The sequence below is a fragment of the Ahaetulla prasina genome, chromosome 4 (assembly GCF_028640845.1).
Source record: "Ahaetulla prasina isolate Xishuangbanna chromosome 4, ASM2864084v1, whole genome shotgun sequence".
Classification (NCBI taxonomy): domain Eukaryota; kingdom Metazoa; phylum Chordata; class Lepidosauria; order Squamata; family Colubridae; genus Ahaetulla; species Ahaetulla prasina.
The window spans coordinates 144,335,862-144,407,950 of record NC_080542.1 but is presented as its reverse complement, the minus strand read 5'-3'; the positions used below and the strand labels follow the sequence as shown (position 1 = coordinate 144,407,950).

The following is a 72,089-nucleotide window of genomic DNA, read 5'->3' as shown; positions in this document are numbered from 1 at the left end:
AAGCTGAAGCCTGAAGATGACGAACGAGACTTCGTCGAAACGTCGCCAAGACACTTCCAATCTTACACGGGAGAAAACCCGAACAACCAAAGACCTATATACAAACACCCGTGAAAACCTCAGAAAACATATATATACTTCCAATTTTACACGGGAGAAAACCCGAACAACCAAAGACCTATATATATATATATATATATATATATATGCTCTTTCTCACATGCGCCAATAATCCACAATTATCTGTGTTCGCAGGCATTAGCATGAAGGACGGAAGTTGCCAAATCTGGTTCTGAATGTGACTTTAAAGAGTGAGTGGCAGTGGTGAAATCCAAATTTTTTTACTACCGGTTCTGTGGGCGTGGCTTGGTGGGTGTGGCATTGGAGGGATGCTGCAGAATTCCCTTTTTTTTTAAAATTTGCATTTATATCCCGCCCTTCTCCGAAGACTCAGGGCGGCTTACATTTTGTTAAGCAATAGTCTTCATCCATTTGTATATTATATACAAAGTCAGTTTTTATTGCCCCCAACAATCTGGGTCCTCATTTTACCTACCTTATAAAGGATGGAAGGCTGAGTCAACCTTTGGCCTGGTGGGACTAGAACCTGCAGTAATTGCAGGCAGCTGCTGTTAATAACAGACTGCATTAGCAGTCTGAGCCACAGAGGCCCCTTCCCTCTCCATGGGAAGGATACTGCAAAATCTCCATTCCCACCCCACTCCTAGGGCCAGCCAGAGGTGGTATTTGCCGGTTCTCTGAACTACTCAAAATTTCCGCTACTGGTTCTCCAGAACCTGTTAGAACCTGCTGGATTTAACCTGGTGAGTGGGCTTTAGAACTCAAATTCTTGCTTTATTGATTCTCGGTCATTGATGGGGAACTATGTTCCATGGAACATAAAATCATAGGACTGCAAGGGACTTTGGAGGTCTTCTAGGCCAAGATCCTGCTCAGGGCACCAGGCCATCAAATGGTTTTCTAGTCTCTTCTTGAAAACCTCCAGTGATAAAGCACTCACAACTTCTGGAGGCAAGCAGTTCTGTTGATTAATTCTTCTGACTGTCAAGGAATTCCTCCTTATTTCTAGGTTGGTTCTCTCCTTGATAAGTTTCCATCCGTTGCTTCTTGTCCTGTCCAATGGTAATTTGAAGAATAAGTATAGAATAGAATAACGGAGTTGGAAGGGACCTTGGAGGTCTTCTAGTCCAACCCCTTGCTTAGGCAGGAAACCCTACACCACTTCAGACAAACGGTTATCCAACATCTTCTTAAAAACTTCCAGTGGTGGAGCATTCACAACTTCTGGAGGCAAGCTCTCTCTATGGATTAATTGTTTTTTGTTTTTTGTTTGTTTACATTTATATCCTGCCCTTCTCCGAAGACTCAGGGCGGCTTACAGTGTATAAGGCAATAGTCTCATTCTATTTGTATATTTTTACAAAGTCAACTTATTGCCCCCCCAATAATCTGGGTCCTCATTTTACCTACCTTATAAAGGATGGAAGGCTGAGTCAACCTTGGGTCGGGCTTGAACCTGCAGTAATTGCAGGCTACTGTGTTCTAATAACAGGCTCTAACAGCCTGAGCTATTACGGCCCTTACGTTCTTGTTCTAACTGTCAGGAAATTTCTCCTTAGTTCTAGGTTGCTTCTCTCCTTGATTAGTTTCCACCCATTGCTTCTTGTCCTGCCTTCAGTGCTTTGGAGAATAGTTTGACTCCCTCTTCTTTGTGGCAACCCCTGAGATATTGGAACACTGCTATCATGTCTCCCCTAGTCCTTCTTTTCATTAAACTAGACATACCCAGTTCCTGCAACCGTTCTTCATATGTTTTAGCCTCCAGTCCCCTAATCATCTTTGTTGCTCTTCTCTGCACCCTCAAAAATTTCTCATACGATTCAGTCTCCTCCAGAACCCTTAATGTATTTGTTGTTCTTCTCTATACTCATCCTGAGGCCTCTGCCTCTTTTTTTTTATGGATAGTCCTCGACCTACGACCACAATTGAGCCCAAAATTTTTGTTGCTAAGCAAATATTTGTTTTGTCCCATTTTTATGACTTTTCTTGTCATATTTGTTAAATAAACTGACAATATAAAAAACAACAGTTATAAAAATACAATCTACCATTATGAAAAATGAAAACATTGCAAAAAATTAAAATATACAACCTCAAAGCATCGGGAGAGCTAGAATATGAATCACATAGGAGAGACGTAAAATACGGTCTATGTACAGGTAGTTCTTGACTTACGACTGGCCACTTGCAAGTCTTCGAACTTAATGACTGAACCCAAAAATGGGACTTAGGACCCATTTTTAAAGTTCTGACATCCCATTTCCCCCCTCCTCATGGTCATGTGACTGTATTTTGGTCGATTAGCAAGTGGGCCACATTTTCAACTATTTGTGACCGTTAAATGGGGCAAAACTCAATGAACACTGATTGCTTAGCCATGGAAATTTTTATTTATTTATTTAATTTTGTCATAACAATATACACAAGCATAACACAAAAAGATTATATAATATATAAACATATATATGAGGAGAAACAAGGAAGTATAAGCATATGTGTGTGTGTGTGTGTGTGTGTGTGGAAGTGTCTTGGTTTGACGAGTCTCATTCGTCATCTTCAGGCTTCAGCTTCATGCTTCTGCATTGCTCCCAGAAGCACGGGTTGAAGCCTGAAGATGACGAATGAGACTGTCAAACGCCACCAAGACACTTCCAATTTTACGGAGAAACCCTGTGTGTGTGTGTGTTTGTGTGTGTGTGTGTGTGTGTGTGTGTGTGTGTGTGTGTGTGTGTAGGTCTTTGGTTATTCGGGTTAGGAGCAATTGCTCCTAGAAGCATGAAGCTGTAAACACCAACCTGAAGATGACGAACAAGATTTCGTCGAAATGTCGCCAAGACACTTCTAATTTTACACGGGAGAAAACCCGAATAACCAAAGACCTACATACAAATACCCGCGAAAACCTCAGAATATATATATATGGAAAGAAACAATAGGACAGGAACGGTAAACACTTTTGTGCTCTTATGCACGCCCCTTATTTTGGCCTCAGTGTGACTTTAAATTCAGGATTATCTGTAATTTCATTTTATGAGACTTTCTCTTTTGAATAGAATAGAATAGAATTCTTTATTGGTCAAGTGTGATTGGACACACAAGGAATTTGTCTTGTTGCATATGTTCTCAGTGTACATAAAAGAAAAGATACATTTATCAAGAATCATACGGTACAACACTTAATGATAGTTATAGGGAAACAGTCAATATAAATCTTAAGGATACCAGTAACAAGGTTACGGTCATATAGCCATAAGTGGGAGGAGATGGGTGATAGGAATGATGAGAAAATTAATAGTAATGCAGACTTAGTAAATAATTTGACAGGAATTATTTGTTTAGCGATGATGGCGTTGGGGAAAAAACTGTTCTTGTGTCTAGTTGTTCTGGTGTGCAATGCTCTGTAGCATCGTTTTGAGGGTAGGAGTTGAAATAAGTTTATGTCCAGGATGTGAGAGGTCTGTAAATATTTTCACAGCCCTCTTTTTGACCTGTGCAATATACAGGTCCTCAATGGAAGGCAGGCTGGTAGTAATTGTTTTTTCTGCAGCTCTAATTATCCTCTAAAGTCTGGGTCTGTTTTATTGGGTTGACCCCATTGTCATGAAAATAGAGGCCTCCCCCAGCCTTCTCTGCACTAAATCCTCAAAGTTTTGACCCTCCCTGCTTTTTTTGCAGACCTGAGACAGGCTGATTATAACCTCCAATGACCCACTGACAGATTAGAGGCATTAAGGCTGATGTTGACTCTTAGCAATCGCATAGATAGAATTTCTCCACCCACCCTCAAACGTTTCAGGTGCTAAAGGAAAAAACATTTTTCACTTTTTAAAAGAAAACACTCTATAGCCTTCAGATATCCTCTATCTTTCTCAAAACGTCTCCTTCTCAAAAACCTTTTTTCACGTAGAAGCCATAACATTTTTATTCTCGTGACAAGTTACTTCTTTCTTGTCCTGTTTGAAGAACAACAACAGCACTCGAGCCTGAATGATAAGGAAAATAAAAGAAAAAAATTTCTTCGAGTGATAAGCTTTTCTCTCCTGGCTGAGGATGGTATGCGTATCCTTCTGAAAATTAAAAAAAAAGAAAGAAGGAACGGTTTTGCTGTCTTGCCATTGAATAATAAAATACATTTAAAACACAAGCGTGAGTACACACATCCAGCTTTGCATGATGAAATGGCTATCATGTTTTAAATCCCCACCTCCAGCAAAAAAAACAAAAAAAACCCCTGTTATATGACAATGGATAATGAAAAATAATATTCAGAACAATGTGTTTTGGAGATGTGTGGGAAAACAGAACCTGATCATGGCTGAAATGAATTTTATTCAACCCTTTTAGACGGGAGGGCTAAATAACTTCAACTCCCTCCTTCTCCATGAGGAGGGTGATAGGCTGAGGAAATCTGGACTTCTCCATCTTGTCGGCTTTAAAATGATGGACTCCATTCCTCAGAATTCCTCAGCCAGAATGGATAAAATTCCAACTCCCAGGAGTCCGCAACCACATGTGCTTGGCCTTCGCTTAGAAAAGATGGCTAAATAGGATGGCATAGCGCCAGGATGGTGGGCAGGCCCACCCGTAGGCCGCTACGACCGGTTCACCTGAACTGGTCCAAACCGGCTGAATACCAGCACTGGGCTAGAAGCAAACTTGTAGGTCTTGTAATCCAACCTTTTGCCCAAGGCAGGAGACCTTATGCCATTCTGGAGAAATGGCTGTCCAGTCTCTTGTTAAAATGAAGTGGCCACAGCTCCTGGGGGCAAGCTTGAAATGCTCCTGGATTGGACTGGATCACGCGATCCGGTAGCGGTGGCGGAGCAAAGCTCCGCCCACTCGCCCGGGTGTCATTACTTCCTGGTTTTAACCAGGAAGTAATGTGTTTTTTACCTTCTGCACATGCGAAGAAGGTTTTGTGCATGCGCAGAAGGTCTGCATGCGCATCTGACGCACACATGCGTGCTCGCTTCGCTCGTGCACACACATGGCATGTGCATTTCTGCACCAGTAAGGAAGGTAAGACCTTGGAGTTTGAAAGTAAGACCTTGGAGTTTTCATATCAAGCGATCTAAGTGCCAAAGCCCACTACAATTACGTCGCCAAAAAGGCTTTAAGAGTTGTAAACGTAATCTTGCATAGCTTCTTCTCCAGAAACACTACACTACTAACCAGAGCATACAAAACATCTGCTAGACCAATTCTCGAATACAGCTCGCCTGTCTGGAACCCACACCTCATTTCGGATATTAATACAATTGAATGTGTCCAGAAATACTTTACAAGAAGAGTTCTCCACTCCTCTGAATACAACAAAATATCTTATGCCACCAGGCTTGAAATCCTGGGTTTAGAAAATTTAGAACTCCGCCGCCTTCGACGTGACCTGAGTATAACTCATAAAATCATCTGCTACAATGTCCTTCCAGTTGAAGACTACTTCAGGTTCAATCACAACAATACACAAGCACACAATAGATTTAAGCTTAATGTAAACCGCTCCAATCTTGATTGTAGAAAATATGACTTCAGTAACAGAATTGTTAATGCCTGGAATGCACTACCTGATTCTGTGGTCTCTTCCCAAAATCCCCAAAGCTTTAACCAAAGGCTATCTACTGTTGACCTCACCCCATTCCTAAGAGGTCTGTAAGGGGCATGCATAAGAGCACCAGCGTGCCTACCGTTCCTGTCCTAATGTTCCCTTTGATTGTATCCAATTCGTATGGTTATTTCATGCTTATATATACTGTTGTGTTTGACAAATAAGTAAATAAAATAAAAAAATAAATAAAAGGTAAGTAGATTTCACCCCTGGGACAAGCTGTTCCACTGACTCATTGCTCTCACTGACAGGAAATTTTGCCTTGTTTCTAGGTTGGATCTCTCTCTTTAACAAGCTTCCACCCATTACTTTTTGTACTGCTGTCTGGTGCTTTGGAGAATAAGTCGACCCTCTCTCCTCTTTGACAGCCCCTCAAGTACTGGAAGACAGCTATCATGTCCTCTTCATTGGGCTACTATCACGTCTTATGAACTTGATGCTGTTCTTTTGTTGATGAAATCTAGGACTGCATTGGCTTTTTTGGCAGCTGCAGCACACTGCTGGCTCATCCTTAAGCGATGGTCCACTAATCCCTCTCACAGTTACTGCTGTTAATCCAGGTACCACCTCTTCCATATCTATGTATTTACTTTTTCCTGCCTAAGCGTAGGATTGTACTTTTCTCACCACTGAATTTTATATTGTTAGATATCATCCAATGCTCAAGTCCATTGAGATCCTTCTGGATCTGTAGCCTCTCTTCAGGGATATTGGCTATTTCCAACAGCTTGGTGTCAACCAGTAATTTGATGAGTTTCCCTTCTATCCCCTCATCTTGATCATTTATGAAGATGTTGAAGAGTTCTTGGCCCAAGAAAGAAACTTGACATAGCCCAGTGCATTGTTCTGCAAACTTGGCTCTTTTAAAACTTGTGGACTTCAGCTAGGACTTTTGCTGGCTGAGGAACTCTGGTAGTTGAAATCCACAAGTTTTAAAACAGCCAAGTTTGCAGACCCCTGGCCCAGTGTATGCTTTCCTCCATGTAGGTTTAGTTTCATTAAGGACTACGTGCTGGGTGTGGTTGGTCAGCCAACTGCAAATCCATTATGGCACAGTTTAACCCACATCATTTTATCTTAGCAAGAAGTAAGCTGTGGTTTATTTTGTCGAATACCTTATTAAAATAGGCTATGGCCTACTTTGTCGAAATGCCTTATTGAAGTCCCAGTATACTATGTCCACAGCATTTCCCTGATCCATTAATTCAATCACTATATTAAAGAAAGCAATAGGTGAACTTCAACTCCCAGGATTCTGAAACTACCATAGATGGACTTTAGAGTCAAGAAATTCCCAGGAAGTATTGATGGACTTCAGCTCCCAGAATTCCATTTCAGCATCCCAGCAGTCACGTGATCAAAATCTGGTTGCTTGCAACAGAGCAAGTTTCTCAACCATGGTAACTTTGCCATGCTGAATGGGGGATCCTGGGAGTTAAATTCCACACATCTTAAAACTTCCAAGGTGAAAAAACTCTTCCTTTTGGCAGTATGTTATCTTCAAAATATTTTCTTACATATTTTCTTAATTTATCAAATTTATATGGCCACCCAATTCACAAAGAGTGACCTTGGGTGATGTGCAATTGTCAGAGAAAGCAACAATCTAAACACAAGTCATTTTAAAAATATAACCAGGAAAAATTAAAACTTTACAAAAAATTAATATATACAACCCCAAAGAATGGGGAGAACCCCGAAGAATATCAGTCGCACAGGGGAGGCATTTTAAAACATGATCTGGGTATGGGTAGTCCTTGACTTATGACTGGTCACTTAGCAACTCTTTGAAGTTATGGCCAAATCTGAAAATAGGACTTATGACCCAGTTTTGAAGTTCCAACCCCTGGGCCTCCATCCCAAAGTCATGTGTGATTGCATTTTGGACACTCAGCAATCAGTCCTCATATACAGCCAGTTTGCAGCATCCTGTAGTCATGTGACTGATTTTTATGTATGTGATGTTTTTGCTGGAAAAGAGCCTTTATTTACTTCTAATATCCAGCAGAAACCATCCTACAGCAAGCAGTGGGTTCATTTAATGACTGTTGCGTTCAGTTAACTACTGCTGCAAAAAAAGTCATAAAAGTAGTCACATGGTGATCCGCTTAATGACTGCCATGAACTATAATTGCGGACTCAATTATAGTCATAACTCGAGAACCACTGAGATCCTAAATGAGAACCTTTCATTTAGTGACCATTCAAAGTAACAGCATTGAAAATAGTGACTTATGGCCATTTTTTAAAAATAATTAATTTTATTAAATATACAATTTAAAAACATTAAGATGTGGTACGACTTGTCTGGTGCAAACTTTTCTAACACTTTTTCTTTTGTGTATATTACAATATAACATCATGCATATTCTAGCTTCCTAACAAGCTTCCTAACAAACAGGAAGCAGCAGGTGAAGCTAAGCAAGATCACATCAAATACCTGTACAATTAGCACAGGGGCCCCCCAAGGCTGTGTGCTCTCCCCACTTCTCTTCTCTCTGTATACCAATGACTGCATCTCCAATGATCCATCTGTTAAGCTACTGAAGTTCGCAGATGACACAACAGTGATTGGTCTCATTCGAGACAATGACGAATCCGCATATAGACGAGAGGTCGAACGACTAGCCTTGTGGTGCAACCAAAACAATCTGGAACTGAACACACTCAAAACCGTAGAAATGGTGGTAGACTTTAGGAAAAACCCTTCCATACTTCCACCTCTCACAATACTTGACAACACAGTATCAACAGTAGAAACCTTCAAATTTCTGGGTTCTATCATATCGCAAGATCTCAAATGGACAGCTAACATCAAAACATCATTAAAAAGGACAACAAAGAATGTTCTTTCTGCGCCAACTCAGTAAGCTCAAACTGCCCAAGGAGCTGCTGATCCAATTCTACAGAGGAATTATTGAGTCTGTCATTTGCACCTCTATAACTGTCTGGTTCGGTTCTGCAACCCAACAAGAAAACACAGACTTCAGAGGATAATTAGAACTGCAGAAAAATAATTGCTACCAACTTGCCTTCCATTGAGGACCTGTATACTGCACGAATCAAGAAGAGGGCCGTGAAAATATTTGCAGATCCCTCGCATCCTGGACATAAACTGTTTCAACTCCTACCCTCAAAACAACGCTATAGAGCACTGCACACCAGAACAACTAGACACAAGAACAGCTTTTTCCCGAAGGCCATCACTCTGCTAAACAAATAATTCCCTCAACACTGTCAGACTATTTACTGAATCTGCACTACTATTAATTGTTTCATAGCTCCCATCACCAATCTCCTTCCACTTATGACTGTATGACTATAACTTGTTGCTGGCAATCCTTATGATTTATATTGATATATTGATCATCAATTGTGTTGTAAATGTTGTACCTTGATGAACGTATCTTTTCTTTTATGTACACAACAGCAAAACTGTGCTAATATAACAAATGGAAACAGTGAATAAAACATAAAAATTCTACCACAATTTCTAAAATCTAAACAGCTGCTCATAAACAATATAAAGATGTATATATAAGTGTGCCAGCTTATAACTATTATCTTTCCAGAGGAAAAAAACTGTAAAGCTTGGAAGTGGGCATGTGGAGTGCTTTAGAAGTATTACTTGTGCTCAAAAAATTGTCCCCCAAGTTCTGAGGAAATACTAAGTTCAGTTACAGGCAACATGATATCATGGGCACCAATCTACCAGCAGATACTTTTCATGGTGCCCATCAGAATCTGTATTGCCCATTTTTAATTTTTCAAAACTTTTTAATTAAGAAAAATAAAAAGCATAAAAATCACTATATTCTAAAGTCGGTGTGAGCATTCTTAAGCTTTCAAGAGGATATCAAGTATTCTCAGAAGAATAAATACTAAACATACGCATAGATTACTTTCACCTACCCCATAGTCTATATATGTAGAAAACATAGTTTAATGTATACTGCATGGCAGAGAATACAGCAGTTAATATTTAAGATAAGATTCTGTGACAAAAGGCGAGAATGGGAATCTCTCTGAACCTGTTGGGCTTCTAAAAGCCTTTTTCTCATCAACACACCATATATGCATGAATAAAAACATTTAAAAGGTACACCAATCCAACCAGATAAAAAGCGGGCACAGTCTGAATCAAGCAGCGAGACGGGAAGCTTTTGCTTCTCCAATCAATGGTTTTCCATCCGACTAGGAAAAGCAACGCGTGCGCAGTAGGTAAAACAGCCTCCCCCCCTTTCTCTTCCGCCCGTTCTTCGGCTTCCCTTCCACTTCCGAAAGGTCCTTTATTTTTCTCCCCTATTCATCACTTTGTTTCTAACTCTCTTATGACCATTTTCCACACTTATGACCGATCGAAATTTAGATGCTTGGCAACTGGCATGTACTTATGATAGTTGCAGTGTCCTGGGGGTCACGTGATTCCCTTTTGTGACTTTCTGACAAGCAAAGTCAATGGGGAAGCTAGATTCCCTTGACGATCGTGTTACTAACTGAAGGAACTGCGGTGATTCACTTAACAACTATGGCAAGAAAGGTTGTAAAATGGGGCAAAACTCACTGAACAATTGCCTTGATTAGCAATGAAAATTCTGGCCTCAGCTGTGATCATAAGTTGAGGATTACCTGTAATTTCATTTTATGGGATTTTTTTCTTTTGATTCCCTTGATCCCAGCCCCCTCCCCATTAAATCCTCATAATTTCACCCCTCCCTGCTTTTCTGCAGATCTGAGACAGGCAGGTTTTAACTTCCGATGACCTACTGACAGATCAGGGGCATTAAACTGATGTTGGCTCTTAGTAATCACATAGATAGATGTTCCGCACCCATCGCCTAATATTTCAGGTGCTAAAAGGAAAAATATTTTTCTTGCTTTTTGAAAGAAAGCACTCTACAGCCTTCAAACTCACACGTCCGCTATAGTGCTCAACTCCCTCTGTTCTTCTCCCGCCAAGAAGCCATAACATTTTTTTAAAAATAGCAGATAAAAGACAACTCTTGTTCTGTCTGTTTTAAAAAAGGGACAAGCACAATTCAGCTTGAACGATAAGGATAATAAAAGCACAAAGCTACTTCAAGTGATAAGCTTTTCTTTGTTGGTTGATTATGGAACGCTTGCTTTGGAAAAGTCCACATGTCTTAAAATTGTTGACTTGGAGATACAGCTGCGTTAGAGATAGGAAAGCGTAAACCACAGGACAATCTCATCTGCAGCCTAGACCAGGAATTTCCAAACATTTACAGGAACCTGTTAGTTTTAGAAAAAGAAAGATGCAACCATGCCAGGAGTCCTAATCAAGAGGCAAAAAGAACGGTGATAAAAAATGGGACACGTTTGAGTGAACATCTCCCCCACTCTCCCCATTTCATTGCTCACAAACGCCTTTATTGAAATCTAGGATTCCACAGAACACTATTTGAAAAACCTCGGTTCTAGCAGAGTTCCAAGCAGGGGTATAGACGAGAATTATACCCACAGGCCTGAGGTTGAAAAATACCAGAATATCAGAATCACAGAGCTGGAAGGGACCTTGGAGGTCTTCCAGTCCAAGCCCCTGCAGCAGCAGGAAATCCTATGCTATTTCAGACAAATGGTTCTCCAATTTCTTCTTAAAAACTTCCAGTGTTGGAACATTCACAATTTCTGGAGGCAAGTCCTTCCATTGATTAATTGTTCTAACTGTCAGGAAATTTCTTCTTAGTTCTAAGTTGCTTCTCTTCTTGATTAGTTTCCACCCTTCGCTTCTTGTCCTGCCCTCAGGTGCTTTGGAGAACAGCCAGACTCTCTCTTCTTTGTGGCAGCCCCTGAGATATTGGAACACTGCTATCATGTCTCCCCTAGTCCTTCTTTTCATTAAACTCGACATACCCAGTTCCTGCAGCCGTTCTTCGTATGTTTTAGCCTCCAGTCCCCTCATCGTCTTTGTTGCTCTTCTTTGCACTCTTTCCAGAGTCTCAACAACTTTTTTACATGGTAGCAACCAAAACTGGATGCAGTATTCCAGGTGTGGCCTTATCAAGGCCTTATAAAGTGGTATTAACACTTCACGTGATCTTGATTCTATCCCTCTGTTTATGCAGCCCAGAACTGTGTTGGCTTTTTTGGCAGCTGCAACACACGGCTGGCTCATATTTAAGTGATTGTCCATTAAGACTCCAAGATCCCTCTCACAGTTACTACTATCAGTTTAGTTTTTTAAAAAAAATGCTCTGGAATTTTTCCCCATCTCTGACCCTTTCGAAGCTGCTAAGCTTCAGGAGAAGATGCAAAAATTATTAACATCAATATCCAATGGTTGATCTGAAATAACTTTAAGAATTAATTCATTTCATAGTCTCCAATATTCATAAGTTTACAAGAGAGAATACATGGTGGCAACTTGATTGTTTTATTCAGGGATTAGGAACCTGGTTCTAATTCTAACCTGGTTCTAACCCTAACCCTATAACTGTCTGGTTCGGTTCTGCAACCCAACAAGAAAGACACAGACTTCAGAGGATAATTAGAACTGCAGAAAAAATAATTGCTACCAACCTGCCTTCCATTGAGGACCTGTATACTGTACGAATCAAGAAGAGGGCCGTGAAAATATTTACAGACCCCTTGCATCCTGGATATAAACTGTTTCAACTCCTACCCTCAAAACGACTATAGAGCACTGCACATCAGAACAACTAGACACAAGAACACTTTTTTCCCGAAGGCCATCACTCTGCTAAACAAATAATTCCCTCAACACTGTCAAACTATTTACTGAATCTGCACTACTATTAATCTTCTCATCGTTCCCATCACCAATCTCTTTCCACTTATGATTGTATGACTGTAACTTTGTTGCTGGCAATCCTTATGAGTTATATTGATATATTGACCATCATTTGTGTTGTAAATGTTGTACCTTGATGAAGGTATCTTTTCTTTTATGTACACTGAGAGCATCTGCACCAAGACAAATTCCTTGTGTATCCAATCACACTTGGCCAATAAAAAATTCTATTCTATTCTATTCTATTGCCAACCCCTATTTCCCGGTCAGCCAGTGGTCCTTGACTTTCAACCATTTACTTAGTGATCATTCGAACCTATAAGTGCACTGAAAAAAGTCACATCCCTGTTAGGACTGGGATCCCATCCCTGTGGTCACCTGATTGAAAATTCTGCTGCTTGGCAACTGACTCATATCTATGACGGTTGCAGTCTCCTGGGGTCATGTGATCCCATTTTGTGACCTTCTGACAAGCAAAGTCAATGGGGAAACCAGATTCACTTAACAACCATGTTACCAGCACGGTAAACAATTGCAGTAATTCACTTATCAACTGTGGCAAGTTATGTTGTTAAATGGGGCACAACTCACTTAGCAACTGTTTTGCTTAGCAAGGAAAACTTTGGGTTCAATTGCAGTTGTAAGTTGAGGATTATCTATACTTAAACCTCAGGTTTGCTGGGCTGAATAATAATGGCCAGGAAAATATTTTTTATGGTGGTTAGCTATGCATTTGCAAATAGCAGAAGTTCCTCTTGGTCACCTGTTTACCAAAATTTAAAATCATTTAAAAAGTTTCGACTGAAGGGATAAAGAACCGAACCTAAAGTATGCCAGGGGTCTCCAACCTTGGTAACTTGAAGCCTGGAGGACTTCAACTCCCAGAATGCCCCAGCCAGTCCCTATGTTCAAGCGATGCCTTGTTCTCTCTTTTCAATTACTAGTCTGAATAAAAAATTTCCCAACCCATTTAATGTATCAAAAATCACGACGCTTTTGTGAATTTCTGGCTGCAGGATTTTTAATAGCCAGTCATGTTTTCTGACAGTGATATCTGGGCTCATTATAGCTCAACAAATTTAGACAGAGAGGTCCGAAATTTCTCTGCTGTGACATTTTAAATCTGACCTGTTTCTGCTTGGCCTGAAATTAACTATTGATGGAATATGCATAAAAATACAGGTAATCCTCGATTTACAACCACAGCGAAGGCCCAAAACTAAGCAAGACACTTATTAAGTGAATTTTGCCCCATTCTATGACTTTTCTTGCCACTGTTGTTAAGTGAATCCCTGCAGCTTTTAAGATAGTAACACGGTTGTTAAGTGGATCTGGCTTCTCCATTTACTTTCCTTGTCAGAAGGTCCCAAAAATGGATTATGTGACCCTGTGACACTACAACCAGTGGTAGGATTCAATCAGTGTAACAACCGGTTCGCTGAGCGCACGTGCGCGAAACACACGCTCCGCACCCGTGCAAAGTGTTTCAAAACAGCTGTTGTGGCTCTCCAGCCCCCGAACCTGGCCCCATGCCCGAAAGTGACTCTGAGAATGAGGGGGAAGGGCCGGTAAGACTTACCTCAGAAGCACCGATTCCTTTGGCCCGGCACCAGAAGCCAGAACCAGGCCAGTTGGAGGACGTAATGAGGCCGACATCCCCTGATTCCTCCCTTCCTCAGGCTACGCCTTCAGATGCAGCTGATAATAATACTAATCAAGCCTGGATCGACCCGGACTTCAGAAGATTAGAGAGGCGGCGTCATCAAAGGGAAGGGTGGGGCAGGAGCCTCACCCCACAAGATATATAAGGAGCTTTGGGACTGCTCTCATTTCTATGGGAAGCAAATTAGCTGAACCGTTTCGAAGTGAGCTGAAGTCTTACTCTGTTTGAATTTTTTTGGCAGGCAGCTATGTTTTCTCTGCCAGGACTGATAGGAGCTGTGAATCCACTGGCTGTAGGCCAGCTCGTTGCTCCAAAGCAGGGACGGAGACAGAACATCAGCTCTAAAACTTACTTTCTACTGCAGCCCCAGTGATTGAAACAGCTGAGGCACGGGAATCCACTCTGCCGTGCCTATCAGCTGGGTTTCAAAGGAAGGAAATATAGGTCAGTATAGTGCAAGGGCAAGCGGGTGGGCAGGCCCAGCTGATCATCGCAGCGAACCAGTTCGTTCTCATCTGATCTTCGGAGCTACCGGTTTGCCTGAACCGGTCTGAATAGCTGAATTCCACCCCTGAGACTATGAATCATAAATACGGGTCAGTTTTTTTGCTGAAATATCAAATCAAACCTTTTTGCACGTATCCTGCTGGTTAAAAAAAACCAAATCTCTCTCCCCCCCACCACCACCGAAGTCCACAGTTCACCCCTAAAAGGATACATTTAGAAATCCTTGAAAGTTAGTTTGCAGGAGGGTGTTTTTTGATGTCACCTTCTAAACCCACAGGGGCCTCTGTGGCTCACACTGGTAAGACAGTCTGTTATTAACACGAGCTGCTTGCAATTACTGCAGGTTCAAGCCCCACTAGGCCCAAGGTTGACTCAGCCTTCCATCCTTTATAAGGTAGGTAAAATGAGGACCCAGATTGTTGGGGGCAGTAAGTTGACTTTGTATATAATATACAAATGGATGAAGACTATTGCTTGACATAGTGTAAGCCGCCCTGAGTCTTCGGAGAAGGGCGGGATATAAATGCAAATTAAAAAAAAAAATATTTTGTCTACGTTCTCCTCTCGGTCTGCAAGAGAGGCTCGGGTGCAGAGAGATAACTTTTTATTTTCTGGAGGCTACGCTTTCTAATATTTATGCAGGAGGACCCGAGTGGGTTAGTGGTTTTGTGAGTAATGCATAAACCACAGCTGCCTCTTTGAACTCGAGCTGTTTTGATGAAATTCGGCACTCGCTCTGACCCACCTTATTCTCCCTCACAGATATTTTAGAATAGAATAGAATAACAGAGTTATCCCAGGACACGGCAAGCGTCATAAGTATGAATCAGTTGCCATGTCTGAATATTGATCACATGGCCCTGGGGATGGTTGTAAGAAGGGGATTACCTGTATTTAGTATTTATTTATTTTACTTCCAAGGAATCCATCTCTCTCAGTTTTCTAGCTGAGGATAGGATTAGACAACCAGGTGCTTTCATTTGTCTTTCATATAACTGAGACAACAAGTAAATTTAGGGACTCCTGATTTAACTTCTTTTTAAAAATGGCTTTAAACATTTTTATATGTAACCTGTTCTCCAGCCCAGCTTTAGAAATCGGAATGAAGAATAAAAAAAATTGATTTTTATTCAACCCTTCCATTGATGTTAACCGTTATTGTTGATGTTAGCTTTATTCTGATATTAGAATGAAAACGAGAAACACATTAATTTCCCTACAGATTTAGCATTTTATTCCTGGGATAATGTTCAACAAGATTAAAGGGAATCTTTGAGGGAAAACAGGGGTTTTTTGTTCTATAATGTATGCTCTACATATCCCCGGTTAAAAGAAAAAGAAGTCTAATTAGCACTTTTTTGGCAGATAGGAAACACAATCAACACCGTAATCAAAAGTTTTATTCCTTCTGGGACAGAAGAACCATTCCAAAAAAAAAAAAGAGCTACTTGTAAAAAAAAAACTTCTTGAATGTGTAGATAAACTTTTTCTCCCTTCACACACACACACACACACACACACACACACACACACACACACACACACACACAGGCTCTTAAATGCACACAAATGCACAAAAGTTTTAGATTTGCTAAACAATTAAAAAAGGAGAGAGAATTTTGGAATTTTTTTAGAGCTGGCATCAAAAATAGAAACATTTTTGGGAGGAAGTGATGTTAACCACAAAACTCCTAGTACATGTAATCCTCGTGTTACGACCATTCATTTAGTGACTGTTATAAAGGGACTCAAAAAAGTGACTTATGATCATTTTACACATCTATGACGGTTGTAGCATAGTCGCGTAATCAAAATTTGGACACTTGGCAATTGACTCATATTTATGACCGTTGAAATGTCCCGGGGTCATGTGATAACTTTTTGTGACCTTCCAACAAGCAAAGTCAATGGAGAAGCCAAATTCACGCAACAACTGTGTTGACAACTGAAGTGACTCACTTAACGACTGCGGCAAGGAAGGTCTAAGAATGGGGTAAACCATTTAGCCAATCACTTAGCAACTGTTTTCATATTGCTGTGTCCTTCTATCTATACAGCAGATAGGGTCACCACTGAAGGACATCGTTTTATTTCATATATTAACCTTAGAAGCTCTGTACAGGAAGTCCTTGACTTATGACTACAATTAGAACCAGAATTGTGCCTGATTTTACAATCCTTTCTGCCACAGGTGATAAGCGAATCTGGCTTTCCCCATTCATTTTGCTTGTCAGAATCTGGGAAGGTCACAAAAGGTAACCCCTTCCCCCCCAAGATGCTGCAACAGACATAGGTACATGTCCAAATTTTGATCACATGACAGTAGGGATGCTGCGGCCATTCATAAGGACGAGGAATATAGATGTCAGTCACTTTTCTCAGGGCTGCTGCAATTCTGAATGGTCGTTAAAGAAATGTTCAGAGAGTATCTTGTAAATTCCTAAAGTGACTTTAAGTGAAAATGAGGATGGCTGAAAGAATGGAATAGAGTAGAGTAGAGTAGAGTAGAGTAGAATAGAATAGAATAGAATAGAATAACAGAGTTGGAAGGAATTCTTCTAGTCCAACCCAATGAGCAGGAAGGAAACCCTATACCATTTCAGGCAAATGGTTGTCCAATCTCCTCTTTAAAACCTCCAGTGTTGGAACATTTACAACTTCTGAAGGCAAATTGTTCCACTGATTATTAATTGTTCTTACTCTTAGGAAATTTCTCCTGCTTCTCTCCTTGATTAGTTTCCATCCGCTGCTTCTTATCCTATCTTCAGGTGCTTTGGAGAAGAGCTTGACTCCCTCTTCTTTGTGGCAACCAGTGGCAGGTTTCAAATTTTTTTACTATTGGTTCTGTGAGCGTGGCAAGGCTAGGTGGATATGGCTTGATGGCCGTGGCAGGGGAAGGATAGTGCAAAATCCCCATTTCCTCCCAATAAGCTGAGACTCGGGAGGATGAGAGCAGGGCCAGTCCTATCCCATCCTATCTTATCCTATCCTAACCTATCCTTCTATTCTATTCTATTCTATTCTATTCTATTCTATTCTATTCTATTCTATTCTATTCTATTCTATTCTATTCTACTCTAAATTCCATCCATATCCTATCCTATCCTATCCTATCCTATCCTATCCTTCTATTCTGTTCTGTTCTGTTCTGTTGTTCTGTTTTGTTCTATTCTATTCTATTCTACTCTACTCTACTCTACTCTACTCTACTCTACTCTACTCTACTCTAAATTCCATCCATATCGTATCCTGTCCTGTCCTGTCCTGTCCTGTCCTGTCCTGTCCTGTCCTGTCCTGTCCTATTCCATCCCATCCCATCCCATCCCATCCCATCCCATCCCATCCCACTATTCTATTCTATTCTATTCTATTCTATTCTATTCTATTCTATTCTATTCTATTATTTTGGTACCTAAAATTCTTCGCTAAACTGTCAAGACCCCATGCCTGAAAGCAAAGCCTTGTTTTTAATGCCTTGGCAAAGAGGTGGATGAAACCAACGGTCCTTCTCTATGGGGCCGATGCTGTGTGGCTGCCTAAGAATTTGAACAATTGCACGAAGCAGAGATCTGAGCGTTAAGGCATCAAAGCAAAGCTGTAGCATTTGACAGCAAAATGGAGCGTATGATTGCTAATTATGCAGAAATGACAACAAACTGCTAGGGCAAGGGGAAGAAATCAGTGCTCTTTGGTGAAATGTTTACCAGGCAGGATAAATTAGAGGGTGTGAGATACCGACTTTTCAAGGCTTCGGAGGCGACATTTTGCTAGGCAGAGGAAAAATGGATGGAGACATTTTAAGATGTGCAAAGACTGGTAGAAGATTAATGGACAGCTTGCGGTCTGTCGCAAGGAATGAATGACGGCCAGAAGAAGTGAAAAGGGCCTTTTATAAGAATGGGATTCTGCCCACTTGGAAAGTGAGAATGGAGAGTGTGATGGGGTGCATCAAAACAAGTTAGATACGGCGGGAAGGAGGACTTTAAAAGGTGGGTGCGGATAACAAGAAGGAGCTAAGAATGGGCTGGTATTTAGTAAGGAAGGATTGAACAGAACAAAACAGAACAGAACAGAATAGAATAGAATAACAAAGTTGGAAGGGATCTTGGAGGTCTTCTAGTCCAACCCCCTGCTTAGGCAGGAAACCCTATACCACTTCAGACAAATCCAACATCTTCTTAAAACCTTCCAGTGTTGAAGCATTCACAACTTCTGGAGGCAAGTCGTTCCACTGATTAATTGTTCTAACTGTCAGGAAATTTCTCCTTAGTTCTAAGTTGCTTCTCTCCTTGATTAGTTTCCATCCATTGCTTCTTGTCCTGCCTCTTTCTCTCATCAATCTATCTATCATCTATCATCTCTCACTTTTATCTATCTATCTATCTATCTATCTATCTATCTATCTATCTATCTATCTATCTTCTATTATCTCTCTCTTTCATCTATCTATCTATCTATCTATCTATCTATCTATCTATCTATCTATCTATCTATCTATCTCTCTATCATCTATTCTCTCTCTCTCTCCTATCTATCTATCTATCTATCTATCTATCTATCTATCTATCTATCTATCTATCTATCATCTCTTTCTCTCATCGATCTATCGATCAATCATCTATCTGCTCTCTCCCTCATCCATCCATCTATCTATCTATCTATCTATCTATCTATCTATCTATCTATCTATCTATCTATCTATCCATCCATCCATCCATCCATCCATCCATCCATCCACCCCTATCCATCCATATCCATCCATATCTACCTACCTACCTGCCTACCTACCAGCCTACCTACCAGTTGCCAAGGCTGAGGCACCCTGGGCTAGTCCAACAGAAAGCAAATAAAAAATTATTCTGAAAAACCAGGAATTGCTCAGTAGTTTATTACCATCATCAGTGACTAATAGAGTGGTTAGTAATTTAGCAGTTTAGAATTTCTCCAATCATGGGGGGATTGTGGGTTTGAGCATGGGATTTTCAGCATGCAAAATTAATTCTGCCACTCTGTTATGCAGGAGTACAAGTAGTCTTCAACTTACAACAGTTCATTTAGTGACTGCCGGAAGTTACAACATTGAAAAAAGTGACATGACTCTTTTTCGCACTTAAAACCATCGTAGCAGCCCCATGGTCACCTGATCAAAACTCAGAGGGTTGGCAACTGGCTTGTACTTATAACGGTTGCAGTGACCTGGGATCACATGATCTCCTTTTGCAACCTCCTGACAAGCAAAGTCAATGGGGAAGCCAGATTCACTTAACAACCGTTTTACTAACTCAACAACTGCAATGATTCACTTTAACAACCGTGGCGAAAAAGGTCGCAAAATGTGGCAAAACTCGCTTAACAAATGTCTCACTTAGCAACAGAAATGTCGGGCTCGATTGTGGTCGTAAGTCGAGGACAACCTGTATTCTGGAGGTTGAAGTCTACAACCCCTTAAAGTTGCCCAGGTTGGGAAACGTTGCTAAAACATTTGTCTCTAAACTAACTTAATTTCACACCTTTGTCTGTAAAAAAATGTTTGAGCGCATATTACCAACACATAAATGCTTATTTCTGTATAAATTATATACATGCACTTCGAAGCGGGGGTGGGTGGGAGCGAGGGGGCTTCGGATCAGTCTTAATGCCTGGCAATTTCCTGCCAATATTTTTGAGTGGTTTAATTTCTGAGTTTTGTAAACGTCACCTGTGAGTATTAACAAGCATGGGCTATTCCAAATTGGTCAGTATCTGTGTATGAGAAGGACACTCCATTTTTCCACTCCAAAACATACAACTTTAAAACTTCCTATCTTGGCAGCTCCTCTCTCTTGTAGGAACCCAGAAGCAAGATTCTGAAATGCAGAGGTGTTTCTCAAAAAGACACATGCAGTACAAACCATTTTGGCTTTACATCAGACTCAAGACATAACTCTGATCATTTCAAGTCCTTAAGTACAAGTGCTCCTCGACTTACGATGGCAAGTTTCAAATTTCTGTTGCTTTATGAGTTCAGAGTTTTGCACCATTTTATTGCCTTTCTTTAAGGACCGCCTGTAAAGACATTTTTATTTGTTATTTATTTATTTTATTTTTAATAGGTGTATGCACTTAAGAAGATGGTAGGCACTTCGTCCCCAAATTCTCGGGCCCGAAATCGAACTTGCAACTGCAACTGCAATCTTTTCCAGTTCCTAGTAGGGTAGTCAGTGCAAATTCTTCCCCCCAGATTTTTAGACCTTTCACAGTTTTCTATCCTTCTTCATCATTTATAGTAGCCCTGATAATGTGCATCCCTGGCACAATGAATTATGCCAGGTGAAATTAATGTGCCAAAGTGCTCATTCATTACTGCAGGCCATTCTGTCCTTCCAAAGAACTAGTGGCTGCCATTCAAAAAGAGTCATAATCTTATTTTTAGAAAGTTGACTCAAGTATGATATATATATATACACACACACATACACATACACACACAATCAAATATCCTATATCCAGTGTGTGTGTGTGTGTATTAGGAGGAGGGGAGAGAGGAGAGGGGGAGGGCAAGAGGGAGAGCGGGACAAGGAGAGGAAGAGTGAGCAGGAGAAGAAGAAGGAGAGAGGAGGGCAAAAAGGAGAGGGAGAGGGAAAGGGAGAGGGAGAGAGGGAAGGGGAGAGGGGGAGGGCAAGAGGGAGGGGAGGGAGGGAGAGAGAGGAAGAGTGAGAGTGAGAGGAGAGAGGGAAGGGAGAAGGAGAGGAGGGAGAGAGAAAGGGAGAAGGAGAGAGAAAGGAAGGAGAGGGATAGAGGAAGAGGAGGGAGAGGAGGGGAGGAGAGGGAAGGGAGAGGGGAGGACTAGAGTGAGAGGGGACGGAGAGGAAGCGGGAGCATGAGAGGAAGAGGAGAGGAGAGGGAGGCAAGAGGAGAGGGGACAGGAGAGGAAGAGGAGAGGAGAGAATGGGAGGGGAGAAGGAGGAGAGGGGAGGAGAGAGAGAAAGGAGAAGGAGAGAAAGGAAGGAGAGGAGAGAGAGGAAGAGGGAGAGGAGGGGAGGAGAGGAAGGAGAGGGGAGGACTAGAGTGAGAGGGGACGGAGAGGAAGCGGGAGCATGAGAGGAAGAGGGAGAGGGGAGAGGGGGAGGGCAAGAGGGAGAGGGGGGACAGGGAGAGGAAGAGTGAGAGGAGAGAATGGGAGGGGGAGAAGGAGAGGGAGAGGGAGGGAGAGAGAGAAAGGGAGAAGGAGAGAGAAAGGAAGGGAGAGGGATAGAGGAAGAGGAGGGAGAGGAGGGGAGGAGAGGAAGGAGAGGGGAGGACTAGAGTGAGAGGGGACGGAGGAGGCGGGAGCATGAGAGGAAGAGGGAGAGGGAGGGGAGGCAAGAGGGAGAGGGGACAGGAGAGGAAGAGTGAGAGGAGAGAATGGGAGGGGAGAAGGAGAGGAGAGGAGAGGAGAGAAAGGAGAAGGAGAGAGAAAGGAAGGGAGAGGGATAGAGGGAAGAGGAGGGAGAGGAGGGGAGGAGAGGAAGGAGAGGGGAGGACTAGAGGGGGACGGAGAGGAAGCGGGAGCATGAGAGGAAGAGGGAGAGGGGAGAGGGGGAGAGGGAGAGAGAAGGGGAGGAGAGAGGGAAGGGGAGAGGGGGAGGGCAAGAAGGAGAGGGAGAGAGGGAGAGAGAGGGAGAGGGACAGAGAAAGGTCGTAAAATGGGGCAAAGCTCACTGTTGCTTAGCAACAGAAATTTTGAGCTCAGTTGTGGTCATAATTCAAGGATTACCGGTACTTGGGGTTGGGATAGAAAAAGTGTATTTTTAAAAAAATATTTAAAAATAAAAAAGATGGGAAAGTATGCATACATACGACTGTGATCCTTGTTTACTGAAAAAAAAAGTGTGAATTCCCATCCACTTAAAATGAAATGGTGGGGAGATGGTCCTTCTTTAACATTTTTGCATTGTTTACTAGTAGTCCAGGATTGGGAGCTTGAAAAACACCGATCAACAGTTTAAACTGAAGTTTCTGTGTTCTCTGTCTTGAAATAATAGGAAACGGCATAGCTAATTTTCACCAATCGCATCACTGAAATTCATTTGCATAATTAATTGCTAGTCTCAAGGTGGCCATTTGGAGTGGATGACAAAAGATAGATCAGAGCATGGAATTGGAATTGGAATAGAATAGAATAGAATAGAATAGAATAGAATAGAATAGAATAGAATAGAATAGAATAGAATAGAATAGAGAAATCAGAATAGAATAGCATGGGATGGGATGGGATGGGATGGGATGGGATGGGATGGGATGGAACAGAATAGAATAGAGTAGAGTAGAGTAGAATAGAATAGAATAGAATAGAATAGAATAGAATAGAATAGAATAGAATAGAGAAATCAGAATAGAATAAGGTATCAGAATAGAATAGCATGGGATGGGATGGGATGGGATGGAACGGAATAGAATAGAATAGAATAGAATAGAATAGAATAGAATAGAATAGAATAGAATAGAGAAATCAGAATAGAATAAGATATCAGAATAGAATAGCATGGGATGGGATGGGATGGGATGGGATGGAACGTAATAGAATAGAATAGAATAGAATAGAATAGAATAGAATAGAATAGAGAAATTAGAATAGAATAAGAAATCAGAATAGAATAGCATGGGATGGGATGGGATGGGATGGGATGGGATGGGATGGGATGGGACGGGACGGAACGGAACGGAACGGAACGGAACGGAACAGAACAGAACAGAACAGAATAGAATAGAATAGAATAGAAATCAGAATGGGATGGGATGGGATGGTGTAGGGTGGGGTGGAGTAGAGTAGAGTAGAAAATAGAATAGAATAGAATAGAAAATAGAACAGAATAGAATAGAAATATTATAGTCACTATAAATGTACACTAATCATTACATTACATTAAAATGAAATTTATTGCATTCAGCTCTCAAAAGAAAACCATTATACATATACATACATACATACATACTCACATATATTATATGACACAGCGAAACAACATAGTCTAGTTTGCATGTATATACATACATGCAGTGGTGGGATTCAGCCAGTTCGCACCACTTCGGGAGAACTAGTTGTTAACTTTCTGAGCAGTTTAGTGAACTGGTTGTTGGAAGAAATCATTAGGGCAGAGAACCGGTTGTTAAATTATTTGAATCCCACCACTGCATACATGGCAAGAGAAAGCAATCGTGCTGAGTTTACCAGATGGATGGCATAAGGAACAATGCTGTTACAGAATCTGGTAACCCTGCTAGAAACACTTCGAAACCTCCTCCCAGAGGGGAGCAACAGAAACAGAGGCTGTGAAGTGGGTGTGTAAGATCTCTAACAATGCTTTGAGCTCCAAGCACATTAGCACTTGTAAGCAGAATCCTGAATGATAGGAAGCGAGCTTCCTATAATCTTCTCGGCTGTCCTAACCACTCTCTGTATGGACTTTCTATCTGAGGCTCTGCTGCCCCCAAACCAAACAGGGAGGCAGTTGTTAAAGAATGCAAATCCAAGAAGCACAATCAAAATATAATACTCCAAGGCTCCAAGCTTAACACCTTTGTCAGCTTTCGGCAACTGTGAGACTGGATTTAAAGCAATATTTCCCAACATTAGCAACATTAAGCTTTGTGAACTGCAACTCCCAGAATTCCCAGCCAGCTATGCTGACTAGGGAGCTCTGGGAGCTGCATTCCACACAGCTTAAAATTGCTGAAGTTGAGAAAAAACTGATTAAAAGTGTGGAGATACAGCAGGACATAGAGATTAGGACTCTACATTTGGCACAAACCAGAAAGAGAAACGTTGAACAGGTATCCTCAACTTACAACGACGATTGGGCCAAAAAATTATGTTGCTAAATGAGGCATTTGTTAAGTGAGTTTTGCCCCATTTTACGAACTTTCATGCCAGAGTTGTTAAGTGAATCACTGCAGTTGTTAAGTTAGTAACACTGTTGTTAAGTGAATTTGGCTTCCCCATTGACTTTGCTTGTCAGGAGGTCGTAAAAGGGGATCACACGTCCCCAGGACATTGCAACCATCATAAATCTGAGTCTCTTACCAAACATCTGAATTTGGATCCTCTGACCAGGGGGATACTCCAATAACAGTCGTAAGTGTGAAAAATGGTCACATGTCACTTTTTTCAGTGCCACTGTAACTTCGAATGGTCACTAAATGAACTGTTGTAAGTCAAGGGTTACCTGTAGTACTTGTAACTCCACAGATTCCTAACCAGATTTAGATGTTGATCTGTTGGCTCTTAACTCTGTCTAGAATATAAGGTAAAGGTAAAGGTTCCCCTCGCACATACGTGCTAGTCGTTCCCGACTCTAGGGGGCGGTGCTCATCTCCGTTTCAAAGCCGAAGAGCCAACGCTGTCCAAAGACGTCCCCGTGGTCATGTAGCCGGCATGACTCAACGTCAAAGGCGCACGGAACGCTGTTACCTTCCCACCAAAGGTAGTGCCTATTTTTTCTAATTGCGTTTTTACGTGCTTTCGAAACCGCTAGGTTGGCAGAAGCTGGGACAAGTAACGGGAGCTCACCCTGTTACACAGCAGCACTAGGGATTCGAACTGCCGAACTGCCGACCTTTCAATCGACAAGCTCAGCTGTCTTAGCCCTGAGCCACTGCGTCTAGAATATAGGTAGGCTTAATTCCTCCTGCAGTGTTCATATTTGTTACTCCATTCAAATGTGCCTTCAGATAAAAGCACTGAGGTGAATTTGGCGAATCTGAGAAAGCTAGATCAGATCAGCCTGATTGAACCCTGGGGATGGGAGACCACCAGGAAACCCTGGGGCACAGTCAAGTCTCTAAAGAAGGTTGGAGTTTTTCTCTCCCACCATATCCTTGGCTTTTGCATTCAGAAAGGACAGTGGTGGGTAGAAGCAATCCTGCAAAATGATTTTCTCTGCTTTCTCGCCAGTTGTGATTAATTGGGGCCACACCACAGTCTTTGGTCTCTTTGGGAGGCAGCCCACCATAGAGGCTTCAGGGAATTTGGGGAACACAATCACAGCTGGGGAGGGGGAGAGGGGGGAGAAAACGAGAAGAAACTGCCAACCGAGGCTTTGCTAACAGGGAAGAAGTGGAGCCAACCGAAGGAGGCCGGGAGCCATCTTGTGGCCACAACCCTATGCTTCACACCTGCAGTTGCATAATCAACCCTGGAAAAAGAGTTGTTTTTTCAAAGGGAAACAACATGAAAAAACAAAAAAAGGGGATATAAAATTGTGGAAGCCGCTTTTTTCCAAGAAGCAATCCAAGAAGGGTTCCCAAAAGAAGAGAACTATAATTCCTTCCTTCCTTCCTCCCTCCCTTCGCTTGTGTGCTTACTTTTGCTTAGACCAGGGATTCTCAACCTTTATAGTGCTGCGACCCCTTTAATACAATTCCACACGATGTGGCGACCCCAACCATAACATTATTTTCATTTTGAATTTATCGCGCCTGAAGCCGTATTGGCTAGCGATCTGAACTGCTTGCGATTGCCTTGAGGACGGAGGCATTAAAGCGGAGACTCCTCCCCTATTAAGTTTATGGCGCCTGAAGCCAGATTAGGCTAGCGATTGGGCGTGATTGCAGCTGGCTTGAGAGGGAGACATCAGAGCAAAGATTTCTCTCTTTTTTAATTCATCGCGCCTGAAGCCGAATTTGGCTAGCGATTTGAAGAGCTGCAGCTGGCTTGTGGAGTCAACCACTGGAGCGCGATTCTTCGACTCGCAAGTATACTTCCCATATTTCCGATGGTCTTAGGCGACCCCTGGCAAATCGTCATTCGACCCCCAACGGGGTCGCGACCCACATGTTGAGAACCGCTGGCTTAGACATATAATAGGAAATATGCAAAAAACTCTTTCTCATCTCTAACTCCCCTTCCCCTCCTTCCTTCCTTCCTTCCCTCCCTCTTTCCCTCCCCCTTCCTTTCTTTTTCTTTCTTTTTGTCTCTCTCCCTCTTTCTTTCTGCTTGTATGTGTGCACACTTTGTTTTTCTTAGAAAAAATAATAGGAAATGTATAAAACATCTCCTTCCCATCAACTCCTTTTTCTCTTTCTCTTTCCTCTTATATCTCGTTGACTCCTTCTTTCCTTTTTTCCTTCCTTCCTTCCCTCCTCCTCCTCCCATCTTCTTTTCTTTTATGTACACTGAGGACATATGCACCAAAGAGAAATTCCTTGTGTGTCCAATCACACTTGGCCAATAAAAATTCTATTCTATTCTATTCTATTCTATTCTATTCTATTCTATTCTATTCTATTCTATTCTATTCTATTCCTCCCTCCCCTCCCCATCCCTTCCCTGACTTGTTTGAGTTGATTAGCCTACAACGTCTTGAGTCTCCAAAGACCTACGCAAGAGTCCTCTTTGTAGACTTTAGTTCAGCATTCAATACCATCATTCTAGACACTCTTCTAACTAAGCTAAACCAGCTACAGGTACCGGAACAGACTTGTAAGTGGATCACAAGCTTCCTAACAAACAGGAAGCAGCAGGTGAAGATAAGCAGAATCACATCAGATACCTGTACAATTAGCACAGGGACCCCCCCAAGGCTGTGTGCTCTCCCCACTTCTCTTCTCTCTGTATACCAATGACTGCATCTCCAACGATCCATCTGTTAAACTACTGAAGTTCGCAGATGACACAACAGTGATTGCTCTCATTCGAGACTATGATGAATCCGCATATAGACGAGAGGTCAAACGACTAGCCTTGTGGTGCAACCAAAATAATCTGGAACTGAACACACTCAAAACCGTAGAAATGGTGGTAGACTTTAGGAGAAACCCTTCCATACTTCCACCTCTCACAATACTAGACAATACAGTATCAACAATAGAAACCTTTAAATTTCTAGGTTCTATCATATCGCAAGACCTAAAATGGACAGCTAACATAAAAAACATCATCAAAAAAGGACAACAAAGAATGTTCTTTCTGCACCAACTCAGTAAGCTCAAACTGCCCAAGAAGCTGCTGATCCAGTTCTACAGAGGAATTATTGAGTCTGTCATTTGCACCTCTATAACTGTCTGGTTTGGTTCTGCAACGCAACAAGACAGACACAGACTTCAGAAGATAATTAGAACTGCAGAAAAAATAATCGCTACCAACCTGCCTTCCATTGAGGACCTGTATACTGCACGAATCAAGAAGAGGGCCGTGAAAATATTTACAGATCCCTCACATCCAGGACATAAACTGTTTCAACTCCTACCCTCAAAATGACACTAGAGAGCACTGCACACCAGAACAACAAGACACAAGGACAGTTTTTCCCCGAAGGCCATCACTCTGCTAAACAAATAATTCCCTCAACACTGTCAAACTATTTACTGAATCTGCACTACTATTAATCTTCTCATAGTTTCCATCACCAATCTCTTTCCATTTATGACTGTTGCTGGCAATCCTTATATTGATATATTGACCATCAATTGTGTTGTAAATGTTGTACCTTGATGAAGGTATCTTTTCTTTTATGTACACTGAGAGCATATGCACCAAGACAAATTCCTTGTGTGTCCAATCACACTTGGCCAATAAAAATTCTATTCTAAATCTGCATTACTATTAATCTTCTCATCGTTCCCATCACCAATCTCTTTCCACTTATGATGTATGACTATAACTTTGTTGCTGGTAATCCTTGTGATTTATATTGATATTGATTGTTCCTTATTTGTGCCCTGTGATTAATATTAAGTGTTGTATCATTAAGTGTTAAATTGTACCCTATGACCATCATTTGTGTTGTAAATGTTGTACCTTGATGAAGGTATCTTTTCTTTTATGTACACTGAGAGCATATGCACCAAGACAAATCCTTTGTGTGTCCAATCACACTTGGCCAATAAAAAATTCTATTCTATTCTATTCTATTCTATTCTATTCTATTCTATTCTATTCTATTCTATTCTATTCTATTCTATTCTATTCTTAGTCTTGAAATAAATCAATAAATAATGCTGCAGGGTTGGATTCCTGCCCTACATGGGGGTGGATGGGTGTTGGGCTAGATCAGAGATACCTAAGCTGTAAGCCACAGCTGTGGCTTATTTGCAATCAGGCTATGTTGCTTGCAGCCCAACTCGTGCGAGCGATGGGTGCTAGGGCTCACAGCTCCACAATGAAACTGTGCATGCACATGCACCTGCCCCTCTCACAAAACCATCCCCTCTTCTTCCCCACTCTCTCCATGCCGCTAACCGGGAAAGTTGGTTGGCAGCTTAGGCGTTCTCCTGGATGCACGGCTGTCGTTAGAAGAACACTTGACGGCCGTCGCCAGGGGAGCTTTTTATCAGGTTCGCCTGATCCGCCAGCTGCGTCCCTTCCTAGACCGGGACTTGTTATGCACGGTCACTCATGCCCTCGTTACCTCCCGCCTGGATTACTGCAATGCTCTCTACATGGGGCTCCCCTTGAAGAGCACCGGGAGACTTCAACTGGTACAGAATGCAGCTGCGCGGGTGATAGAGGGAGCGTCTCGGAGCTCCCATATAACACCTCTCCTACGCAAGCTGCACTGGTTGCTGGTGGTCTTTCGGGTGCAATTCAAGGTGTTGGTGATCACCTTTAAAGCGCTCCATGGCATGGGACCAGGTTACTTACGGGACCGCCTACTGCCGCCAATAGCCTCCCATCGACCTGTGCGCTCCCACAGGGAGGGTCTCCTCAGGGTGCCGTCAGCTAAACAATGTCGGCTGGCAGCCCCCAGGGGAAGAGCCTTCTCTGTGGGGCACCTACCCTATGGAACGAACTGCCTCTGGGGCTACGCCTTCTTCCCGACCTCCGGGCCTTTAAGCGCGAGCTCAAGACTTTTTTGTTTCAACGAGCAGGGTTGGCCTAAGAGTAATTTTTAATGGGTGGTTTTATTACTTGTTATTTTAATATTCGGGCTATGGATTCTGATTTTTAAATTCAAATATTGTGTTTTAATTTTTGTATATGTCTTTTTAACTTGGCTGTAAACCGCCCTGAGTCTTCGGAGAAGGGTGGTATAGAAATGTGAATTATAAATAAATAAATAAATAAATAAATAAATAAATAAATAAATAAATAAATAAATAAATAAATAAATAAATAAAGAAAGAAAGAAAGAAAGAAAGAAAGAAAGAAAGAAAGAAAGAAAGGTTGGGAAACCTTAATTGGATGACATTCAAGAACTCTTCCCAGCTGGATATTCAAGGGTGGTGGGTGATCGCCCCCTAGTGGCTGATTCATATATAAGACACGGGAAAGCTTTGCCAAACCTGTACAGGTAGTTAGTTCTCATTCATTTAGGGACCGTTCAACGCTAGAATAGAGTAGAATTTATTGGCCAAGTGTGACTGGACACACAAGGAATTTGTTTTGGTGCATATGCTCTCAGTGTACATAAAAGAAAAAAAAACTTCATCAAAGGTACAACGTTTACAACACAAATGATGGTCATAGGTTGCAATTTAACCCTTAATGATAGCAACAACAGTACTGAAAAAAAAAAAAAGACTCAACGACCATTTTTCGCACTTACGACCACTGCAATCCCCATGGTCATGAGAGCAAAATTCAGACTCTTGGTTCATATCTATGACGGTTGCAATGCCCCAGAGGTGTGTGTGTATGTGTATGTGCGTCACATGATCCCCTTTTGTGACCTTCTGAAAGGCAAAGTCCATGGGGAAGCCAGCTTCCCTTAACAGAATAGAACTCTTTATTGGCCAAATAACTAAATTAAATTAACAATTGCGGTGATTCGCTTAAGAATTGCGGGAAGGAAGGCCGTCAAAAGGGGGCAAAAGTCATTCAGTGGTGTCTCGCTTAGAAATTTGGGGGCTCGGTGTTGGTCGTAAATCGAGGACTACCTGCATTTCCTAAAGGCGGGTTCGGGGGGGTGGGGGGGGAGAAGAGAGGGCGGGGCTTGCTCTCTCTCTCGTTTTTTCTCCTTCTCTCGCGCACGCGCACGCGCGCTCGCCCCGCCTCCTCTCCTGCGGCTGGCGCGAGCGTCTCCCAGTAACGGCCGCCGGGCCACGGCCGCGCACGCGCACGCGCACTGCCGCCCCGGCGAGCAAAGCTGAGGCGGAGCTGCCACCGGCCGGGGATTTCATCATGCGGAGGGCCGCGCCTGCCCGTCTGCCCGCCTCGCCCGCGCTGCTCCATGCCGTGGCGCTTTAGCGTCGCCTTCGGCCGCCTCCTCAGCAGAAGCCGCAGCGACAGCGCCCGCCTCCTGGCCGCCCTCCTGCTCCTCCGCGCCTCTTTCCACGCGGCCCGCCCCTCCTCCTCGTCCTCCAGCGTCCGCCTTCGCCGCCCGAACCCACCGGATCCCGGCGCCAGCATGGACGGACCCGCAGCCGAAGCGCTCCTGGCGCCGCTCAGGCAGGCGGTGCGGCAGCAGGTGAGGCCGCCTGGCGAGGGGAAACCCCTGCCGGTCGCTCGACTACATATCCCATTTGTGGTGGGTGGGCGCGGAAGCCCCCGCTGATCTTGGCCTTCCCTGATCTAAAGATCCTCACCCCCACCCCCACCCCGATCTCTTGGGCTGCGAAACTCTTACATTCGGTGGGGGGTAGGGCAGGGGATGATGGGGGTTGTTATCCAACCCCCTCCCCCGGGGGGGGGTCTCACGGGAAGAAAGGCTGGTTTAGCACCTGAGGCGGCTTTTCCACACACCCCCCCACCCCTTGTGTAAAGGGTCTCCTCCTCCCATCAAGGTGTGGTGGGCTACCACTCCCATCTGTGTTGGCTGGGGAAGATGGGAGTTGAAGTTGGAGGCATGTATCCCATATGCTAAGAAAGGGGGTTGCCCTGGTGGAGTTTTGGGAGAAATCGGGTTTTGAATCCAAGGACCCCTTGAATCCTCCGCCCTTGCTAAGAATAGAATAGAATAGATTAGATTAGATTAGTTTTTTTTTTAATTGGCCAAGTGTGATTTATTGGCAAAATCCATGGGGAAGCCAGCTTCATTTAATAGAATAGAACAGAACAGAATTCTATAGAATAGAATAGAATAGAATAGAATAGAATAGAATAGAATAGAATAGAATAGAATAGAATAGAATAGAATAGAATAGATTTTTATTGGCCAAGTGTGACTGGACACACAAGGAATTTGTCTTGGTGCATAGGCTGCCAGTGTACATAAAACAAAAGATACCTTCATCAAGGTACAACACTTAAGGATCAAAACAAGATCAAAAACAAATTTGCATGATGGGGGGGGCCTGGATCTTTAGGCTTTTAGGGAGACCCCACTCCCCCTTAAATAATCACCATTTTATTTCTTGAGGAGGACCAATTGGTAATGCTTTTCCTCCCCCTCACCCATTAAATCTGATTGATTTTCTTCTATAGTTGCTGGGAGTAAATCTTTCTTATCTTTCTTATCACTGTTTTTTCTCTCCCCCCCCCCCATTTTGATTGTGTTTCCTTAAACCATGTGGTTTCTCAGCTTCTGCAATGCCTTATCTGTCCTCTCACCTCAGTAGGGAGGGACACTTCCGAAGAGCAAATCCAATTGCTTTTATTGAAAAAGGTTGACTTTGTCCCAACGAAACTGTTTCCTTTCGGTGCTCCTGGGTATATATAATTGTGATTTGGCTTCTTGCTCTTGGAAGATAATCTTGATAATGTGCTTCTGTCTTCTCCCTGATCTCCCTGTGTGACCTTTGCTCAGTTTCTAAGTTTGACTCAGAAATCTACCCCCAGAATTGTGCGTTTCATCCATTTTCTTGACGTAGCTTTTTGTTTTCTCTGGGAGAGAAAAGGCCCATACCCATTGTTAGGATAAAATTTCCTTTCCTTGCAAATATACCGTATCCAGCCTCTCAGGGGGTAATTGCTACTCTTAAAAAGGCTCGGGTTTTTTGGCTGTCAAATGTGACACCTAAGCAAACAGGTAGTCCTTGTTTTATTACTTTAATCGGGACTGGAATTTCAGTCAGATGTTGTTCAGTGAGTCATCCTGTCACTAGACCTGATATTTTTTTTTAACGATCGTTTTTTACACAGTTGTTAAATGGACACAGTCTTTAGGTGAATATGGCTTTCTCAAATGATTTTGCTTGTCAGATTGAGAAAGTCACTAATTGTAATCTGTAACTGTAAGATGCTATAACTGTCATAAATGTAAGCAGTTTGCCAAGGGCCAGAATTGCAATCGCATGACTGTAGGGAATGAGGTAAGGGTCATAACTTTGAGGATGGGTCATAAGTCACATTTTCCGAGGCTGTTGTAAATTTGAACCAACACAAGTTGAGAACTATTGACTGTAGATCTGTTTATTCAAGATTTATACTTCGTTAAATGGATAGTTCTACTCCTGTAGAATTCCTGTGTGCTTCTTATTTTTTGCTTAGCTAGTCAGAGAGAAAAAGTGTCAAAGTGCTTTTTAGAGAACAGGATTGGTAGCATCTTAATTGGAATAAGCTTTGTCTTTTTCTGAATCATCATGCACCTCCCAAAAATTGATTGAACTACAAGAAGTGCTTGAAGAAGAAAAAAACCAAGGAGGTGGGATCAGAGCTTGGAAGCAGCCATGAAGAATGAGCAGGATGGGCTTAACCCTTGAATGCTATGTGTTTTTTCATAGAAACACTCCTGCTTTTTTCATGCAGAGTTAAAAAAAATTCAGGTTGATCCAGGATGAAATTGAAGAATCATAATGTGATAAATCATTGCCAAGAGAGGCTCCTTGGTCTGTCAAATGAAGGGAAAGCTTATGCAGGTAGTTCTCAACTTAAGACAGTTCATTTAGTGAACGTTTTTTAACAATATGACCTTTGCAACATCCCCATGATCATGTGATTAAAATTCAGGTTCTTGGCAACTGGTTCATATTTATGACCTTTGCTGTATCCCAGGGTCATGTGATCCCGTTTCACAATCTTCTGTTGAGCAAAATCAACGGGGAAACCAATTTGCTTAACTTATCAACTGCAGTTCACTTAACAACCGTGGCAAGAAAATCATAAAATGGGGCAAAATTCACTTACAAATGTCTCATTTAACAAAAGAAATTTTGGGCTCAATTATATGGCTGTAAGTTAAGGACTACCTTTAGTGAAGTTTTCAGCCTTTGTTCTAAAGCAATGTTTCTCAACCTTGGCAATTTTCAGATGGATGGACTTCAACTCCCAGAATTCCCCAGCCAGCCATGGTGGGTGGGGAATTCTGGGAGTTTAAAGTCCACCCATCTGAAAATTGCCAAGGTTGAGAAATTGCTGTAAAGTCAACCTTGTTTCAGTGGGGCAAAAAGTAGAGCGCTTGAATCCACCCTTGATCAGAGATCAATGTTGCTGGGTGCCTGATGCAAAAAGGGACTGTTTAAAAAGGGTGGATCCTTCTGCTTGTTATATATAGGCGAAAGCTGCACTAAAATTTACCATATGCCCGGCTCTTGAAGAAGGGGTGACCGGTGACCCCCCTTCTTCCTTCCATTCTTCACCCCAGTTCCTCTTTCTCTGCTGCTTGAAAAGATCTTAGAATCTCTGGTCTCTTCAAAAGGAATATGCTTCACCCAGGATTTCTATTTCACTTTTACTTTTAACAAAGAGCGCTGCAGATTTACAGTGTTGGTTCCTGCAATAGCCATGAATGTTCTCTTTTAAAAAAAAACCTTTAAGTTCCCTCCCTTCTGCCACGTTTGTCTACAACAGCAGCTTTCTTTTAAAAATAGAGGCAGTTCTTGAGAACTGGCAGACTTTTTTCTTTTCCGCTTGCATTGTTAGGTTCGTGGTGTGTCATATTTAGAGTTGCCCTCTTGTGGAGAGACCTGGGTCATGGAATTGCCTAGAGTCTGACAACTGAATGGATAACGTCATCATCATCACTCAATCAATCAGAACAGTGCTGAAAGAGACCTCAGAGGTCTTCTAGTCCAACCTCTACTCCAAATTTCTGTTGATAAGCAAGACACTTGTTAAGTGAGTTTTGCATCATTTTAGGGCCTTTCTTGCCATTGTTGTTAAATGAATCTCTGCAGTTGATAAGTTAGTAACCCGGTTGTTAAATGAATCTGGTTTCTCCATTGACTTACTTGTCAGAAGATTGCAAAAGGGGAATCACATGGCACAGTAGCCATCATACATATGAACCAGTTGCCAAGTATGAGAATTTTGATCACATGATAATGAGGATGCTGCAATGGTTGTGACTGAAAAACGGTCATAAGTCACCGTTTTCCGTGCCATTGTACTGTTGTTCTGAAGTTCAAGGCAAGGTCTTGTGTTTGATTTGTAAAATGAATTCACCTTCATGATTTGCTCTTTATTCTGTTTCACGTCTTTCAGAAAGTTAGACAACTATTTATTAGATTTATTTGCTGCCTGTCTTGCTGCATTTAATTTTCTTTTTTCTTTTGTCTCTGTGCAGTTTCTCCCCCACACCAGGCTTATAGTTTCATAACTGTTTCAGCAGATGATAAATCCTTGAATTTAGTTTTCTATCCCGAGTAAGAGATTGACCTTGATGCCCTCAAGAGGTGAACTCTAAGGTTCCCTGGCCTAAACGTCATCTCTGAACGATTGTGTTTTTCCTAGGGAGAGCTTGTTCGAAAGTTGAAGGATGACAAGGCTCCTCAGATGGATGTGGACAAAGCTGTGGCTGAACTCAAAGCTCGGAAGAGAATCCTAGAAGCCAAGGTGAATCTTCAAACTTCCTGTTTTATTTTATCCAGAGTAAATGGCTTATTTCACCCATAAAATGTTAATTCAGAGTTTCGTATCAGCAGGATAAAATATACAGCAAGATTCTACATTTCTCAGATCCTTAGCAAAGTCACCCAAAAAATTTCTCATTTTTAATGAAATATAGTTACACTAAACTCCTGTTCATTTTAATCATGGCAGATGCAAACAAGACAGCTCCTATATTTTGGGTTGAAATTAGCAAGTGCTGATAACTGCATATAAAAACTAATATACAGGTTCTCCAGAACAGTTGGAAACAGCAGTCAGGAATGGGTTAACTCCTTCTGTATTTAGCTGGACTGAGCCTGCAATTTGTTTAAACCATGCCCCTGTTGCTTCCTGTTGCTTCCCAGCTTGCTTGCTTTCCCACGATTCAATCCCCAGATTTCAGAGTTATTCCTTCCTGTTTATCTTTTCCAATGGTTCAGAAGATTAAAAAACCACTCCCAGTTTGGCTGGTGGAGATATTCTTTTATAGCTAATTCCAGCCTGTAGGACTTGGCCTGAAATTGCTGAGGGCCGCAAGGGTGGCATTGGACTGCCGGCTGGTAGGGTCGATTGGGCAGTGCTCACGAGCCTCGGCTCTGCGGTGCTGACCCAGGGGACCCCTTTCCCTTGGCTGACAGTGAGCTGTGGGATCGCAGCAGAGGCGAAGGTTGCATGCATGAGTTTGCTCTGCGGCATAAGCCTTGAAGTGCAAAGCACATTCTGTGCCACTAACATGCTCGCTGAGGAGCCTGGGACTTGCGAGTCTGTGAGGTGAGATGGACAGGCTCCCTGCTTATCTGCCTCATTCCCTTTGGTGCTACAGTAATCGGCACAGGGCAGTGTTCACGAGCTTGGCTCCGAACCGCTGGCCCTTGGCAATATCAGAAGGCGGTGAGTAGGAGCAATCTGAAAATCTGCCTGCTGCTTTGCAAGGTGCCTTTGTGTTAAAAGGCTCCTGGGTCCTGTCTACCTCACCCAATTCAAAATGGCGGCCTCCAGATCGGGGCGCAACACCCGAGTGGCAGGTAGCCCAGTGCACATGCGCCCGGAGGGGGATCAACAGGCAGAGAAGCTAGGCCTTCTAAAGGGAAGGATCCTCTTCCTTCCAGCAAGAAGCCTTCCAAGGCTGAGGAACAAAGACACAGGGCCATAGAGAGAGCTATTAAAAAAGCTCAGAGGGATGTGGAGAAGAAAGCCAGAGGCCTGCAGGATATGGAACAGCATCTTCTCTTCCGATCATCCCAGTTCCCCCAGAGTATGATGATCCCCTGGAAGGGACCTCTACTGCTGTATGGTGAAATGGGCGCAGGCCTCTGATCTTCCTAGCACTAGGGAGTTACTGTTTGGCACTGCACCAGAACCTGAATCTATCTGGGCTCAGCCTATTCCACAGAGGGCTTCCCCTGCTGAGACCTCCTTTATACCCACGGCCACAGGCCTCCACTCAGATGAGCATTCGGAACCTCTAATCCCCGCCAGCATGGGGGTCCTTATTGCTGAGGCAATTAAACAGGGCATTGCAGCAGGGCTTCAACAGAGAGCAGAATTAGTGGTCTCTGAATTTCCTGGTGTTCAGGATTTCTACCACAATCTGGAATATTCCCCGGCATACTCCAATCAGGCTTCCCTGTCAGGTGAGGAAATGCAACATGATTTGTCTGAAGATGAAGGTCTTTTGCCAGACCAACCTGCTTTCTTGGGGTTATTTCACCCTCAGATATTTAAATCTTTAATCCACAAGACCAAGACTTCCACCAAGCTGGGTATCACTCAGGTTCCTCCAGGGCCTGCTCAGGGGTCAGCTGAGATCCACTATTTGTGGAACCCACCATAGACTCAGAGGAGGTTCCTGCACTCAGGCCTTTTCTGGACATTGTATAATGGCAGTGGACCTCTGCAGGTTCGGGTCCCAACCCCAGTAATTTGGACAAATGTCTATACAACACTAGGACTGAGTTTACTAGGGCGCTTCAAGTCCCTTCCATAGATGCCCCAGTAGTGGCTCTGACATCTCAGTCGGTCTTAACAGGCCCTCCTGAGGAAACCCTCTGTCTGGAGGATAAGAGAGTGGAACAGTCTTTGGTCAAAGCCCACCTGGCAGCCGCTTGGGCTGTTAAAAGAATCTTCTGACCCATTGTTTTTTAACAGAGCTTCTCTGCTCTGGTTACAACAACTACAACAACAGCTGCTGGCTATGACACTAGATCACACCAAGATCTTAACAAAATCATGGCAGCTATGGAGTTTTCAGCTGATGCCACGCTGAATGCCTCCAGGTTTGCGGCAAAATCCATAGGCTCCTCTATAGCAACTCGGCGACTCTTCTGGCTTTGCCAGTGGCAAGCCAATGCCAGGAGTAAATGGAGGCTGGCTTCCGCCCCGTATTCCAGGTACAAGTTGTTTGGAGAGTCCCTGGATGCAATTCTGGTAGAGTCCAGGGATAAACTAAAGTTCCTGCCTAGCTTGGCCCATAAAGCTGAGTCCCGTCCGGGGCCATACTTTCATCCTTTGCCTTCCGAGAGTCAGACAGCGGTTTTGGAGGGCCGCAGTCACAAGGTCCATATGCCTCCAGGCAGGGTCAACACCAAGACAGGCAGGGACAGAAGTATCTGCCCAAAAGGTCCTTTCAGGGTGGCAGGAGTTGCCCCTTCAGGCACTACAAATGACTGCTGTCCCATCCTCCCATAGGGAGCCACCTAGCTTTATTTGCCGGCCAATGGGAGGTCACCATCACCAACTTCTGAGTCAGGGAGACGATAAGGTCTTGTCTCTCCCTAGAGTTGGTCTCCAGTCCCCCAAGGCTGTTCGTCAGCTGTCCCGTATCCAGGGATTCAACAAGATGCTCCTCGTGGAATCAGCCATAAAACAACTCTTGGATATTCAGGCCATCCATCCGGTTCTGGAGGGGCAACACGTTCAGGGGTTTTATTCCTGGCTATTCATCATATGAATGGCCTTGGTGGAATGGAGACCAATTCTTGATCTCAAGTCTCTGAATCGTCATATCATTTATGCAGCCGCTCCAGACCATCTTGGAGAGCATCAGGAGGGGAGACTTCCTCACGTCAGTGGACCTGACGGAAGCTTACTTTCATGTTCCCATCCTTCCAGATCACAGAAAGTTTATCCGTTTCCATTATGTGAGAAACATTACCAGTATCGGGCTTTACCATTCGGCCTGTCCTCTGCCCCCAGGGCCTTCACCAAACTGATGGCCGCACTAGTGGATTATCTTCGAACCCTGCCAATAAGGATTCAGTTTTACCTGGATGAGATCCTTATCCAGCCCAGTTCAGAAGTCCTGGTAAGGCAGGACCTGGATATCACTCTTTAGGTCTTAAAGGACCACGGATTTTCCATCAACTGAGCCAAAAGTCATCTGGTTCCCTCTACCTGTTCACTTCATCTCTGGGCGATCATAGATACGGTGGGGTCCAAGGTGTATCTCTCTCAGGAGCACCAATCCAACCTCAGAGAATTGGCAAGGAGAGTCTGGAGGGAGCATTTAGTTCATAACATAATAACAGAGTTGGAAGGGACCTTGGAGGTCTTCTAGTCCAACCCCCTGCCCAGGCAGGAAACCCTACACCATTTCAGACAAATGGCTATCCAACATTTTCTTAAAAATTTCCAGTGTTGAAGCATTCTAAGTTGCTTCTCTCCTTGATTAGTTTCCACCCATTGCTTCTTGTTCTACCCTCAGGTGTTTTGGAGAATAGTTTGACCCCCTCTTCTTTGTGGCAGCCCCTGAGATTTTGGAAGGCTGCTATCATGTCTCCCCTAGTCTTTCTTTTCATTAAACTGGACATACCGAGTTCCTGCAACCGTTCTTCATAAGTTTTAGCCTCCAGTCCCCTAATCATCTTTGTTGCTTGTCTCTGCACTCTTTCTAGAGTTTCAATATCTTTTTTACATCGTGGCGACCAAAACTGAATGCAGTATTCCAAGTGTGGCCTTACCAAGGCATTATAAAGTGGCACTAACACTTCACGTGATCTTGATTCTATCCCTCTGTTTATGAAGCCCAGAACTGTGTTGGCTTTTTTGGCAGCTGCTGCACACTGCTGGCTCATATCTAAATGGTTGTCCACTAGGACTCCAAGATCCCTCTCATAGTTACTACTATTGAGCAAGGTACCACATATACGGTACCTGTGCATTTTGGTTTTTTTGCCTAAATGTAGAACCTTCCTTTTTTCACTGTTGAATTTCATTTTGTTAGATAGTGCCCAATTTTTTTTAATTTTTTTTTTTTGCATTTATATCCCGCCCTTCTCCGAAGACTCAGGGCGGCTTACGCTATGTTAGCAATAGTCTTCATCCTATTTGTATATTTATATATAAAGTCAACTTATTATCCCCCAACAATCTGGGTCCTCATTTTACCTACCTTATAAAGGATGGAAGGCTGAGTCAACCTTGGGCCTGGTGGGACTAGAACCTGCAGTAATTACAAGCAGCTGTGTAAATAACGGACTGTCTTACCAGTCTGAGCCACAGAGACCCTATGTTCAAGTCTGTCAAGATCCTTCTGTAACTTGAGTCTATCTTTTGGAGTGTTGGCTATTCCTGCCAGCTTGGTGTCATCTGCAAATTTGATGAGTTCCCCATCTATCCCCTCGTCCAAGTCATTGATGAAGATGTTGAAGAGTACTGGGCCTAAAACAGAGCCTTGGGGTACTCCACTGCATACTTCCCTCCATGTGGATGTAGTTCCGTTGAGGACTACACGTTGAGTGCGGTTGGTCAGCCAGTTACGAATCCATCTGGTGGTGGTGCTGTCTAACCCACATTTTTCTACTTTATCTAGTAGTAGGTTATGGTCTACTTTATCAAATGCTTTACTGAAGTCCAAGTAAATTATATCGACAGCATTCCTCTGGTCTACTAATTTTGTCATTTTGTCAAAGAATGCATTTTTTTCCTCTGCTCCTGCTTTCCCAGCTCCTGGGAAAGATGGTGTTGGCCATTTCCATCATACCTTGGGCTTGACTCCACAGCAAGGATCTGCAGTGGTTTCTTCTTCCGTATCAGAGGGTGTTCCACAGCACATCTGCCAGGAAAGTGCTTGTTCCTCCGGAGGTCCTTCTCTCTCAAATGGTGGGACTCCGTGGCCATCGCCAGGGGAGTCTAATACAGGGAACCTCATCGCCTAACCATGACTACAGATGCCAGCCTCTTTGGCTGGAGAGCTTCTCTCGGACATGACATTGTCCAAGGTCAGTGGACTCAGGAAGATCTGAGCCACAACATAAATTGTGAGCTATTCCCCTGGATCTCAATGTTGTGACTCACGCCCAAGTAGGTAGTAGGAAATTCAGTCAGTGTAAAAACAAACAAACAAACTTTAGTATAATAACTGAGAATTAACTCATTCCCAGCGTAGTTCAACTAAATTAAAGCAAATTCCTCCCAATACAAATTTCTCAGTCCTATCACCAACCTTGGTCCAATTAGGCAAACTGCCAAAGGCCTTTCTTGGCAAAAGTTCAGAAGACACTGATACAAAATAAAGGCAAGAAGACAAAGCTATCAATGTTGTTTTCCAGCAAAGCCCAAATGCCATTGCTGGTCTTTTAAGCCTTATGGGAGGGGCCAGTCATCTCTTGGCCCAAGTTGTCCTTTTTGCTTGAGCTGCTCTTGCCTTCTGGCAGCTCTTCTCATGTGTGCATTAGGAACAGGCTCTTCCTGTTCCTCTGCCTCACTACTGTCAGCCTCTGGAGGCTCCGGAGTCCGCACATCACTCCCCGATGGCCCTGGCCCCACCTCTGCCTCCAATGCAGAGCCCTCATCCCGGCCTTCTCCAGCCTCCAGGATTGGCCCATGCTCTTCCTCAGCCTCATTGCTGTCTGACTCCGTTGCCAGCTCCGCAGGCTGCTGGCGTGCTACAACACTCAGGAGCTTCAAAAACCTGGTCTCAGGCAAGGACATGCTGGTTTTGACAGACAATGTGGCCGCCAAGACCCACATAAATCGCCTTGGAGGGATCCATTCCTGGCCACTCGTCAAGGAGGCCAAACAACTGGGCAGAGAATCATCAGAACCATTCGGGCAGCCCATATATCGGGGGTGGCAAACATGCAGGTGGACTGGCTCAGCCGAGCATCGGTCGACCACTTGGAATGGCATATGCATGCATCCCTGTTCTGGGAGTTGTCGGACCGTTTCAGCCCCCTGATGGTTGACACCTGTGGATGGTTTGCCACCGAGGCCAATCATCAACTACCGAGGTATTTCACCTGGTTTCCGCCACTGGGAGCAGAGGCAGTGGATGCTCTACGCAGTCTGTGGCCTTCCAGCCTCCTCTATGCCTTTCCTCCCCTGCCCTTGATTCCCAGGGTCATACGAAAACTTCTGGAAGAGGAGGTGGAACTTCTACTTCTCGCCGCTCATTGGCCCAGGCGATCTTGGTTTGTGGACCTAGCGGCACTTTCAGTGGCTCGACCCTGAAGGATCCCTCAACAGAGAATCTCCCTCAGCCAGGGGGCGCTGGTCCGCCTGGAACCCCAGTGGTTTCAGTTGACCGCCTGGCACTTGAGTGGTTCCTGCTGAGTGGGGATAAAATTTCCTCCAGGGTCATCAGGACAATCCAAGCATCACACAGGACCTCCACTAACTGTGTTTATGATGTCACTTGGCGGGCTTTTTGCGGCTGGTGCACAAAGAAGGGTAGGGTCCCCACAGAGGCTTCCATAGCTCACATGTTGGACTTTTTGCAGGACAGTTTAGATAGGGGACTAGCTCCCAATACTCTGCGGAGACAGGTGGCAGCCCTGTCCTCTATTTTGACATGCGGAGTGAAGGATTCCCTGTCTCAGCACCCTGTGATACGGCAGTTTCTCAGAGGTGCATCTAATCTTCGGCCGCCCATGGTACACCGATTCCCCACGTGGAGCTTGACCAGAGTCTTAAACTCCCTCACCAGGTCAGCCTCCATTTTTTGTCCTTCAAGGTGGCGTTTCTGGTTGCCATCACTTTGGCCTGGCAAATATCAGAACTGGCTGCTCTATCTATCAGACAAGACCTTTGTATTTTCTATCCTGATAGGGTGGTATTATGCCTAGATATAACCTTCATTCCCAAAATTAACACATGGTTCCACAGGGCTCAGGAACTTATATTGCCCAATTTTTGTCCTGAGCCGGAATGCACATTAGATGTTTGGAGGGCTCTCCACATCTATGTAAAAAGGACTGCTTCCATATGGAAAAACGGAATCCCTTTTCATATCCTTCCAACCGGCCACTTTGGGGTGTAAGGTCACGTCCTCTACCTTGGGGAGGTGGATTTGAGCATGCATCGCTCAGGCATATAAGACACAGGCCTTGCCGGTTCTAAGACGCATTACAGTGCATTCAGCTTGGAGCGCAGCCACTTTGGCTGCTTGGGCTACACAAGGTTCTTTAGAGGAAGTCTGCCAGGCTGCTACGTGTTCATCCCCATCTCCATTTATCTGCCACTATAAGTTAGATATATATGCCTTGGCTGAGGCTGCCTTTGGCAGGCAGGTGCTCCAGACAGTACACACAGTGAGGGGAGCCCAGGACTGGCCTGTTGTTGTTAGTTGTGAAATCGTGTCCGACCCATCGCGACCCCATGGACAACGTTCCTCCAGGCCTTCCTGTCCTCTACCATCCTCTGGAGTCAATTTAAGCTCACGCCGACTGCTTCAGTGACTCCATCCAGCCACCTCGTTCTCTGCCGTCCCCTTCCTCTTTTTCCCTCAATCTTTCCCAGCATCAGGCACTTCTCCAGTGAGTCCTTCCTTCTCATTAGGTGGCCAGAGGATTTGAGTTTCATTTTCAGGATCTGGCCTTCTAAAGAGCAGTCGGGGTTGGTCTCCTCTAGGCTGGCCTAAGGTAAAGGTAAAGGTTCCCCTTGCAAATATGTGCTAGTCGTTTAACAAATCCTTCAGTTTTCCTTTTGTTACAGCAGCTTGTAGCTTGTCCGCCCGTCTGGCCTATTCCCTCCCAATAGGACAGCCAGCTTTGGTATGTCCCAAACTGTTCTGGAGAAGAGGCGTTGGTCCTACCGGATATGTTCCTTCTCGGCATGTTGGAAACAGCAGTGGACCCCACCCGATTTGGTATCCGTTCCTGGGGGGGGCAGGGAGGGCTATTTGTGTTTTATTCACAGATTTAGACGTCAGTCTCCAAGCAACAGGAAGGGAATTAAACAAATTGCAGACTCAGTCCAGCTAAAGCATAAGGAGTTAACCCATTCCTGACTGCTGTTTCCAACATGCTGAGAAGGATCATCTCAGGTAGGACCAATGCTCCTTTTCAGAGTAGCAGGTGGAAGAACGAGATAAAGTTAATTAATATCAGAAACAAAGTTTTCTGAGCTTCCATCTGGCCCTTGTGCTCAGCTTATAATTTAGGATTGCAGCGACCATTGGTGCTTTCTGACTTCATCTTATAATAGCGCTTTGGCTAGCATTCTATCTGTTTCTGCTTATTTGGAATAGGTTTCCTATGCTCTTTTTCTGAAAATACAGATAGTCCTTGACTTATGATCACAATTTGGGCCCAATATTTCTTTTGCTAAGTGAGGCATTTTTAAGTGAATTTTGCCCAGTTTTACGACCTTTCCTGCTACGCTTGTTAAGTGAATCGCTGCAGTCATGAAGTTAGGAACAATATTATTAAGCGAAGTTGGCTTCCTCTTTGACTTTGCATCACGTGACCCTGGGACACTGCAGCCGTCATAAATATGAGTTGGTTGCCAAGCATCTGGATTTTGATCACATGACCACGAGGATGCTGCAAAAGTCATAAGTGTGAAAAACAGACCCCTTTTTCCAGGGTTGCTGTAACTGAGTGTTCACTAAACAAACGATTGCAAGGGACTACCTGTATATCAGTGTTTTCAAAAAATGCGCCTGATAGTAATTTTTTATGCCATGAGGCTGGGCTATCTGAGAGTTAACCTTTTTCCTGCTATATCCACCCATTCAATCAGATCCGGCAGAAGAGGCACATTTAGTGTCCTGTCTGTTAAGGATATCTAGGAAATGGGTTTTCTCCACCATGATGCCTATCTTATGGAAACCCCGAACCCCCCCCCCCCAAGATTTTAGCTCTATCCCTGTTGATTTTCTGGACATCCTTGAAAACTATCCACATATGCACATGGCCTCTGTGTGTTTTATTTTTTAGGAGTTGGCTCTGCAGCCTAAGGATGACATTGTGGACAGGCTTAAATTGGAAGATACCTTGAAACGAAGATTTTTCTACGACCAAGCCTTTTCTATTTATGGAGGTACTATATCTCTCCACAATATGACATTCTTCCTTGTAATTAGCTGTCAGTGTTATAACATATGGGTCATTTATTTAAAAGAACACTTAATATGTTTATAAATGAAAAATATTTAATTAGCAATAGATATCCTAACGTTCTCAATCCAGCTCAAAACAAGGCAAAATATCAGATACAATTTTTTTTTAAAATCTTCATTTTAAATTACTTATTTTAATGTTTGACATGCCTTACATCACTGTGTGTGAGTTGGGCAGCTGTATAAATTTGTTTAATAAATAAATAAACACAAAGGAAAAATTAACCTTGAAATAATGAAACCATGCATTAAAGCATCAAGTGGACTGCTGGACTCACCTGAAAGAGTGATTTCTTTCTCCCATGAAGAGAAGTAGAAGCATGTAGGGACAGAATGTTTTTCTTTTCCCTCACAGACAGAATGATGGAGGTAATATAAACGCTTAATGTTATAATTTCATAGGACCAATAGAAGAAGCTCAGTTTTCTGTAACCTATAGCTTGAACTAAGCACAGACCTCTCTGCATAAAGGCTAGGTACAAGCTTTGTATTCTGACAATCTGATTTGACTCCCTAGTATTCCAAAAGGTGGTTCTCTCCCTCCCAACTACTCTGCTTCCTCCTTCCTTTTCTCTCTTTTTGCCTCTTTCCTCCTCCAACCTCCCTCCCTCTCTCCCTTCCTTGTCTTCTCTCTCTTATCTAGTCCTCCTCCTCTGCCTCATTCCCCTCTTCCTCTTCTCTCCTCTTTCCTCTTCTATCCCTTCCTTTCCTCATATCCTTCCGTCCTCCCTTTCCCTTCCCTCCCTCCCTCCCTCCCTCAGATTGAACAGAAGATGCTATTAACAGTATTGTGGATTTGTGTTTACCTGTACTGTTTCTTGCAGGAGTAAGTGGCCTGTATGACTTTGGTCCTGTGGGTTGTGCTTTGAAGAACAACATAATACAAGCCTGGAGGCAGCACTTCATACAGGAAGAGCAGATTTTTGAGATAGATTGCACCATGCTCACACCTGAAGCTGTTCTGAAGTAAGCACAGACCCTCTCGACATAAAAGCTAGCTTTCCAAATCCTCAATCTCTTTAAACATTTTTTTTTAATCTTCCCTTACTGTAACTTTCTACAAACCAGGTTCCCCTTCTCAGGGAATAATGATCTCTCTATTACAAAATATGATCTGTCTGGCCTAAAATTAAATTGTGTGACTGCATCTGGAATATTACGTATCTTTCTGGTTGGTGCAAAAACAAAGGCATAAAATGGAATTAAAGATGGTTCCGAGGGGGCTAACTCAGATGATCCAGAGACTGAGGCAGCTTCCCTAGGAGGAAAAGTACAATATTTGGGCCTTATAATCTGGAAAGGAGGCGGACGAGAGGGGACATGATTTAAGTGCACAAAGTTAAGCATAATAGGGATAAAGTGGAAAAGGAGAAGCTATTTTCTTCTTCCCAAAAAACATTACAATCAGAAGTCACCCAGTGAAATCGGATGCTGGAAGAATCCAGACCGACCAAAAGAAATACAGTGATATTTCAGCTTTATAATTCACTACTGGGCCACGCGTTGCTGGTGACCAGTTTAATTGGCTTCATAAAAAGGATTGAACCAATGGATGGAAGACCTGGAGACCAAGACCGTTATTAACCTTGGTGGCAGTGGGGCTCCCTTTGAAGGCCCTCTGCTGGGAGACTTATGGACTTTGGGAGCAGTTGATGGGCCCTTATGAGAGCAGGTTGCTAAATTGGATTGAGCAGCAGGGCTGATTCAACCAATAGCAATAACAATAGCACTTAGCTTTAAAGCCTCCTCTAAATGGTTTACAGATTCAACTCATTCCCATTCTGGGTCCTCATTTTAGATAGATTTTCTCCAGGAATAGCTTCATTAAGTTGATAACACTTCTTTCATGCTTGGTTCCGCATTAAATTATATTGGTCCTGCAATTAGATCTTTTTAAGGATTATTATAATCCTTTATAGCACTCTGTGGGTACTTTCCAATGTACAGGTAGTACGCAAGTTACAACAGTTCACGTAGTGATGTTCAAAGTTACAACGGCACTGTAAAAAGTGAGCGTTTTTCACCCTGATGACTGTTGCAGTATTCCCATAGTCATATGCTCAAAATTCAGATGTTTGGCAGCTGGTGCATATTTATGACGATTGCAGTGTCTTTTGTGACCTTCTGACAAGCAAAGTCAATAGGGAAACTAGATTCACTAATTTACTAGTGTCAATAACATAACATCTGCAATGATTTACTTAACTGTGGCAAGCAAGGTTGTTAAATGGGGCAAAACTCACTTAACAAATATCTCAATTGTAACAGAAAGTTTGGGATCAATTGTGGTTGTAAGTCGAGGACTATCTGTAAAAGCATTATTTGCGTATTGCCCTCAACAATTTGGGTCCCCGTTTTACCAACCTTGGAAGGCTGAGACAAACTTGAACTCCAGGCTGTGGGAATGCAGTGTTTGCCTGCAATACTGCACTTTAACCACTATGGCACCAGGGCTCCTTATTATATAAGGCTCCTTATTAATATAATATGCACAAATATCTAAGGTGGCTGCCCTCAACTTGGTGTTCCCCACTTGCCAGCATAGCCATTGTCACCTACATCTAGCAAAAATTATTCATGAGTTGATACAGAAACCAGTGCCACAAATATCATGAAAAAAGTGATTTATGAGCCTTGGTGGCGCAGTGATTAGAATGCAGTATTCTAGGCTAAATCATTTATAGAGCTAGCAGTTATATCCTGAGCAGCTCAGGGTTGATTCACTCAGCCTTCCGTTCTTCCGAGGTCAGTAAAATGAGGACCCAGATTGTTGGGGGGCGGGTGGGGGGGGGGAAGGCTGACTCTGTAAACTGCTTACAGAGGGCTGTAAAGCACAAAAGCAGTATATAAATCTTAAGTGCTATTGCTATTTAATATATTTTAAAATATAGATAAATCATGCTGCAAGTGCAATTCATATTCATGAGTTTATACAGAAATCAATGTCACAAAAAGATCATGAATGAAAAATTGATGTATTTTAAAATGTAGAGAAAAAAAGTGGCAGGTGTAGTTTTGTTAAAAGGTGTTTCTGCAGATTGATGTTAAAGAGGAATAGACCCTCTCAACTTGCAATGTAGCTATTAGAGTACAAGGAAATATCAGTACCTCCTGGTAAGACAGTCATAATATAGTTGTCCTCGATTTAACGACCACAGTTGGACCAGAATTTCCATTGCTAAGCAAGGCTGTTGTTAAATGAGTAATGGCACTTTTTCCACTTTTTTTGCCACAGTTGTTAAGTGAATCAGAATAACAGAGCTGGAAGGGATCTTGGAGGTCTTCTAGTCCAACCTCCAGCTCAAGCAGGAGACCTTATACCTGTGATAGCGAATCTATGGCATACATGCCACAGGTGGCACACGGAGCCATATCTATGGGCATGTGAGCGTTGCTCTAGCTCAGCTCCAGTGTGCATGTGTGCAGTGACCAGCTGATTTTTGGGCCTTCTGGTCCCATTGGGAGTTGGGAAACGGACAGTTTCCAGCCTCCGGAGGGCCTCCAGACGGGTGGGGAAGGCCGTTTTCACCCTCCCTAGGCTCCAAGAAAACCTCTGGAGACTGGGGAGGGTGAAAAACAAGCCTGCCAGGCCCACTGGGCCATTATGTGCCAAAAGCGGGGGGGAGCACGGGTGGGTCATGCAATGGCAAAAAGGTTAGCCATCACTGCCCTATTCCATTTCAGTCAAATGGCTGTCCAGTCTCCTCTTAAAATCACTGCAGTTATTAAGTGAATCTAGCTTCCCCCGTTGACTTTGCTCACCAGAAGCTGTGGGGCTGAGGGTTTTGCAAACAGAAGTCATGTGTCCCTGAGACAGTGCAGCCATTATAAATGCATGCCGGCTGCCAAGTGAATGAATTTTGACAACAAGCCATGGGGATGCTGTGATACTTGTAAGCGCAATGATTTCATGTATAGTAAGTCACATTTTACAATGTCGTCATATCTGTCGCTGAATGAATGTCTTAAGTTACTAGTGTTTATTTTTATTTTGGATAATAATGGTATTTTTCCTCGCAGGACCTCTGGACACGTGGACAAATTTGCAGACTTCATGGTGAAAGATGTAAAAAGTGGAGAATGCTTCCGAGCTGATCACCTCCTGAAGGGTATGCTTTGTGTTATTTCATTGTCTCTGTCTAATTCCATCATAATACGTTGATATTCAGGACCTTCTTGTCCTAACATCCACTCCACTCCACAGCAACTGTTGGTATCTTACAGATAACAATTAAAAGACAGCAAAATGTCTGGAGAGTCTCAGTCATCCAGGTCATCATCCCAAAGGTGCTTTTTCAAGAGGCAATTGTACTTTGTTCCTTTTTTTCCCTTTGAGGAAGAGGGGCCGGGATAGCTCAGGCAATAGAGAAGCCTGTTATTAGAACACAAAGCCTGCAATTACTGCAGGTTCGAGCCCGGCCCAAGGTTGACTCAGCCTTCCACCCTTTATAAGGTAGGTAAAATGAGGACCCAGATTGTTGGGGGGGGCAATAAGTTGACTTTGTAAAAAATATACAAATAGAATGAGACGATTGCCTTATACATTGTAAGCCGCCCTGAGTCTTCGGAGAAGGGCGGGGTATAAATGTAAACAAAAAAAAAATACGATCTTTCCAAACCCCCTCCCACCCTCCAATCCTGTCAGAACGAATCTTTCTGTTGCCTCCACCATCCTGGCAGAATTGATGAAGCTTCCTGGATGAGAAGCAAAATTTCTTCTTCTTCCTCAGGGGGAAAAACAGTTCAGTTGCCTTTTGAAAAAAACCACCTTTGGGATAAAAGGCAGCAGATAGTCCCCAGCTTGCAACCACTTGCTTGGCAATCGGAATTTTGGGCTCGGTTGTCATCGTAAGTCAAGGGCTACTTGTATGTTGAAGAACGGTCTATGAGGAAGACATCTCTGATATTTCTTCACTTCTCAGTATTTGTGCAGGCATCATGATGGGAGCATCATGGGGGCCTAGAAGTGGAGCTTTTGCCTCAGAATCAGGAGGCTGTGAGTTTGATCCTAGGCAGCTTCAGATAGTTCTGTCTTCGGGCGCAATAAGTAATTTTCTGCTGCAAACTCCACATAGGTGGCAGAAAGGGCACCCGGCCAATAAATGCTTAGCTCCATTCAAGTTGTTCGAACTCTGTCCTGATGCAGGGGATTATAGGGTCATTCCACTGGTTAATTGTCCTCACTGTCAGGAAGTTTCTCTGTAATTCCAGGTTGCTTCTCCCCTTGATTAGTTTCCATTCATTGTTTCCTCTCCAAAGCACCAGAAGGCAAGACAAACAATGGATGGAATCTAATCAAGGGGAGAAGCATTCTGGAACTAAGGAGAAACTTCCTGACAGTGAGAACAATTAACAATTAACCCAGTTGTGGGTGCTTCATCACTGGAGATTTTTAAAAAGAGACTAGACAGCCAGTTGTCTTAAATTGTATAGGGTCTCCTGCTGGAGCAGGGGATTGGACTACAAGACATCGAAAGTCCCTTCCAGCTCTATTTTGATAGATTGACTAAAAGGAAAAAAATTACTTACAGATACTATTTCCTTCTGTCCTTTTGCAGCCCATTTACAGAAGCTGATGTCAGACAAGAAATGTTCTGCGGAGAAAAAGATGGAAATGGAGAACGTGATCACACAGGTCAGTCGGCAATCTGGCAAGCAGAAATCGCTCTCTCTTACACCAGAAAATGTGATTTTGATCCCAGGGACCTTTGAAGCTCTCTGCACAGCACATATATTTTGGAACACGCAGGACTGTTTGTGGTTGTACATTTCTTTTGTTGTGAAAAGGCTTTTATAAAGCATTTGTGATTTGTGGTTTTTCTGTCAGTTTTAAATAAGCACTCAGTGGCCCTTGCTTTTCAAGGGGGGTGGGGTGGGGGGTGGACAGGTAGATTTCCAAAAAGGAGAACCAGGATAAATAATATAAGTGGTCCTTGATTTATTATTAGAATTAAACCCCAAATTTCTGTTGCTGAGCGAGACAGTTCTTAAGTGAGCTTTGCCCCATTCTTCTTGCTTTGTTAAGTGAAACATTGCAGTTGTTAATTTAGTCACATGGCTGTTAAGCGAGTCTGGCTTAATCTGAATCCCTATTGACTTTGCTTGCTGGAAGGTCGCCAAAGATAATCACATGATCATCTTAATTTTGATCACATGACCATGGGGATACAGGGGAAAAATTGGTCCTGAGGCACTTTTTTGAATGGTCATTAAATGAACTGTGCTAAATCAAGGACAACCTGTATTAGGCTGGTTTGTATATTCCTGGGTAAATAAGACGGTCTTTCTTTTTTCCCTGCTAGCTGGACAACTACAATCAGGAACAACTTGCAGATCTGTTTGTTAATTACAACGTGAAATCCCCCCTAACAGGAAATGACCTCACCGCTCCAGTGTCTTTTAATCTCATGTTCAAGACCTCTATTGGTCCCGGAGGAAACATGGCTGGGTATGTAGGTGTATGAAAACGGGGTGGAGGGAGAGGAAGAGGGTGCTTGGGCTTTACTGGATTTGAATTTGTCCCTGCATTTGTAATTCCAGCTGGTTGAGTTTCCTTATTTGAGGGAGGATCTGGGGATCGTTGCTTCATTCTGGTGGACAGGATGGACCATCCCTTCAAAGAGGAAAGAAACAGCAAGGTGTGCCAGTGGACAGCCTCCAAAACTCTGCCTTGTAGTTTCCTCATGTAATTTGGGAAGATCTAATGCCAGGGGATTTACATTACACGATAGTCTGGGGAATTCTGGGAGTTGAAGTCCACTTGTCTCAGAAACCCTGCTTTAGCAGCCCAGGGCAAAGCGAAGTGAGAATGGGAATCATTTACTGGGCTCTGTCAGAGCAGTTATTATTGCAGATAGTCCTTAACTTAAGACCACAATAGAGTATAAACAAGACAGCTGTAGAGTGAGTTTTGCTCCATTGGACGACCATATTTGCCACAGTTGTTAAGTGAAATACTTCAGTTGTTACGTTAATAACATGCTTGTTAAATGAATCTGGCTCCCCCATTGACTTTGCTTGTCAGAAGGTCATAGAAGGGGGTCACTAAAATGCTTGTAAGTTAAGGACTACCTGTTCAACTATTAGTTCCTCATGGTAGGAGAGATTTTCACACAGATACATTTGGGAAACTAGGCAGTCTTGTCTTGCTATCAGTGCTAAAGTTCCTGCCTTCTCTTTCTTCCAATTATTGTTTCCATCCACCCTCCCAATCACCCACTCTCCACCCCCACCGTTGATAGATACTTGAGGCCAGAAACCGCACAGGGAATCTTTCTGAACTTCAAACGCCTTTTGGAATTCAACCAAGGGAAACTGCCTTTTGCTGCTGCTCAGATAGGCAATTCTTTCCGGAATGAAATCTCTCCTCGCTCAGGTCTCATCAGAGTCAGGTAATTGCTCTGAAAATTGGGGCAAAGAGTGGGAGGGAACTTGGTCCTTACTGGATTTGATAGATGTGTTTATGTTATTTCTATTGGTTCATCCTATTTCTACAGCCACCCATCTCTCAATCAAGGGACTCTAGTGGCACACAACAAAAGCTAAAATAATATACAGGTAGTCTTCAAAAATTTCTGTTGCTAACTGAGACACTTGTTAAGAAAATTTTGCTCCATTTTACAACTTGTCTTGCCATGATTATAATTTACCTTTTTCAGTGCTGTTGTAGCTTCAAATGGTTCCTAGGCGAACTGTTGTAAGTTGAGGACTTCCTGTGTTGCTTTTATTGTTGTAAGCTGTCCAGAGTTGTCTTGCAGCAAGATGAGCAGCAAATACATAGAATAAATAAATATATGCTATTTGCACGAGCTCCTGAAGTTTGATTCCATGATCATGGGGGACGCTGCCATGGTTGTAAGTACGAGGACTGATCATAAGTCAGATCATAAGTATGAGAACTGATCATAAGTCACTTTTTCCAGGCCATTGTGACTTTGGACATTTGCTAAATGAATGATTGTAAGTCGAGAACCATCTCTAACTACCTATAAGCCATGGACCACCTAGTAAATCATAAGAGTTAAAGATCAAAATGACTAACTGATAATCTTTCTTACAAATGCCTCCTTCTTCTCAGAATGCACTTGGACATCCAATTCCACTTTTCCTGCTATCAGCCTGAATCTGCATCTCCCCTTGCCTCCCCCCCTCTAGTGATAAAATCACCACTCTCAGCCGCCTTGGCATGTGCCAATTTTTTTAAAAAATCTTCTGTTATCATACATCCCAGAGAATAGCAACATTAGGGAGGTTTTTTTTGTGTGACAAAGAGGACACTGAATATTTGGCTCTTTTAAGACATAGTGCTTGAGTTACAACTGGCCTATTATGTTCATAAATTGTAAAATTTGTAAAACAGGTTAGTCACGTATTGACCCGACTTTACAACTTTTTTCCTGGTGGTTAAGCAGATAGCAGGAGCGCTACTATATAATGCTTCACAGGGCTTTACAGGCCTCTCTAACGGAATGGGGCAACTCGCTACAGCCAAAAAGCTGCAGAACAACTCGCCTTGGGACCATTTAACAATTCTATTTAATTTTTTAAAATAAATAAAATAATATTTTAATTTTTTTCCATTCACATTTCATTCTGTTCCCTTTTTTTTGCATCTTTTCTTTAATGCGGTTTACAGTCAGCCTATTGCCCCCAGGACTCTGGGTCCTCATTTTACTGATCACGGAAGTATGGAAGGCTGAGTCAACCTTCAGCCAGTCAGGATCGAACTCCGGGCAGGAGGCAGTTAGCCTCCAGTACTGCATTCTAAAATGCAGTGGTCGTGTGACCACCATGATTATTAAGCGAATGTGGTTTTCATAACTGCAAGCCCACTGTTCGGAATGGTTTTGCCAAAACCCGGAAGTAAATGCCAGGTTTTTTCCCCCACAAAATCATTGTAAATCTCAATCACTTGACCACAGGCTGCTGCAAACAATAGTAAATGATTGTGTTGCCAAGTATCTGAAGTGTGGTCACATGACCAAGGGATGTGTTGATTGTTGGAACTTTAGATCCAGGTTGTAAGTCCCCTTTTTCAGGCAGGTCATAACTTTGAGCAGTCGCTAATCAGCCAGTTGTAAATCGAGGACTGACTGTATCCCCCTAAGATTTGCTCTCTTTATCAAAAGAAGTTACAACCTGAAGCGTTTCTCTTTGTTTCAGGGAATTCACAATGGCAGAAATTGAACATTTTGTGGACCCCAGTGAAAAATGTCATCCTAAGTTTCAAAATGTAGCAGACCTCCACATCCTCTTGTATTCTGCCAAAGCCCAGACCAGTGGGCAGCCAGCCCGTGTCATGTGTTTGGGGGATGCCGTTGAGCAGGTAAGGACTGGGGCATTCTTGTGGACGGGAGGAAATCCTCTTGACTCCCTTCATTGCATTCAGTGTGGAAGGTGAATGAAATCAGATACAGACAACACCTGAATTCAACACCTGAATTCAACACCTGAATTCAAACACCTGAATTCAAACACCTGTCCAAGCTGTTTGCTTTATAGCAGTTGGGTTTAACTCTGTACCTGCTGAGGGTTGGACTTCCAATCCCATAATCTCTACCCATCTCCCTCTGGGATTTAAGTACAGAGGAACCTGGGCTGCAACACATTGGGAAGGCTGCTTGGCAGACTTACGATGGACCATGGCTGGCTGGGGAATTCTGGGAGTGGAAGTCCACACATCTCAAAACTGCCTCGGTTGAGAAACAGTGAGGTAAAATAGTCGTAACTGAATACTCATCGTTCCCTCAGAAGTCCCCATAAAGTATCTGAGAAAAGATTTCAGAATTTTGGAGGAAAATGCAGAAATCCCTTCCCAGTGAAACTGGGGGGCGGGTGGGGGGAGGGATTGGGTGAAATGGACTAGGACTAGTGGTGGCATGATGGTAATCTTCCAGTATTGAGGGGCTGCCTCAAAGAAGAGGGAGACAGCCTATTCTCCAAAGCAGCTAAAGGCAGGACAAGAAGCAATGGATGAAAACTAATTAAGGAGAGAACCAACCTAGAACAAAGGAGAAATTTTCTTAGCAGGCAGTGGGAACAATTAAGCAGTGGAACAGCTTGCCACCAGAAGGTGTGGCTGCTCCAACACTGGAGGTTTTTAAGAAGAGACTGGATAGCCACTTGTCTGGAATGGGTTAGGGGCAGTGATGGTGAACCTTTTAGACACCGAGTGCCCAGACTGCTCGCGTACGCATTCCCAAACTGAAAGGTGCACGAGTGTGCAAATGTGTGCATGCATAGACATGTGCATACACAACTTGCACGCATGCATGCGCAGCAGAGACTCAAAGACCAGCTGGCCAGCGCGAGGCGGGGCATCCCAACACAGGCAGCACAGCAAGAGGTAAGATCTTTTGTGAGTTTCTGTTTCATTGTTTGCAGGGAAACAGAAGCTCACGAAAGAAACGCCACAAAGATCTAACCTGGGGCGATGGCACACGTGCCAGCAGAGAGGGCTCTGTGTGTCATCATCTCTAACACGCGTGCCACAGGTTCGCCATCACAGGTATAGGGTCTCCTGTTGAGCAGGGAATTGGACTAGAAGACCTGCAAATTCCCTTCCTGCTCTATTTTTCCGTATTGTACTGGCTGAGTATTTGCAGAATTGCATTGCCAGAATCCTTCGAGATGCCAAGTAAGGGAAGGCTTGGAAGTTTTCTGGAGAAAGGGTTTCTGTTTGTTCCTTTGAAAAGCCTGTTTGCTTCTCTTTGCTTTCCCAGGGTGTGATCAACAATTCTGTCCTGGGCTACTTCATTGGCCGGATCTATCTCTACCTCATCAAAGTTGGCATCTCTCAGGAGAAGCTTCGTTTCCGGCAGCACATGGAGAACGAGATGGCTCATTACGCCTGTGACTGCTGGGATGCGGAGACCAAAACCTCCTACGTAAGCAATAGTAATAGCACTTACATACTGCTTCAGAGTGCTTTATAGCCCTCTCTGTGAGGTTGACAGAGCCAGCCTTCCCCCCCCCCCACTCCAACAATCTGGGTCCTCATTTTATCTACTTCGGATGATTGGAAGGCTGAGTCAACCTTGAGCCAGTCAGGATAAAACCGCTGGCAGATGGCAGAATTAGCCTGCAATACTGCATTTTAACCACTCTGCCACCACTCAAATGCCAGGCTTTTGAGTTCTTGGGTGGAAAGCCCAACTCTTGGATACGTGTGCGTAGGTCAGGGATGAAATGCTACTGGTTTGCTCCAGTTTGGGCAAACCTTTAGTTAAAAAAGCTACTGGTTCAGTTGAACCAGGAGTTTAAAAAGCTACTGGTTCGGACAAATTGGTAGTTAGCTACCAGTTCGGTTGAAATGGTAGTTTAAAAAAACTACTGGTACCTCCTAACCAGTATTTCTGACGATTGGCTGTGCCGCGGGGTTAGGAAATCCTGCTTTCTAGCAAAGCTAAATTGTGCGGCACAGCTGATTCCCTCCCCCACCCCCGCTGTTTTACTTACCTTCCCAAGCCTCCTTTTGGTGCAGTGTGTATGCGCACACACAGTGCGCATTTGGTGTGCAGTCACATGCACGCGCAGCACACATTTGCCGCATAGTATTCATGCGCGGCCAGCGAACTGGTAGCAAATCGATTTGGATTTCACCACTGCCGTAGGTGCATGCGCCCTGATTTAAGGTGAATCTTGTGATGAAAGCTGAAGTTGAATTGTCAAGAGGTGCCTCTCCAAAGGAAAATCTGCCAATTACTCTTTTAAAATAGTAATAATAGAATTCTATTATTACTATTATTAAAATGATATTATGCTTCTGAAATTGAGTTTATAAAAGATTCTGGAGATAGATCTTCTTAAGCAGATTGCCATAGGAAGTACGTGGCTTCTAATCACTTTTAAACTCCTTCCTGTATGCAGTCCTTATCTCCCAGTTACCCAGGGTTAGGTTTGGGTTTATAACGGTTTGCCACGGCCAGTCAACCACCAGACAACTGGCTACGGGAGAAGAGTTACACTAATATCAAAGAAATGGTGGAATGGAATCATTAAAGGATTGAAAAGGAGGGACAAAATGAAATGAGAATGATAAAAATTAAAACAATTTAAAATTTATTGTAAATAATTAAACTGAATTGTTAAATTGTCCTGTGTTGAATTGGCTGTGGTGAGTTCGCCTCAGTAAGTTTTCCCATTCCGTGTAGGTTCAGCCGACAGTCACATGTAGTCAAAAGCTAAGAAGAATCTAACCTGGCTATGATTGGATGGGAGGCCACTGGGAAATCCTAGAACAGTTGATTAGAGTTGAAAAGGATACCTGGAAAAAGAGAACGAGCACCACTTACATGCTGTCTTTAAGAAAATACTTTGCACATCCTGGGAGTTGAGTTTGGCTTAAAGGCAACTTTACCTTCTTGTTGCATTTGCAGACATTTCATGCGATCCAGTACAGTTAGTCCTCAACTTACAATTTAGTGACTGTTCAAAGTTACAACAACAAAGTTACAAGTCAAAAAAGTGACTTATGGCTGTTTTTCACATTTACAACTATTACAGCTTCCTCATGGTCACGTGATCAGAATTCAGATGTTTTGCAGCTGACTGATATGATGGTTGCAGTGTTCCAGGGGGTGTCACGTGATCCCCTTTTGTGACCTCCTGACAAGCAAAGTCAATGGGGAAGCCAGATTCTTCCCCATTGACTTCTAGACATTTCTGGAAGTATTTATTTATTTATGTAATCTATTGCTGCATGTTTAATGGCTTCCTTGTGAGTAAGAAAGTTGTTATTTAACAAAATGAAAACATTTCTTAGATAAGTGCAGGGTGGAAGGCCTGCTGGAGCTTCAAACTGTGCAGGATCGTTTTGGTGTCACGATTTGTCTAAAGCGAAGGCTTCATTTTTTTATTTATTTTTTACTTTTCCAGGGCTGGATTGAAATTGTTGGCTGTGCTGATCGCTCCTGCTACGACCTCTCCTGCCACGCCAGAGCCACCAAAGTCCCTCTCGTTGCTGAGAAGCTTTTGAAGGAGCCAATATCCTTTTCTGAAAGAAAGCCGTGGCTGGTTCCATCTATTTGGGTGTGGATGAGCTTTACAAGCTTTCAGGGCCACTAGGGTGAAATCAAGGAGCTGCTCTGAGCTCAGAGCTGTGGGTTTTTTCTGTGATGCCGGCATAATCCTTAAATGAGATGTCAACTGTTTCAGTACAGGTAGTCCTTGATTTACAAGTAATCATTTAGCAACCATTCAAAGTTACAACAGACTCTGAAAAAGCTACTTGTACCTAGAATTCATAGTTTGTGCCCCCTCAGGTCATGGGACTGCATATTGGGCACTCAGCATGTGGCTCTCACTTGCAATTTTCTGCAGCATACATGACTGCAATGTACTTAAAAAAAAAAAAAGCAGCATTTACTTCCTGTTTTTACAAAAAAAAAAGGCTGTATAGCGCATAGTGGGTTTGCTTAACATCTGTGACTTCTGCTTAAAGACCACTGCAAAAAAGTTTGTGAAATTTGGGTACGGTCATGTGACTCACTCTATGATTATCACAATTTACAGGCTCAATTTTGGTCCTATGTTGAGGACTACCTTTGTACCCTGTGCTGCAGCTAGCTGTTGCCTCACTTCTGGGAAGCTAATTTGGTTCTTTAAGTTGAAATTGTCAAATGTTTTGAAAGACTGCATAAAGAAGAGGTAGCTTGAGCTGCTTCAGGATTTGAAAGTTAATTTCATGAAGCCACTGAATAACTACAGAACAGCCAGGCCAGAGAGGGAAGGTTACAATCCCTAATCAAAGTTTTGTATTTTGAGAGGTAGTCCTCCACTTACTACCATTCATTTAGCAGCCATTCAAATTTAGAACAGCAGTGAAAAAAATAATTTACAACCAGTCCTCCTGTGATCCAAATTTGGGCATTTGGTAACTGACATGTATTTATGACGGTTGTAGCATCCTGGAGTCAGATGATCACCATTTGTGACCTTCCAAGCTGGCTTCCGACAGGAAAGTTGAGAATGGGAGAAGCTGGATTCACTTAACAACTGCATGACTCAACTGCAGTGATTCATGGCAAAAAGGTCTTAAAACTAAAGCAGCTCACTTAACAACCTCCTTGTTTAGCAACGGAAGCTAAGCAAGGAGCTTCTGCTCCCAGTTGTGATTGTAAGTTGAGGACTACCTGTAAAAGCACAAAAGAAATGGTGGGAAAGATAAAGCATTTTCCTGCCCCATGTGACATCATGTACACAAACACACTTGCAGTTGGATTCCTTAGCTCCGCCTATACAGAATCGCCAATATTGTTCAGTTTGAACCAAATAAGGGAGCCATAGGGAAAGCATACAAGAAGGATGCCAAGCTGGTTCTGGAGTATCTTGCCATCTGTGACGAGTGTTATATCAGCGAAATGGAGACACAGCTGAACGAAAAAGGGTAAGCTGAGCCTGACAGAACTGGGTCCCCTCGGGAGCCGTGAGAGTCAAAAGAGATTTTTAAACCCAGCATTCCAAGCCAATAAAAGTGGAAATCCAGTGTGATTTTATGGAATTAATTTTCTTATCAATGGCCTAGAGGTGAAGACTTTTGCCTCCCACCCCAGAAGGTTGAAAGTTCAATCCTAGGCAGTGACATATGTTTCTCTATTAGGGAGAAAATATCTGCTGTGAACTCCGTATAGGTGTCAGGAAGGGCATCGGACCAGTAAATGCTCAGCTCCATTCAGCTGCCCTGATTCCATCCCAATGCAAGGGATTACGGGTGGTAAAAGATAAAAAATTCTCTTGTCTCACAATACTTATTGATGGATACCCAACTGCCCTTCTTCAGAAGACACTGATCACCTTTCTGAGAAATTATAATAAAACTAGCAACAATAACCAGCAGTTTCCAAGTGACTTGCAAGATCAGCTTCTTATAAAGAAACTTGAAGCCACCTAAAAGTGAATTGACGAGTGGGCAAGGCACGATCCTAAGAGCTAATGAAGTTCTGTTGGTGCAACCAATCTTTAATAGGAACCTGTTTGCTTTTGAGGAGCTGAAATTTCCTCTTCGCATCAGAGTACATGGATTGCACCCTCCACCCACCAGTTCCCTGTTGCATGTTTATTTATTTACTAATTTACTAACTAACTATATAGTCCACCCATCTCACTGTCAGGCTAGTCTGGGCAATTTACAGCATCATAAAAGCATAAAATAAAACAATGAAAACATCATCCTACAGGAACTTTGTGGGATGAAATTTGACTTTCTTGGTTTTTGTTTTTTTTTCCTTTGAAAACATTTCACTTCTCATCAAAGAATTGAAAAAGCTTCTTAAGTGAACAGTGAAATGTTTTCAAAGAAAAAACAAAGTCCAGTTGCCTTTTGGAAAAAGCACCTTTGGGACCACCGTGAGCTGAATGATTGAGAATCTCCATAAAGATTAACATTAAAACATTCTACAATAAGAATTAAAACACTAAAATTAACAAAAACCTAGATAAAAAGGGACCAATATTTAAACAGGATGGAGGTGGGATCTTCTAAATCTAAACACCTCCAGGGTGAGATGTGCCCATCAGGACTCCAGTCAAGTGGCAACAAGGCCCCTTTGGTAGGCCAGGAAGGGGGGCCAGGTCTCCCCACGAAGGACACAGTGTCCCAGAGGATGGGAGCCACAAGAGAAAAGGCTCTTCTGGACCCAATGGGCAGATTCCTAGACCGATGGGGACCATGATGTGCCCCTTCTGCTGGCACAGATGTAGGCAAGCCAATCCCATTTGGGATGAGACGTTCCTCAGGTAGCCTGGACCCTTGTCATAAAGGGCTTTCAAGGTGATCATGAACACCCTGAATTGGACCTGGAAAGAAACTGGCAACCAGTGAGGATTACACAACAACAGTGTCACACAAGCCGCTCAAGGGACTTCCAGAACTAGTTGCAGCTTCCAAATATCCCTTTACCTCCACAGTTCAGCATCCTTTTGACACCCCTTTCTCTCCTTGGTAGGGAATTTACGGTTGAGACAGAAGGGAAAACCTTTCGGGTAACGAAGGACATGGTCAGCGTGAAGAGATTCCAGAAAACCTTGCATGGTAAGTCTTCTTCCTCTCAGCTCTGCAAAAAATAGAGCCACTTCAGCTGAAGTGTCAGAAATCATCTTGAGGGGGCAGCAGAATGTTAGAATCTTTCCTTCCTTCCTTCCTTCCTTCCTTCCTTCCTTCCTTCCTTCCTTCCTTCCTTCCTTCCTTCCTTCCTCCTTTCCTCCCTCCCTCCTGACCCAGATGATAAAAACAGTCTTAAACCTGGAAACTTACTGAATCTGACCCGCAAACATTAGATCGTTGTCTTTTGTTTTCTAGTGGAAGAGATTGTCCCCAACGTGATTGAACCTTCCTTTGGGCTTGGAAGAATCATGTATACGATATTTGAGCATACATTCCGCATCAGGGAGGGAGATGAACAGCGAACGGTAGGATTTCTTGTAGCCATAAGGCATTTAACTAGGTCAGGTCTGCAAACTTGGCTCTTTTAAGTCTTGTGGACTTCAGCTGGCTGAGGAACTCTGGAAGCTGAAGTCCACAAGTCTTAAAAGAGCCAAGTTTGCAGACCCCTGACCTAGGGACTCTGAATTACAATTAGTCCTCAACTTAAGACCACTATTGAGCCCAAAATTTCTGTTGCTAAACAAGACACTTTTTAAGTGAGTTTTACCCCATTTTACGGCCTTTCCTGCCATGTTTGTTAAGTGAATCTTTGCAGTGGTTAATGTTGTAACAAGATTGTCCAATGAATCTGTATTCCACATTGACTGCTGATCAGAAGGTTGCAAAAAGGAATCACGTGACCCCAGTGGGACACTGCGACCGTCATAAATATGAACCAGTTGCCAAGCCTCCAAATTTTATTCACGTGACCATGGGGATGCTGCAACAATCCTCAGTCTGAAAAATGGTCACGTCACATTTTTCAGCGGCACCGTAATTTCAAACGGTCACTAAATGAAATGTTGCAAGTACTACCTGTATTTATTAAATTTTTATCCTGCTTTTACTACTTTATAAATGAGTCACGTTGGTGAGCATATTTATTACCCCTGCCGCCTCCTATTTCCCCACAACAACAGTCCTGCGATATGGATTAGCCTGAGGCAGACGGATTGGCCCAAAGTCACCCAGCCTGCTTCGTGCCTAAAATGAGACTAGAACTCGCAGTCTCCTGGTGATTGACCCAAAGTCACTCAGTTGCCTTTCATGGCTAAAGTGGGATTAGAACTCATTGTTCCTGGGAATTGGCTCAAATCCTTCCATTGGTTTTCATGCCTGGCAGGACTAGAACTCACTGCCTCTGGGTTTCTAAACCAGCATCTTAACTACTTTATCAAAATGGTATAGAAATGCAGAGCAAGAAGTTAAGGCTGTTTAGGTTTGTACCCTACTGAGTCGGAAGTTACTGTCGGTTTTGTTTTTTTCCTACACCCCTTTTTTCCTGATTTTTATTTTCATTTGTGTTTTATAATATATTTTAATAAAGTTTCTTGAAGAAAAATGTTTCAAACTGGGTGGGTCTCACAGTCATAAATTGCCACGTGAAAGTTGGCTCTACCAGCTCCATTGTTTTGAGTGTGTGCTTGCTGTTTTCTCTTTGTATCAGTACTTCAGCTTTCCTGCTATGGTGGCTCCTTTCAAATGCTCCGTTCTTCCTTTGAGTCAGAACCAGGAATTTGTTCCATTTGTGAAGGAACTCTGTGAGTAAAATGCTTCCCTGTAAATAAAGATTATTTGAATGAATTATTTCTTGAAAAGGGACCTACAGGTAGTCCTTCACTTATAACTTCGATTGAGCCAAAAATGTCTGTTGCTAAGAGAGACATTTGATAAGCATATTTTGCCCCATTTTACAGCTTTTCTTGCCACAGTTGTTAAGTGAATCACTGCAGTTGTCACGTCAGTAACACAGCTGTTAAGTGAATCTGGTTTTCCCATTGACTTTGCTTGTCAGAAGGGGATCACATGACCACGGGACACTGCAACCGTCATAAATATGAGTCAGCTTCCAAGTGTCTGAATTATGACCATGGAGATGCTGTGGCGTTCAGGATGAAAAAGTCATATATCACTTTTTTCAGTGCTGTTGTAACTTTGAACAGTCACTAAATGAATGGTTGTAAGCCGAGGACTACCTGTATGGGGATGGAAGTATTGTATGTCTGGATTCTGTCAATGACAGTCACGTTCACTAAACAAATGGGTGTATTGACTTGTATTTATGGTGTTACCAGCACTGGAGACCTGCAAAGAATAGGAAATATGAGGGGCCAATAGTTTTATCTCTTCCAGCTTCTCCCTCATTGAGGGAGAGGAAACTCTTTTGAAAACTCTTCATTTCTTTTTTGTTATTTTATTATATTATTATCTTTTATTCATTAAACCTATATGCCTCCCATCTCACTATCCAAAGTGATTTCAGGAGGCTCCCAATGCAATAAAATATGTAAAAGAGTGACAGCTAATCTTTTCGGCACTGAGTGCTGAAACTGCAGCATGTGCGCATATGCCAGAGTGCCAAAAACCCAAAAGAGCAGCTGGCAACGGTGCGCATGCCCACAGAGAGGCCTCTGCGTGCCACCTCTGGCACTCATGCCTGCCACAGGTTCACCATCACGGGTATAGAATGTATAAAATTACGTATAACCATAAATATTCTATGGAATTATAACGATAAACATAACAATTAAAATCAGAGAAGTTGAACACCAACTAAAAACCGAGAGCTTGAACGGAGCTGGGACGGTGCCTTCTCTGTCACTGCACCAACCACCTCCTGTCTAAAGTATAAGCTGCCCTTTCATTCTCCGTTTGAGAAACGCAAAATGGACTTTTAGGATATTTTGGGCTTTGATTTTGGCTCTCATTTGGGGAGATCTTGCGGAATTCATGTTTCCTTTATTTCAGTTGTAAAAACATTGTGTAGAGTTTATGCTAAATTTTTGGGACACGAGAGGGGCTGTATTTTTCTAAAGATATCATCCTGTAAATAAGGCTGTCTTTAACGTACAAGGTGCTAAGATTCATAGTCAGCAATTTGGTGACTGCACTGCATTCATCTTGTCAGACGGTCCTTGACTTATGACTGGTTGTTTAGTGATCATTTAAAATTAGGAGAAAATTATTACTTATGATTAAAGGTTTGATAACTGTCCCACACAATCACTTGATTGCTCAGCAACTGCCTGCATTTATGGCTATTCACAGCATCAGGCAGTCATGTGGCCATGATTTATGACATTTTTTTTGCTGCAAACTGGCATTTACTTATCGTTTCTAGCAAACACTGCCCATTGTGGACAATGCATTTACTTAAAGAACACGTGTTCACTTAACAATGATTCACTTAACTGTGTGTGTGTGTGTGTGTGTGTGTATAAAAAATCAGGCATAATCATGTGATGACCTACTTAACGTCCGTAATTCCAGGTTCAACCATGGTCATATGTCAAGGACCACCTGTAAGCTTTTTCAGACTAGACAAATCAGTAAGGTACTATGCATGTAATAATGAATTAATCCTCCCTCCCCCTCCCTCCACACTTCCTTTTTTTTAACCAGCTGAAGCTCTGACCAGGAATGGAGTCTCCCACAAAGTGGACGATTCTTCTGGATCCATCGGTCGGCGGTATGCGAGGACAGATGAAATCGGGGTGGCATTCGGGATTACAGTTGACTTCGACACGGTCAACAAGACCCCACACACAGCCACCTTAAGAGATCGCGACTCCATGCAGCAGATACGGGCCGAGGTAAGATGGCCTGTGGGCAGCCAGCTAGAGGTGGCTTTTGCACAGGTTGGGGGAGTAAAATCTGCAGAAAATAAAAATATGTCCTTGGAAAGGAAAGGTGGAGAGAGAAAAGTCTCACAAACACATACCAACAGAATCCATATCCAGCATTTTTTTTATTTATTTACATTTATATCCCGCCCTTCTCCGAAGACTCAGGGCGGCTTACATTGTGTAAGGCAATAGTCTCATCCTATTTGTGTATTGATATACAAAGTCAACTAATTGCCCCCCCAACAATCTGGGTCCTCATTTTACCTACCTTATAAAGGATGGAAGGCTGAGTCAACCTTGGGCCTGGTGGGACTCGAGCCTGCAGTAATTGCAAGCAGCTGTGTTAATAACAGGCTGTCTTACAGCCTGAGCCACCCACGGTTTTCAACTGCAGCAACTTTTAAGATGTGTGGATGTCAACTCCCAGAATTTGCATAGCTGGCTGAGGAATTCTGGGAGTTGAAGTTGCTGAAGTTGAGAAACACCACTCTGTAACCATTTCTTTCTAATTCTTTTATGGGTTATTTATGTGTGTGTGTGTGCGCACGTGTGTGCATGTATGTATTTATATGTATATATATCTCTATCTATATTTGGGATAACGTGCTGTGAGATCATCTGGATGGTAGATGGATTATAAATATTTTTATATTTATAAAAGTCCAGGCAACTGGAACTCAAGTTAGAACCGAAGAAGCTTCTTGGATGAGAAGCGAAATGTTTTCAAAGAAAAAAGCCCAGTTCCCTTTTGGAAAAGCACTGTTGTGTTTTCTGGTAGGGGTGGTATGTGTGTTTGCCTCACTGCGTCTGGCTCTGTGGGGAGAAACGCACCCCACTGGACAAGTCCCTTTGCACGACTTTCTTGCATTCTGAAAGAATATCAAGGACATGGACACTCAATCCTGGATTGATCGGTATCTCACCCATTCTTGCTTTTAGATCTCAGAGCTGCCAGTCCTGGTGAGCGACCTGGCCAACGGCAACATAACTTGGGCTGACGTAGAGGCCAAGTACCCTCCCTTCGAGGGTCAAGAGACAGGCAAAAAGGACGCGATGGAAGTCTGAAGCTAATGCCCGAAAGGAAACCTCATCATGAAGTCAATTTTTAATTGTCCGTGTTAATAGAGGTTTTATGATGTATATTATTTGACCTGGCTTTCTCCGCATACCCAGGGCCCCCCTGGTTATCCAATCCATAGTCTCTGCCTGAATTTAACTCCCATCTCCAATAACCCCCATTAAAATGACTTAAAACATACCAGGTTCTCTTAACATCAAGTTTGGCCTAGTGCAGAGATCTCCAAACTTCGCAATGTGTGGACTTCAGGTCCCAGAATTCCTCAGTCAGCCATGCTGGAGGGGGAATTATGGGAACTGTAGTTCACAAGTCTTAAAGCCCGTCCGGTTTGGAGACCCCTGGTCTAGTACACCAAGGTAGAATCCAAGACTTCACGTCCCATCTTAGCCACGGAAGCCCGATGGGCTGACCTTGGGCCAGTCACTCTCTCAGCCCAACTCGCCTCACAGGGTTGTTGTAGTGGGGAAAATAAGAGGATATGTTTGCCACCTTGAGTTATTTGCAAAAAAATTAAAGTGGGATAAAATAAATAAAATCGGTTCCTTCCTCAACCTGCAGATATTTCTTGGCTTTTGACTGATTGCTTAGCAATTATTTGAAATTAAAGCAGACCGTCAGGAGTATTTAGTATCCAGTTCTGAATTTCTGACAGCTACCCCTCCGCCCCCAGTAACGTCACCGCATGTCGATGCTCAGCAACCGGCCCAAATTAGCCATTTGCAGCATCCCGCAGTCACTTGACCACAACTTTATGAAAATTTTGCCACTGCTTGCTTCCAATTTTTAGCAAACAATGGGTTTTTAACGTAATGAGGTCATAGAATCAGGCCGGTCACATGGGTGACTCACTTTACAACCATAAAGACAGGTTCCATTACAGTTGTAAGTTGAGGACTGCCTGTATAGAAAAACGTTAATTCTCCATGCCAGAGCCTCTTAACATTTTCCTTCATGAAAGCAGAATTCTCAGGTGAAATACCAAGGTGATGTTTTCCCTGCTTTTTCTGAATAATTGTTCTTTGCTTGCTTTTGTGGCTTTTTGTCTCCTGTTCTTGTCTGTTCCTGGGAACACGTCTGAAAAGATTGTATGTCTGTAGGTGCTTCTAAGCTTAACAAAGCCATTTTAAGAACCCTGAGCCTGTGTGTTGTTTATGACATTTTATTATTCGTTAAATTCACACGTCTCCCATCTCGAGAAGGTGGCTAGAGTGATTTACAGAAACATAGCACGTGCCATCAAGTTTTCTGAAGGCTGTCACACAATTTTGCTAATATTTGTGTGCTATTCAAGTACATTTTAATGATCATTGGTAATACTGAGCTGCAAGGTACAAACTTAGTCAAAACTTGATTCATTGCACGTAGTTCTTGACTTAGAACTATTTCTTTAGTGATCATCCGAAGTTACAACGGCACTGAAAATAGTGACTTAGGACCATTTTTCACACTTACAACCTTTGCTGCATCCCTGCGGTCATGTGATCAAAATTCAGAGGCTTGGCTCATAACCGTTGCAGGGTCCTGAAGTCACATGATCCCCCTTTGCGACCTGAAAACCAAACTCAGCGGGAAGCCAGATTCACTTAACAACCGTGTTACTAGCTTATCAACTGCAGTGATTCACTTAACAACTGTGGCAAGAAAGGTCGTAAAATGGGACAAAAATCGCATGACTATCTATTTGAGCTTAATTGTTATCATAAGTTGAGACTACCTGTATTATTTTGCTACACAAAGTTTGAAACTACGATTTCATCTTTTCATCTTTTTATTTTAGGTCATGTTTTAGTTCCATATCACTACTGGGAGTCATCAGGGATTTATGCTATGTGAGACTATTATGTTGCGTTTAATTTCAGATTAATAATAGATTAGAAGAGAAAGAGTGCCACAAGTGTATGTATGCCAACTTACAACACAGAGTATTAAATACAGTTACATTTTTAAGGCAACATTTTTTTTTTTAAAAAAAGACAAATTTCACAAATAGATTTTGTCCAGTGGTGGCGAACCGGTAGCAGCAGTGGGAGATTCCACCCACTCACCCGGATGCTTCTGCGCATGTGCAGAAGCGCTGCGAGCACCCACGCGCCCATGAGCACAATGGTAGCAACGGGATTTGAAACCCTCTGCTGGTTTTGTCTCACAATCTGTTCCAAGGAAACTTAGGGGAAGTCTCAAAACAATATAAGGTTATATAAGATAAAAAGCTACATCCTTCGAAAGAAAGGAAACAAAACTGTAACACCTGGATTTATCTGATAAGCATTAAATTTTATACCTTTTGCTGAACATTTTACTGAATTATAGGTAGCTCTTACAGCACTTCATTTAGTGACCAAAGTTACAGTGACACTGAAAAAAGTGGCTTAGGACTATTTTTCATGCGACCACTGCAAACGTCTGCATGGTCACGTGATTTACATCTGGATGCTTGACAACTGGTTTATACTTACGACGGTTGCACGTGATCCCCTTTTGCAACATTTGACAAGCAAACTTGCAGGGAAAGCCAGATTCACTTGTCAACTGCAGTGATTCAGTTAACAACTGTGGCAAGGAAAGTCATAAAATGGGGCAAAATTCACTTAACAAATGTCTCACTTAGCAACATAAAATTAGGGCTCAATTGTCATAAATTGAGGACTACCTGTACTTATTTATTCAGTGCATTGTACCTCATTTTCACCAGATGGCGCTACAGAACTTAAAAGTTCCATGAAAACACCACTTGTTCTTTTTCAGAATGGAACAGAAATGGACCCACATATATACCCACATAGAGACTATTCAAAGTTATGACTAACCCCCCCCCCCAAAGGTTCAGATGATCTATTCTGGAGCAAACACATACACAATCATGTGACCACATTTTGGATGCTTGGCAACTGGCGCTCATCTTTATAAGCCAGTTGCAGTGTTCCATAATCACAGTCAGTCCTCAATGTACGACCAAAATTGAGCCAAAAATTTCCATTGCTAACCAAGACGGTTGTTAAATGACTTTCGCCCCATTTTTTCCACCTTATTTTAATTCCTTCTGAGCGTTCTCTTGTATTTCAGGCATAAAATTGCACCTAGGGGCCAAACCTAGCAATGGGATGAGAATAACCAGACAATTGTGCCTTATTTGGGGACATCACAATTTAGCTGAAAGATACCAGATTGGATAATTGCTTCTCAATCAGGAGGCTGTGAGTTCGAGCCCTAGGTAGCAGCAGATGTTTCTCTCTCTAGACACAATGAGTAATTAAATATCTGCTGCCAACTCTGCATTGGCGACAGGAAGGGCATCTGGCCAGTAAACAATCGGCTCCATTCAGTTACCCTGCAGTCTACCACGATGTAAGGGATTACGGAGGCATTAAACGACACACACACACCCTCAAAAAAACCCTCAAATTGGAGAACTTTGTTTCTCAGGTTGAAAAGGGAGAGAAATCCAGCAAAAGTACCAGGAGACTCGGTCAAAATACGGCAGGCACAATTAGGTTATGACCACAACTGAACAAAATTGCCATTGTTAAACAATTGTTCAGTGAGTTTTGCACCATTTTAGAGGCTTTCTTCCACAGTTGTTAAGTGGATCAGTGCAGTTGTATAGTTAGTTACACAATTGTTGAGTGAATCTCTCTTCCCCACTGACTTTTCTTATCAGAAGGTCGCAAATGGGGATCACATGACCCCAGGTTAGCCTGCAACCGTCACAAATACGAGTCAGTTGTCGAGCATCCAGATATTTGATCCCATGGGCATGGGGAATGCTTCAGCGGTCGTAAGTGCGAAAAACGGTCATAAGTCACTTTTTTTGCAGTGCAGGTGTAACTCTGAACAGTCAATAAACAAATGGTTGTAAATCACGGACTTCCTGTAAAGCAATTTCAAATATTTTTTGCTGGAAACTGGCCGTTTCAGCTGTTTCTTGGCAAAAAAAGAAAACCAACCACCTCCTACATCTAAGAATATATTGACTCACCTAACGGCCACAGCACTTGCGTAATGACTCATGTTTGCTTTTCAAACATGGTGTTCGCTTAATGATTGTAAAATCGAGTCGGTCACATGGGTGCTTTGACCTGCAACCGTCCTGACTTATGACCTAAATTCCAGGCTCCATTACGGTCATAGGTCGGGGACTAGTATAACCCAAAGCAGTCTTCTACAAGCCAACTCCCATTTTGAACAGTATGAAAGAGGTCTATGGCAAATCTCACTTTATACAAGAGGTGGAATTAGCATTCAACCCTTTTCTGTGCCTCTTGGGACATGACTTGCTTAAAAGTCGTATTTTTCTCATATTAGAAAGTTGCCATTTATTTTAAAGTTAATATTTTTCTCTTCCAAGCAGTTAAGCCACAGGTGGCATTTGCTTGGATTAATATACAGGCCAAATTCCCCATTGTCAGCTTTCACTGAAGCAACCGATCCATAGTTCCAAGTCTTCTCAGGAGGATCGCCTGGTAATGATTTTAATCTTCCTTTCTGATATGGAAGTGCGGTTTTGAATTTTTTTTTTTTCCACATTAAAGTTGAGAAAGCTTCGCAAGACATGATTTGACTATGGTTCACTTATTGGCTGTTTACCTAACATTTCTGGCCAAAATTCCAGGGTTTTACAAGCCATCACTGATAGGGGTGGGCTTCAAAAATTTTAGCAAAGTTCTCTGCCCGGTTGCTGGGTGGGCGTGGCCATGGTCGGCATGGCCTAGTCGACCTCCTGCACCATGGCGGGAAGGGGGAGGGCATTTTTGCCTTCCCCGGGCTTCAGAGGTTTTCCTCGAGCCTTCCGGGAGGGTGAAAACAGCCTCCCCAGGTTCCGGAAGTCCTCTGGAGGCCTTCCCAAACTTCCAGTAGGCCTGTTTTTGCCCTTCACAAGCCTCCGCACGTGCCCTGCGCTTACCTGCATCCAAAACGGGCTGCATGGGGACTCCGGGGAGGGTAGGGTTGGGCTGGACCAACCAGGAGTGGGATTTGTGAGTTCTCTGAACTGCACAGAATCTTAGCTAGAGGTTCCCCCGAACCCCTGCGAACCCCCAGCGGCCGACCCCTGATCATGGAGGAGACAAGCCATAATCAGGTGTGGTTGGCTTTGCCTTAAATGTTTGGGGTGAACACGCCTTCAAAAGTATTGAAGTAAATGAAACAATCAGATCATAATCTTGTCTGGTTAGGTCAGGGGTGTCAAACAGAATCACAGCATCACGTGATGTATTGGGACTCTTAATTGCTAAAGTGGGTGTGGCCGTGGCCAGTGCGTTACGCATCTGGCCCGCAGGCCGAGAGTTTGACAGCCCTGGGTTAGATGGTTGCATGACCCTCGGGACAAAAACTGGAAGAGAGCAATGAGAGTGTCATAATACAGGTAGCCCTTGACTTAAAAACAGTGTCATTTAGTGACCGTTCAAACCGTTCAGTCTTACGACTGTTACAGCATCCCCATGGTCACGTGATCAAAATTCACTTGCTTGGCATCTGACTCGTATTAATGACGGTTGCAATGTCCTGGAGTCACGACTTTCTGACAACCAAAGTCAATGGGAAGCCAGACCCTCTAAACGGTCGTCTTAACTACCTTAACAGCTGCGAAGTTTCGTTTAACAACTGTGGCAAGAAAAGTCGTAAAGTGGGGCAAAATTTACTTCGTTGTCTCGCTTAGCAACAGAAATATGGAGCTCTTCTGGTCATAAGTTGAGGACTGCTTGTACTGGAAAAAAATTGTCGGGAGTGCAACTTGACAGTATCTTCCCTTTAACACTTCGGGAATCATTTTCAAAGTCTTAACACTGTAGGTAGCCCTCAACTTAACCACCACAGCTGAGCCTAAAATTTCCATTGCTAAGTAAGAGAAATTATTAAGTGAATTTTGCCCCATTTTTCTTGCCACAGTTGCTAAGTCAATCATCGCAATAATTAAGTTAGTCACACGGTTGTTAAGTGAACCCGGCTTCCCCCATTGAGTTTGCTCGTCAGAGGGTCGCAAAAGGGGATCGCATGATCCCGGGACACAGCAACAGTTGTAAAAGTGTGAAAAAAAAACCCGATCCTAAGTCACTTTTTTCCAATGCTGTTGTAACTTGAAACAGGCACCAAACAAATGGTTGTAAGTCAAGGATTAACTGTATTGGGCTCAGCCAAGGAATGTGCAGATTAGAATGATGGATGTCTAACTACACACTAAGATCTTCTGTCCATTAACCCTCCGGTCTTTTTTCTTCTCTGAAAATTGTGTAAGAAACGAAGGAGAGGGGATCAGTGTCCTTCGGTGCTGTGGCTCTCAACCTGTGGTCTGCGGACTTCGGGGGCGGGGGGGGCACAATTTCACCAGGGGTCCAGGAAGTCTTGAAGAAATGTTATGATTTAAATCAGGAATCTCCAGCCTTGGCAACTTTAAGCCTGGAGGACTTCAACTACCAGAATTCCTGCCTGAGGAATTCTGGGAGTTGAAGTCCTCCAGGCTTAAAGTTGCCAAGGTTGGAGACCCCTGATTTAAATCTTAAGTCTTTTTTTTTTATTTGCATTTATATCCCGCCCTTCTCCGAAGACTCAGGGCGGCTTACATTGTGTTAAGCAATAGTCTTCATCCATTTGTATATTATATACAAAGTCAACTTATTGCCCCCCAACAATCTGGG

At 43.1% G+C, this 72,089-nt stretch overlaps 1 protein-coding gene across 1 annotated transcript; it reads left to right on the top strand.

Annotated features, from left to right (window-relative positions):
• Positions 1 to 30,609: 30,609 nt before the first annotated feature.
• On the top strand, positions 30,610 to 67,418 carry GARS1 (glycyl-tRNA synthetase 1). Its single transcript, XM_058180810.1, has 17 exons — positions 30,610 to 30,992; positions 35,135 to 35,236; positions 44,431 to 44,533; positions 45,437 to 45,578; positions 48,633 to 48,721; positions 50,171 to 50,247; positions 50,915 to 51,060; positions 51,854 to 52,003; positions 53,775 to 53,937; positions 55,334 to 55,498; positions 57,489 to 57,597; positions 58,854 to 58,998; positions 60,557 to 60,642; positions 60,910 to 61,019; positions 62,201 to 62,294; positions 64,156 to 64,346; positions 65,319 to 67,418. Exons 1-17 carry the CDS (start codon positions 30,756 to 30,758, stop codon positions 65,442 to 65,444), a joined length of 2,235 nt encoding a protein of 744 aa, XP_058036793.1. The 5' UTR covers positions 30,610 to 30,755; the 3' UTR covers positions 65,445 to 67,418.
• The last annotated feature ends 4,671 nt before the right edge of the window (positions 67,419 to 72,089 follow it).

Excerpts from the sequence above, each read along its gene's own strand:
- GARS1 (XM_058180810.1), top strand. The coding sequence starts at position 30,756 with ATGCCGTGGCGCTTTAGCGTCGCCTTCGGCCGCCTCCTCAGCAGAAGC. Across the intron at positions 35,237-44,430 it reads AGAGAATCCTAGAAGCCAAG|GAGTTGGCTCTGCAGCCTAA; the intron begins GTGAATCTTCAA and ends TTTATTTTTTAG. Across the intron at positions 55,499-57,488 it reads CGGAGACCAAAACCTCCTAC|GGCTGGATTGAAATTGTTGG; the intron begins GTAAGCAATAGT and ends TTACTTTTCCAG.